We start from the raw sequence: 72,089 nt of genomic DNA on the forward strand, positions 1-72,089 counted from the left end.
AAAACATTCTTTAATTTGGTATTTTCTCTTGGAACAATGTTGCTATTTATTAGATTTACCAGTGAACTTTGATATCTGCTCTCTTGGTTGCTTGGGAACTCTGATGGAGAATGAGATGTTGATTTCTTTGGGTTTCTTTTACAACATCAACAATAGTGCATGAGTAATTTTCTTTTACAATATTTTGATATGTGTATATTTGTTACATGGCTTCTTCCCTTATCTATGATTTGTATATATATTGTAAAGCACATGAGAAAATATATTTTACCATATTTATATTAATTTTATTATGTATTTTTGCTTTGGGTACTATTTCCAACTTGTGTGCAAATTATAACAACAACAGTGTAGTCTTGGGAGGTCCCGATGGGGATCAAGGTTTTCTTTCCTGTGAACTATTAGCTAGAGTCTAAGACTGTTTCCTACAAAGAGATGGACACTATATGTCCATTAGTCCAAAGGTTACTAGCCTAGACTCAAAATTTATCTATATATATATATGGATGGATTTCTTTACAATGCACAGGAAATTCTTTCTATTTATAAAATTAGTTACATTTATCCTGAGATGATATATTGTGCCTTGTTTATCATATACTTGTTTTTTTATGTTGTTTTTAAAGAAAGTTTATAATGTTTTTTGTTTAAAACAAAAATTGGTTATGTATGTCTAGGGAATTGAGAAAATGGAGGAAAATAAACATGAATGGAATGTCATTGTCAAAGGTACCAAACAATTTTTTTCTTGTTTAATTGGTGATTGTGCCAGTGTATTCACTCGATCAAAATTAAGTGGCCTCAATCACCATCGCATAATGATACACAATCTCCTTCCTATTCCTCCACGTCCAAGAGGGAGACAAAGAGACCAGAATGTTAGACGTGGGGTCAAGTTGCCAAGCAAGATTAGAAAATAGAATGAAAAGATCCAATATGATGTAGATGCAAGGTTATGTCATGTGTGCAAACAAGCATATAAAAGATTTGTTCATGAAGAAATTATTTATGTTGTAAGTATTTATTGGCATGGTTATGTGTGTCTTGTTATAATAACATGAATATATGATTACATGTTAAATTCATTGAATTTTTTTATGCAGTTTGTTTCTATGATAGATGAGCTTGATGATGCCTCAAAACTCAAAATCAAAGAGAAAATGGATCGTTGGGACCAAAATCTACCTCAAATGAGCTTGATGATGCCTCAAAACTCAAAATAATAGAGAAAATGGATCGTTGGGACCAATTCTACCTCGTAGCAGCATGGACACTACTAAGCGCATAGAAATAGCTTTGCAACAAACAAAAAAAGAAAAGAGATTTTGAATGATGTGGGGGAAGAAGGGGTAGATGGGCATAACTATATCTTATACTATAGATACAATAGATTTAACAATGAGAACCCACATAAGTCTAACTTTTTCTTGCATTTATTTTCACTACATTTTCACATTAAATGACATGTTTATTTTTAGTAATAATTGTATACTAATTTCCTATTTTTATTGATTTTTTAGCCTAATGAACATAATTCCATAGAGAGATCTCCACATTATTTGGTCACTGATTTTAAATCCAGTAACTTAGAAACCCAACACACATCAAGTTGTGAACCATAGCAACTTTCACCCAGATTTCAACAGGTTTTAGAAGAAGTTTTGTTTCCATACAAACTATTTCCCATCAACATTAGCATACAAATTACTATATTTTACTAGGATGACAAGTGAGAAAACACATATTTTATTTTTTAGATTTCTTTTCTCATTTATTATTATATTTCACTAGGATGATAATATGGAAAATGTATGCAGATATTGTTTTTGGAACCATTACAACCATTTGAAACCTTGGAACATGATCATTGTTTTGAAAAGAACGTAAGTGATATGGATCAAGTATATATTTAAATAATTCTTTATGATTGTTAATTAGCTTTTATATTTAATTTGGTTTGAGATTCATAATTATATATCTATTTACAATCTTGTGTCTAGAATAAAGAATATGCATCTCCTCAAAGCCATCCACATATAATAGATAGCGAGTAAGTGATGCATCCAAAGCTATATTGTTCACAACCATTATGATGTTCGCCTCGTCTTTAAGGGAGTTTGGGATAGGTAAGTTGTATACCCTATACCATAGCTCATAATACATTGTCATATAATTTATTATACATTATAATTGCTTAGCTTTTCAATGCATTGTGTCTTCTTCCATTTTGCATGGTGCCCATCTATTTATTATTTCCATACTATTTTACATTTTTTTAAACTCATTTTTTTATTATGTTGATATCAATTTGCATATTATTTATTATGTTCTAACTTTTGTAGAAGGAAAAAAGGGAAAATGATCTTGGGATGATGAAAAGAACAAAAATTACACCAAAAGACTTAAAAGCACATGAGTTCAAGTCTCCAAAACAATACATAGCGCATACATGCTCAACTAGTATTTCTCTTACTAAACTCACTAGGCTTACCACTTTGAGAACTAAAACAACTCACCATGTTTAGGTAACTTGAACACATTTATGGCATTAATTAGTGTTTTGTGTAAAAATAAGTTTCTCCTTTTGTAATGAATATTATATTTTTGAATGATAGACTAAACTTTGTCTCGATATAGAATGACGTATTAGGGAAGTGTTTTACACATTTGAAATTGTATATGCAATTTGTAATAATGAATGATACAGTGTAAAAAAGTTGCATATCAACTATACATGTGATATATTCTTTGGAATTTTCCTTAGGTTCATGATGTAAATTTCCATGATTATAATAAGTAAATGAGGTAAATGGCCATGATTCTTTCTTTGACTACATGTTTGTTAGTAGCTTGATGATGTCCTTCATGCAATGTTCTTACAAGATAGTGAGGAGTCCTTAATAGATAAACCTAAATTTAGATACACTTAGATAGTGAGAAGCTTTGTTTTAAAGTTTAGTTCCTCTTATAGGAATCATTTTTCAAATTTCTTCCAAGAATCTTCGAAAAGGCCCAAATGAGAAACTAAAAAAAAAGACTCAATTTTACATTACTTTTTTATTTTTTAATCTCAACACACTCTTTTAATAAAGGATATATAAATATCATTTACAAATGAGTTTTACAAACCCCGATATCCATCAAAATGGGCTTATCCAAAAAGATAACAAGTGATATCTTTATATTATTTTTTCATAAATATTTATAATTATTTAAATTTAAGTCACTTACATTATTTATGTTTATTATAATAAATTGATATACATTATTATTTTAATAGATATGTTTATTTTGGAATATAATTTTCAAAATTTTAATTTAAATATCAATAACTATAAAGTAGATGGTAAATATTTAACCTCTAAAAATATGTTAGAATATTCAAAAACCAAAGGTTGAGATTTATCTTGAAAGTGAGTATGCCTTTTTTTGTTCTTTTAACTAAATTAATAAATTTAAAAAAAAGGTCATATCATGGTATTGGTCCATAATATTGTAACAAAATCTATTGTTTTGAATCTACACTTAAAGTGGTGTTGAATCTACATGGTTAATAATTTTGTTACATGTTCTTTTTAATATGTTATTCATATATTAATTCTTTTAATAGTAATAATAATAATAATTAAATTACTTTTTATGTTTTTCCTTTTAAATTTTAGCATGTGAAATGTATTTTGAGGTATGTGTTTGATGTCTATCAACATTTACTATCAATTTAATTTATATGGCCATTCTAGTGTATAAATAAGCATATGCCCCATTATCATTCACAAATAACCATATATTAATTAATTAAATTAAGAGGATTCGCTTTTTAAATTTATAATTGTAATTAAGGTATAACTTAATTTCTTATAAGAGATAACTTAAATGTATTATAAAAATATTTTAATAAAGTGTATTTTATGGTAATAAATAAAATTGTAATTTAAATTGTAATTTTTGATATATGAGCATAAGCCGTACTCAGAATTTGAAATTGAAAATAAATAAAAGTGTAACTTGAAATTAGGCATGAGCCCTACTCAGAATTTGATCCCCTTTTATATAGTTTTGATACATATCCTTCTATCAATGTCAAAAGTGAAATAATAATTCTCCATCAGATTATTCTCTTTTTGAAAAATAATCTTTTACAATTAAAATTGTTTTTAATTAATAAATTTTTCACTTATTCATTCATTTTTTTAATTTTTAAAAATACTCCCTATTTAACTGCGTCACACCTACCCTTATGTCGAGTAGGTTCATGATGATCCTCTAAATATATAATTAGAAAATATTCTTTCTAGATTCACAATCCTCCTAAAAATATATAATTAGAAAATATTCTTTCTAGGTTCATGACCCTCCCCTACATTAGGGGAATTTTGAGGTCTAAAATGGGCCTCCTAAGAAAAATGTACAACCAAAATAAACTTTAGAAGAACCAACAGGATTCAAGATAGTGATGTCAACCATGGACCTTTTCATGAGTAAAAAAGTAAAAACATTAAAAAATGATAAAATGATAAAACTAATTTTTTTCAACTCGTATTTTCAACTTATCTCCCTAAGGTTTTACTCAAATTTTGAGAAAGAGTACTCGTTGCATGAAAAATTTAATTCCTCATCCAAAGAGTACCCATGTTATGTACTTTCGATGGACCTTGCTACACAAAAAATGAGAAATACATGAAAAAATGTGATTGCAATCATGTTTTTCATGTATTTCTCATTTTTCATGTAGTAGAGTCCATCAAAAGTATGCAACATGGGTACTCCTTAGATGAAGAATCAAATTCTGCATCCAACGAGTGTTACCACTCGAAATTTGAGTAAAACCCATAGGGAGATAAGTTGAAAATGCGAGTTAAAAAAATAGTTTTTTCTTTTTTCCCTCTAAATTTTTATGATGTAATATAATCTTATTTTATTATTTCCAGTATTATTTTATAATTTCCTTAGTAAGCTCATTTTAGACCTCAAAACTCCCCTAATTGAAATATATATTTAGAAAAGATTTTTTCACACATTTCATTTGCGTTTGGTCATGATCTCTTTCTCTTTTTCGTTCATTTTTTCATAGAATACAATATCCTAAAATCAACGTGCACTTATCATACAAAAAAGTTTCTCAAGTTAATAAAGATTAACTTTACGTTGAAATCCAAATCACATGTTTTTTCTTTTATATTTCTCTCTTATTCGCATGGTCTTACATTCTCTATCTATCACTTAAAGGCCGCAATTTATGCGTAAAATTGACTTTCATCACCTCAGAGGAGATTTTGGGTTTAAGCCATCATGATTCCAAATTTAATTGCAGAATATTTGTATTCAAGGGAAATTATCTTGAAAGAGTGAGAAACAAAGTAGCTTCCATATAAAACACTCTAGTTTGAACATAGCTTTTCCCAATGACTTTCAAGTGTCCTCAGTTAATAATTCTTGTTTTAAGTAGACCTCCTTAACTCTAAAGTCCATTCAAATGTCAATCAATATTGACTAAATGAGATTATGAGGTCATCACAATCCTTGTAATCAATCAGCGTATTGAAAGTAGTTGGTCCAACTTTATATAATATTTCAACAACACAAATCGTATGACTTTTTATTTTTTATTATTTTTTTGTTTAATGGCGTGTAACATTTAATTTTTTATTAGTTTTCAAATTTGTGTTTAAGTTTAAGGGTGTATGACATTTAAATTTATTAGTTTAAAATGTTTTCTTTAAGGTTGTGTAATTTTTTATTAGCTTTCAAAATTGTGTTTAAAAGGGTGTTGGGATATTTAAATTTGAACTTATCAAGTTTTTTTATTATTTAGTTGTTGATTACTTGGTTTGGTGGTTTTACAATTGAAAGAATTACAAGAATATGTTTATCATTCATTTTTTCTAGAATTTCAAATTTTACATGAAAATCAAGAAAATGTTATGTCAAATTAGGTAATTTCTCTTACTCCACTTGCAAACCTTACTTGCAAATCAAACAACCTTTGTCACTACACTTGCACCCCTAACTATAAATGAGCAACTACATGTGATTAGAACATATTATTATATTATTACTATGATAAATAATAATATTATATTGTTATGAAACCAGCTCACAAAAAGATAGAAAAGAGAGATCCACGCCTTAGAATTCAGCCTCTTCGAGGGGGCAACCTCCTTTACATTACATAAATGAACAATTCTTGGATGATACAAATGACAAAACCTCCTTTCTATATATAGGAGTCTAAGGAGTCACAATATAATCCAGCCGACCTAACAATAATAATATAAAGCCACAAAAATAATAATAGAGGGATTCTATGGGGCACAGAAATAACAATATGGGGGTAATAGGGGCACAACAATATAAATAAGGGGTATAACTACAATAGTAATGGGGTAATTACTAGTATTATAGGGACCCAACATGCCCCTCTCCTTCAAAAAAGTGTTGTCCTCAACGCTTGAGCAGTTCTGGGTACTTCTGCATAAAATTCTCATCCTCCCATGTGGAATCTTCAGCGGATAAGTTCTTCCACTTGATAAGATACTCTGAAATTGATCGATTTCGTAGCTGTCGAGTTCTTGTTTCTGTGACTGCTTCCGGTTCCAATATAATTTTTCCTTCCTCGTCAAGTTCTGGTAATATTGTTTGAACTGGGAGCTTGTCGCCTATAACCTTCTTTAAACATGAAACATGGAAAACTGGGTGCAATCGAGAAGCTGCAGGAAGCTCCAATTTGTATGCCATAGTACCAATCTTTTCCAACACCTTGTATGGACCATAATACTTTGGTGATAATTTATTATCCTTCTTAGCTTGCTTTAGGGACATTTGCTTATATGGTTGTAGCCGTAGGAATACCCAATCACCTACATCAAAACTTCTTTCACTGCGATGTTGATCTGCCTGTTGTTTCATTCTATTTTGTGCCAACACGAGGTTATCCTTTAAGAGTTGGAGGACTTGTTGTTGATGTTCGATGTGATGTTCCACTGCCTGAACCTTAGAATTTTCTCTTAAATATGATGTGATTGATGGTGGTTGGTACCCATAAAGTGCCATAAATGGGGTCATTTTTGTTGCTGTATGGAAGGAAGTGTTATACCACCATTCAGCCAGAGGCAACCATTTGACCCATTGTGTCTGTTTATCAGATACAAAGCAACGAAGATATCCTTCCAAACATTTGTTTACTATCTCAGTTTGCCCATCAGATTGAGGATGATAAGATGAGCTATGAGCTAACTGAGTACCAAGACAAGAAAATAATTCTGTCCAAAAATTTCCAGTGAAAATGGGATCTCTGTCACTTACAATAATCTTTGGGTTTCCATGTAGCTTTTGAACTGTTTCCATAAATGCAGTAGAAACTGTACTGGCTTTAAATGGATGTGATAATGCACAAAAGTGTGCATACTTGGTAAGTCTGTCAACTACCACCATGATGACACTCTTTCCCTCAGACTTGGGTAAACCTGTGATAAAATCCATTGAAACCTCCTCCCAACGTTGGCTTGGAATGGATAAAGGTTGTAATAGACCCGGTGTCTTAATTGTTTCAACTTTATTTTGTTGGCAAACCAAACATTCCGCCACAAACTTTTGAATATCTGATTTAAGGCCATCCCAAAAAAATTCCTTCTTAACCCTGTGGTAAGTTTTTAAAAATCCTGAGTGCCCTCCTAAGGGAGAAGTGTGCAATTCCATAAGAATCTTTTGTTTTAGCTGGGAATTCTTACAGAGGTATAAGCGATCTTTGTACCATAACGAATCATTTTTCCAGCTAAATGTATCAGAAGTACTGGAATCTTGTTGTAGCTTTCGAATAAGTGCCCACACTTCTTCGTCATTCTTCCATTCCTCCTTTGCTTCGTTTATCCAATCTGGTTGGATAATAGAAATGGCACACAACAATGCTTCCACATCCTCATCCTTTCTTGAGAGTGCATCTGCCACCACATTTTGCTTCCCTTTTTTGTAGATGATTTCAAAGTCATAACCCAACATCTTTGTGACCCACTTTTGTTGCTCTTCAGAGGATAATCTTTGTTCTAAAAAGTATTTAAGGCTATCATGATCCGTTTTTACCTTGAAGTGTCTTCCCATTAGGTAGGGTCGCCATTTCTTAAGTGCATGGAGTATTGCCAACATTTCCTTCTCATAAATAGCTTTGCTTAAAAACTTTCCCTTGATTGGACGACTTTCAAAAGCAATGGGTCTTTCATCTTGCATTAGAACAGCACCAATTCCATTTCCTGAAGCATCACATTCCACAATAAAGGTTTTTGTGAAGTCCGGTGTAGCTAAGACCGGTGCTTGGCACATTGCCTCTTTAAGATGTTTAAAGGCCTTTGTTGCTTCCGGAGTCCATGAAAATGAATCTTTCTTCAATAATGTTGTTAGAGGTGCTGCTATTCTCCCATAATTCTTAACGAACTTGCGATAATACCCTGTCAACCCAAGAAATCCTCGCAGATGCTTTATGGATGTGGGGATTTTCCATTCCTTAATGGCTTTAATTTTGCTAGGGTCTACCTTAACTCCTTCATGAGATACAATATGACCCAAATATTCCACCTCCTGGACTCCAAAGAAACATTTGGATCTTTTTGCATATAATTGTTTCTCCTCCAATAGTTGTAGCACCTTGTCAACATGTTCAACATGATCCTTCCAAGACTTGCTGTAGATTAGTATATCATCAAAAAATACTAACACAAATTTTCTAAGGAATGGTTTGAAAATTGAATTCATCAAACCTTGAAATGTTGAAGGTGCATTGGTAAGGCCAAAAGGCATGACCAAAAATTCATAATGACCCTCATGAGTTCTAAATGCCGTTTTCGGAATGTCTTCAATCTTCATTCTGATTTGATGATATCCTGAACGAAGATCCAACTTGGTGAAGTAAATTGATCCATGCAATTCATCCAGTAATTCATCAATGACAGGAATGGGGAACTTATCTTTAATAGTGAGCTTGTTGAGCTCCCTATAATCTGGACACATGCGCCATGATCCATCCTTCTTGTGCACCAATACTACTGGAGCTGAGAAAGAACTTTGACTCGGTTGAATTATACCAGCCTCTAGCATTTCTGCAACCATACGTTCAATTTCACTTTTTTGGACATATGGATATCTGTACGGCCTGATGTTTGGAGGAACACTTCCTGGAATCAGATGAATAGCATGATCATGATCACGCATAGGTGGGAGACCTTTGGGAGTCTCAAATACCTTGGAATGATTGTCCAGGACTTTTTGGAGATCTGGAGAAATAGATGATTCCAATGTGGAAACATCTAGCGAACATAATTGTGCAATTACACCTCTTTGCTCCTTTTTTAGAAGCTTTGTCATGCCATTAGAGCTGATTATCTTTCCTGGTTTCCCTGCAATACCCCTTAATTCAACTTCCTTTCCTTCCAAAGAAAATTTCATGAAAAGTTCTTGAAAATTAAAAGCTATTGTACCCAAGGATTGTAGCCATTGGACTCCTAGTACAACATCAGCACCTCCCATTGGAATGGAAAGCATTGGGCTAGTCAATACATATTCTCCCATGGATAGCTTGATATTATGGCACTTTCCAGAACAATTTATTGTTCCTCCATTTGCAATCATCACTTGACACTCTGGTGCTGGATATAGGAAGCAATTCAATTCTTTTGCTACCCTACAATGAATAAAATTGTGGGTGCTTCCTGAATCAATCAACACTATTACCTTTTTCTTCTTGATTTGTCCTTCTATCTTGATGGTTTGAGGAGTGGTAATTCCTGCCAATGCATTACAAGATATGGTCGGATTTATTTGTTCTTCATCTAGGCTTTGTTCCTGGAATATATCCTCTTCTTTTGACCTTTCTTGCTCCTTTTCTTCTTCCTCTTCACAATCTATGTAGAATAATTTCTTCTCAGCACACTTATGACCCTTTGTGTATTTGCTATCACAATTGTAACAAAGCCCTTTTGCTCTTTTTTCTTCCAATTGTTGTGGTGTCAACCTTGTAGGTTGTGGAAGACTATGGGCAACAACACTTCCGTCTTTATAGTTGTGAATGGTATGCTTCCTAGTTGCCATAATTTTGCTTTCCATTTTTCTTGCTAACCTGAATGCCTTCTCTAATGAATCAGGTTCCCAAAGGCACACATCATGTTGGATATTATCCTTTAAAGACCCTATGAACACATCAATCCTATGCTCCTCTGGAATATCTTTTACCCTTATGTTCAATTTTTGGAACTCCTCAATGTGCTCCATTATTGAACCCTTTTGTTTGAGACTTATCAATTGGCTAAAAAAAGTGTTGCTTTTTGTATCCTCATAATGTGCTATCAATTCTTCCTTAAAAATTGCCCAAGTGATAAATTGTTTACGAGAACAAAGCCATTGATACCATACAAACTGATTTGGTTCCAAATATAAAGTTGCCATACGTACCTTTTGTGTGTTTTGCACATTATTGAGATCGAAGAATTGCTCCATCTGTAATATCCATGTGGCAGGATCCTTGCCATCAAACTTCCTCATATCGATTTTTGGAACATGGTGAGTCTTCGATCCAACATTAGAGTCTATGGAATCATGATTAACATTTCTTTTGTTCTCATCATGAGTTTCCTTTACTACCTTTTCACCATTAGTGACCCTTTCTTGTAGCAACTTCTTCAATTCTTCCATCGAATCCTCCATCTTAGCTTCCATGCCCTTTATCTTAGATTCCACGCCATTTATCTTAGATTCCACGCCACTTTTCTTAGCTTCTGTTAGCTTTTGTGAGCATGACATTTGTTGCACTTGTTCTTGTAATTTTGATATATCATGTAGCATTTCTTCCTCTTCTTCATGAGTCATGCTAGAGCTTTCAGGTTCCTTACTAGGTGTTTGCATTTTCTTTCCTCGGGGCATCAGTTACCGATAATAATGCTTTACTATGCCCTTTGAATTCCTTCAAACCAAGCTTATGCAAAAATTAAAAAAAACTACACACCTTTTTTTTTACTTTGTAGAAGCCTGATATTGAATCTGATGTATCTCTGTAACTTCGAATCATCCAGTTCTGAAATTGTGACCTGTAGTAGCCTTCTATGTCCTCTTTCCAATGCCACTAGTCTGATCCAAATTGGATTCTCCAAGAAAGAGTTATGCACAATCTCCCGCAGTGACCTGATTATAGACTAGTTCAGTAGAGCGAAATTGTATGAAGTGCCACGTGTCACTGTTTCAACCTTTGACTCTGAAAAATATATAAAAGAAAACTACAGTCCGTCCTCTTTCTGTACCTTCTTACGAAATTTCAATCCGATGCTCAGAAAGAAAGTTATGACGATTTTCCCCAGGTCACCTGTTTTGAGTGTAATTCAGGAGTCTGCAAAAAGACCAACTTCCTCAGATCATATCTCTGAAAATATCGCGCGAAAAGCTCTGAAATTCGGACCCAAGGTTCAGCGCGATTTCTTCTCAAATGGGTTTTTTTTGCAACTTCTGAAACGTCACAGAAAAAAAGTTATAGCGACAATTCCACGATGACCTGTTTGGAGCAGCGAAACCCTAGAATCCAAAGCTCTGATACCAAATGTTATGAAACCAGCTCACAAAAAGATAGAAAAGAGAGATCCACGCCTTAGAATTCAGCCTCTTCGAGGGGGAAACCTCCTTTACATTACATAAATGAACAATTCTTGGATGATACAAATGACAAAACCTCCTTTCTATATATAGGAGTCTAAGGAGTCACAATATAATCCAGCCGACCTAACAATAATAATATAAAGCCACAAAAATAATAATAGAGGGATTCTATGGGGCACAGAAATAACAATATGGGGGTAATAGGGGCACAACAATATAAATAAGGGGTATAACTACAATAGTAATGGGGTAATTACTAGTATTATAGGGACCCAACATATATACATTATTTTAATACAAAACTAAAACAATTAGAAATATAACATTTTTCATTAAAAAAAGAAAAACACCTCATAAAATTAATACTAATATTATTAAGCATAATAAAAAAGTGTGTTATTATTATAAAAATAGTAGAAACCTAATATTTCTATTATAAAACTTAACCATAAAACATAATACTATTATTATATTATTATTTTAATTAAACCTTAATAATTTTTATTAAATTACCCGAAGGCGGGTGTTAGCACAGGAGAGAGTGCTAGGCCACATGGCCAGCAGGTGATGACACGAGCCAGCCAGCGGAAGGACACCAGGGACGCCGCCGAAGACATAAATGTGGAGGCCCCCGCTCAGAACCCTTAATGAAATTAAAGACGGATTGCTGTGAGGGCAGGGTGCATTCATGGCGCTCAAGGTTCAAAGGAATGTTAATGGATTTAAGTTGGATGAAGGTATGGGGTCACGCCATTCTCAGCAAGATAGGCACGTTGCGCAGTTGAGCCTGGACATTCTCTGCCTTCTGGCAGACGCTGAGGACTTTGAATTCTCTGCTATTCAAGGAAGGGGCATCAAAGCACTATCTTCAGGTGCCGAGAGGAGAAGCCCTGCATTGGCAGCTCTGTTTCACTCAGCCTGTTCCATTGCCAACATGGCTAGGCCAAGAGAAAGACAGCCGTGCAGACGCGGAACTGGTCGTGGGGGCTCCTCACGCCCTCCAGCAGCGGATGCCCACCACCATTGTTGTTGCTGCTACTGTTATAGACGGGCTGGAACTCCCCACCTGCAGGCATCACAGTTCTTGGATACGGGCAACCCAATTGAAGGACCACCAGCGCTTCCAGCGTTTGGCACCGCAGTGTTTAATTTGGGACACCTCAGTGCACACATTTCAGTCCTCTTTGTTAGGGAAACAGAGGAGGATGACGACGGATCAAGCAGCAGAGAAGCGCCCTCCGATGACCAATCGAGAAGGGCTGAGGAAAAGACAAAGGGAGCACCTGAGAAGGCACCCGCCCAACCTCAGACGCAGGAGGCGTCGACGTCCAAGGCAGGAGAAGAACGGGCAGGACTCCCGGAAGAATATGGTTGGGTCCCGATCATTGAGGAGGAACCGGAGGAGTAGCAGACATTGGCTCCGTCATCCATCTTTTTGTCCAGGTCCAGTTTTAAGGTCTTCTATCTCGGTCGCTTTCTATGTTTGGGATAAATCAAATGTTTTTGTATGGGTCTTTTAGTTCGTCTGCAGGTCTTTTTGTGACTTTGTTTCAGTTGGTAAGTCTTTTCTGGGCGATTGCACATGTCCATGGTCGCCCCTGCGAGGGTGGTTTCTTGTGTCACAGCCCCTGCGTGGGCGAGGTTAATGTTAAAAGGAAAATCTTGATAAGTTTTGAGGCAGCTTGGACACATCTCTCTGCTAAAGCCAGCTGCCAACCCACAGTGCCACAGATGGCCATGGGAAACCTGTTTTACTGCCTGTAATGATCTTTTGTACATAATTTAATTACTTAGCATAGTTTTACTGAGAGAAAAGAAAAAATAATTTTTATTAAATTTATAAGAACAATAATAAACTTAAGCCTATTAATAATAAAAACTTGAAAATTTAAATTTAATAATAAATCTAATTATAATAAAACATATTCTATTATATTTTATAATATTTAATATTCAATATTATTATATGATTACTATGATAAATAATAATATTATGAAACATTATTTTAATACAAAACTAAAACAATTATAAATATAACTCTTTTCATTTAAAAAAAACACCTCATAAAATTTAATACTAATATTATTAAGCATAATAATAAAGTGTGTTATTATTATAAACATAGTAGAAACATAATATTTCTGTTATGAAACTTAACCATAAAACATAATACTATTATTATATTATTATTTTAATTAAACCTTAATAATTTTTATTAAACTTACAATAATAATAATAAACTTAAGCCTATTAATAATAAAAACTTGAAAATTTAAATTTAATAATAAATCTAATTATAATAAAACTTATTCTATTATATTAAAATTTAATAATAGAAAATCTAAAAACAGTAATAAAATATAAAAATCTTATAAATTTTGCATATTAAAACATTAAAAACCTAAAAAGATATTATTAATTTAAAAATATAATACAAATTTTAATGAATAATAAACTATTATGATTAGGCATGTTTTATATATTATATATTGACATATTATATTATATTAAATTAAAAAAATTATTAAAAGAATTATTATCCCATTATATTAAATTAAAACGATCATATTATATCATTAAAACTTAAACCCAAAAATTATTAATGAAAACTTTATATATTTGTATATAATTTAGGGAACCTTAATTATATAAGGTTGTTATATTGTTCCAAAAATAGTTTAAAGAATGGATGGTTCCAAAATATATTCAATTTGTTGTGATAATTAGATTTTAAAAGACCATTTACACTAACTTTATGTTTGCGATTATCAATGTAGATGAAGTTAATTCATACAAATATTTTAGAGTTGGCATTCATCACAAGGTTCATTGGAGCTCCAACATTGAGAAATGACTAATAAAGGATGGAAAACTTCTTTGGTCTTGACAACTACAAACAAGTGCTAGAGGGTAGATTAGTCCCTACCACATAAGTTAGAAATTACCCTCTAAGAAAAATTGCATATAATATGGTTGTGACCATATTAAAGGAGGAAGTTAATTCATACAAATATCTTAGAGTTGGCATTCATCACAAGGTTCATTGGAGCTCCAACATTGAGAAATTATTGATAAAGGATGGAAAGCTTCTTTTGTCTTGACAACTACAAACAAGTGTTAGAGGGTAGATTAGTCCCTACAACATAAGTTAGAAATTACCTCTAAGAAAAATTGCATATAATATGGTTGTGACCATATTAAAGCTTTTTTTATTTTATTTTATTTTAGTTACAAAATAGGCTTTCTTTTTAAAAAGAGTTAACTTATATATAAAATTTCAAACCCATTTTTTCTCCTTTTTTTTCAAATTCTTCCTTTACACTGACCTTTTGTATTTTAATTTCATTGTATATATACAAATATTTATTACAACATCCTCTTCATCCTTCACTTTTATTGTACTACCTTTTTAGATCTTGGTGAGATTAAACCACTTTTCAACAAATTCATCTATATCATTGTTTCCATATTGAAGTTAAAAAAAAAAAAAAACTTTTCATATTTGTTAGGTGATAAAACCTTGATTTGGTTAGAAAAATTTTCAACATCTATTAGGGTTTGTAGGTTTAATAATTTGTCCAAGCCTTTGTTTCCTCTTAAATTTTTCCATGTCAATCATTTCCTTGTGAATGGAAAAGATGTTACCATTTTTTTTTAAATAATTGATGCTCCACTATAAGATTTCACTTTTATTTTAATACTTTCCCAATTAGTACTTAACTATTCATGAAGTCGTTGAGAGGTGGTTGATATAAGGTGATAGATGTGTATTGGTGTATATATTATGTGGTTGGGCTAGTTGAAGGTGAAGAACTGGTGAAGGTAAGGTAACTACTACTGATAAGAATAGAAAAGGAAGTTGTTGATTATGATAATGATTGCTACCATCTATAAATACTAACTTTGGTTTATCTAATCTTATGGAAAACTATAACAATTTAGTTCTTTTGTTTTAGCAATTTGTTTTTATGCTCATAAATATTGGAGAGAAGTTTCCTTAATCTTTGTACTTTTGATGAGTATTCCTATTGGCATCAATATTCTTTAAAATGACTACCTCATTTATTCACAATGGTTTAGCAAAGTCTTAGCAACTTTGTGCTAATTTTGAAGCAACCTTAAGAAACCTAATTGTATTTTGACTGTACATAAGGTTCTTAGTCACAACCATACTCTCAATGGAGGAAATACCAACTTCTATGAAGGGTATGAGATATGGCATATTACTTTTAATATCAATATTATAAGTTATACAACACTTCTCCATTTTTCAGTTCCTTTATAATTCTCTATATTTATTCATTTTCTCCTTCTTATATTCCCACTTAAGATCTTGTTGAAAGTTAGGTTTTCCTAGATATTTATATGAGTTAACTTCCTCTAAGTTGTTGTCATAGAAAAAATTATCTCATGAAATAACTAAGAATTCTCCAAGATTTCTATTTTTGTACATGTCTACCAATAAACATCAATAAACATTGATAAGATAAAGGTTGTGATAATTATATTTTAAAAATATCATTTACACTAACATTATGTAATATCATCAATGTAGAGAAAGTTAATTCATAAAAATATCTTACCGTTGATCTTCATCACAAGATTCATTGGAGCTCTAGCATTGAGAAATGATTAATAAAGGATGGAAAGATTATTTTCTCTTAATAATGACTATAAACAAGTGCCATAGGGTAGCTTAGTCCCTAGCACCTAAATTAGAATCCCTACCACCTAAATTAGAATTTAAGATTCATTGGAGCTCTAGGCTTATTTTCTCTTAACAACGACTATAAACAAGTGCCACATGGTAGCTTAGTCCCTACCATCTAAATTAAAATCCCTACCACCTAAATTAGAAATTATATTCTCAAAAAGATTGCATATAAGATAGGTGTGACCAAATTAACTTAGAATCATTTGATGGATTTGGGAGGGAAATTTAGCAGTGTTAGGGAAAATGGATATTAGAGGAAGACAATAAATTTTTTACTTATGTTTGAAATTTCCTCAGTAAAATTGCATATAAGATGGTTGTACCCAAATTAACACAATTATTTAATAGGTACGGAAGCTTGATTTGTAACTCGTAGGAATTTGGCATAGTTAGGGGAAATATATATCATAAAATACTTGAAATATGAAATGGTTACATGCTGAATTTATGTGCAGGTACATGATCAAATTATGTGCAAGTAGAATGTAAAAGACTTCAAGCTTTTGAAAGTGAGATAGTTCAATATTGAAAATTGGTATCAACATCAAATGAACACTTCATAGACAAGACTTCAAGCTTTTGATCAAGTGAGACAACTCAATATTGAAAATTGGTATCAACATCAAATGCACACTTCACAGCCACTGGGAGGTAGATAGCTATAATTGCAAAGAGGGAAATGCTGGGAATCATGAGTGGGAAGTCGGGCAAGAAAATATCAATGGTTATCCGCTTGCGTCTTGGGCAGAGGGGAAAGGGTATGCAAACCATGGCTATCCTAACACTGACATGCGACAGTGCTCACCAACTGGTAATTGGTGAGGGGAAGATAACCTTCCTACACCCATGAGGATATGGGTGTGGTGACAGAGTCTATGTGCTGGTGGCAGTAGGTCGGCCCCTCTTGGGGAATGGACCTATCGCCATGAAGGCTCTAGAATCGACACTGAAGGGGAAGGGGAGGAGCAAGGTGGGGCAGTTATCTGTGATAGTACAAACCAGGGGCGTGATCATTGTTATACCATGTTGAGATGTTTTTGGTTAATGAATTGTTGCAATGAACAGGATTGGGGCATCTTCACCATGGCTCGTCCTGCAAAAAGTTGTGGTCGTGGAAGACAGACCCAGTTGCCCAAAAAGGAAAAGGAACTGAGCACATCCGAGCCTCTCATAGGTATAAAATCGGTGGAAAGGCCTATCAGCGAGGCTGCAGAGGCATATGATGAGGGAAATGATGAAGGTATTTGGAAAATTTTAGAGGAATGGGAAGAGGAAGTCAAGCAGGATAGCGAGACAGATGCGGAGATGGATGACTGGAGGACCCTAGTCTCAGATCCTAGTAACACTAGAGGCACAATCACTCAATTTAAACAGACCTTATATCTTTATTGGTTGATGAAATCCTACTGGGCAAAGGCTATGGAGCATATTTCGGTGGCATGGTTGTTACAAACAAGAATTCTAGAAAGTTTAGTTTCAACTCCATAAGCAAGATATCACGCTGGGAAAAATTGAGAGGCATATTCCATGTATCTTGGAACTGTTTGAGATGCCTCGATCGAATGTCAAAGATCCTGCGCCAGTGGAATCAACCTCAAAGGAACATAATGATTAGATAATCTCCCTTGCTTCATTTTGTTTTATATGTGGATAGCTTTTACTTTTCCTTATGCAAGAATATGTAGGTAAAAATCTAGAGTATGGTCATGAAATAGAGACTTATATAGCTTGGATAGAAATACTGAAACTTTTTTGTTTCTGGATGGCATACAACGCGGATAGGTGGCCAACAAACTTGGTTTCCCAATGGGCAAGTTGAGGCCACCTAGCCAATCTATGTCGTGTAAATTTTCTTATAAATGAATGGAAAAAAGAGGACCTACCAAGCTTAACAAAAAAAAATGCACACTTCACAAACTTTTTCCACTTTTTCCAAAGTTCAATATTAAAAATTGGTCAGAGGAGAAAGAAATATGCACCAAACTTGTGTGGAAAGAAACAATCTCAACATCAAATGCACACTTCACAAAATTTTTCCACTTTTTCTGAATAGAGTATGTTTTCTAAGGCATAAAAATCCTTTTGTGTTTATTTATAGGCCCCTTCCTAGTCAAATACGTAGCCAAGTCTCCTAGAATATCATGTTTTAAAGGAAAGCTCGTGTGCTACCATAAGAGTTTACCATGGCATCTCTGAATAATGAACACTACACAAATGTTTTCCACTTTTTTGGAATAGAGACGACTTTATAAGGCATAAAAATCCTTTTGTGTTTATTTATAGACCCCTTCCTAGTCAAATATATAGTAAGTCTCACAAAATATCATGTTGAATAAAGGAAATATCGTGGATGCTACCATAAGAGTTCACCATGGTATCTATGAATAGTGAATTAAAATAATTACTTAAACAATGCTCAATAAAAGATCCACTTCTTCTTCTTTCCTATCAAACATTGTAAAGTTGCTATGTGAGTCCCTAGATTTACTGATATATCTTTAAACTAGTTCATCCAATGGTAAATTTTAAATTTCCCATTTTCGAAAAAAAAAAAAAACAAAACAAAAAAACAAAAACAAAAACAAAAACAAAAAAACAAAAACAAAAACAAAAACAAAAACAAAAACAAAACAAAAAACAAAAAACAAAAAACAAAAAACTTTCAATATAATCCTCATGTGTCACAAACCAATCCAAATACCCAAAAGAAGTTAAGCAAAGATAATCAAAGGAAAACCATCCATAAGAGTTCACCATGGTATCTATGAATAGTGAATTAAAATAATTATTTAATCAATGCTCAGTAAAAGATCTACTTCTTTCCTATCAAACATTGTAAAGTTGTTATGTGAGTCCCTAGATTTATTGATATAGCTTTAAACTAGTTCATCCAATGGTAAATTTTGAATTTCCCGTTTTCGAAAAAAAAAAACCTTTCAATATAACCCTCATGTGTCACAAACCAATCCAAATACCGAAAAGAAGTTAAGAAAGAATAATCAAAGGAAAATCCAGTCACCTTAAGAGAAAGTGGTAAAAGGTTATAAGCTTTTGATCAAGTGAGACAATTCAATATTGAAAAAGAGCACATTTTTTATCAAATATGTTCTATTGCAACTTGAAAGAGCATCTTTGAAAATTGAGAGGAAATATTTGTTGGAAAGGTTATAGAATCTGTAAATTTGACATAATTTAAGTGATTTTTCTTTATATTCTAGATTTGAATGACATTTTGTTTACTAATTTTTAGATTTTATTTACTAATTTTTATATTCAATGATCTTCTATATCTCACTACTCTTTTCGAATTTATGTTTTACGACATTTCCTTTGCAACATTTGGTGCAATTGCTAGTTTATGCCTCTTTACAACTATGGCCGCAAGCGTCAATCGCCACACCTCATGAGCATGGCGCGAACTGTACTCGGCGAACTGTAACGCACACGCATCTCTAGATTTGAATTGTAACTCAGCATATATTTGAATTGCAACTCACGCACGTTTCAATATATTTTCATTTTAAATTGTTTTTTTCTCTAATCTTCGCAAGTATTTTCATTTTTCACGTCTTTTCACCTTTCTCATGTTTCAATATATTGTCATTTTAAATTGTATTTTTTTTTCTAATCTTGATGAGTGTTTTCATTTTTTAAATTTTAATATTTTAAATTTTAATTAGTTAAAAAAATATTTTAAACATAGTTTAAATATTTGATTTAAATATGTAAGCAAGTTAAATTTATCTAGATTGGTTTAGTGGTAATAAGGAGAATATGTTGTTATTTCTTAATTTACATTATTCTAGCATTTGCATTAGATGTTGCATAGAAAAGGAATTAGTAGCTTGAAGTGTCTTATAAAATCGATGCAATCTCTACATATAATTATGATGTTTCAAATTATATATTTACAATGTCCAAGATCATTCAATCAACATTTATTACCACTACAAAGAACAATATAAATACCTTCAAAATAGGTTTGTGATCACCCTATGAGGAATACACATCATTATAATGTTTCAAAATCATATATTTACAATGTCCAAGATCATTCAATCAACATTTATTACCACTACAAAGAACAATATAAAGACCTTGAAAATAGGCTTGTCATCACCATATGAGGACACAAATGAGAATGTTGGAAACAACTTTTTAATGGTGCTAGATAATATCTACAATAAACATATGATAAGTATTCTATAAAAATGAATATTGGAAACAAGTTACAATTCTAGCCAAACTCAATGTATCTATCTATCTATGTTTTTTTTTTATATAAATACTAAAGTCATGATAAGTTGAGTTGACCCTTAGGCATGGATCTCTTGATCTTGCACAAAATTTTGTATAAAATACCATAGATGTTGTAAGCCATTGTTGAGACAGATTGCAAGAGGCACAAAAATTCTCATGGCTTCTTCAATGTCCCAAGCACTCTTGGAGCAAGCTTCATTGTGATGATCTCCATTATCCAATGATGTCCATGTGATTTGGCTACAAGAAAGTTAGAAGTGACCATCTTGACTACTGTGGTAGCAGTAAGAATCCTCCACACAAATATCCCACCAAAACTAATGACAAGGTTGTCCCATCATAAAGAAATATATACATAATAACATATATTAAACAAGAGGGCATGGGTCCAAGCATCACACCATACATAAATAGGAAGCAGAGTACCAAAGTACATTCAAGCAGCCTGAAAATTTCCACCATGGATCTTGGTCCTTTGCCTTCTCTAGAAGGTACCATCTTGAAAGGTCTTATTCATCTCTAATACATAACCAAAATCCACTCACTGGAGTTAGAAATAAGAACATGGTCACAATTCCCCCTCAACACCAACATTGATTTGTTTCCCAATTCCTTCCTCTCTAATCCCCAAATGAGGATGGGGATGATGTAGCCCTCGTAGTGTCAAACTTGGGTATGAGGTGCAGATCACCATATGCTTTTGTCTTTTGTGGATCAGACGAAGTATCATAAGCCTGATTTATCTCAGAAAAAAGGTCAGTGGCTGTCTCAAGCTGGTGCAGATTAGGGTGGTATTTCAATGCCAGTCTTCTATATATGCAACCCTGATATCATTGCAAGAGGCATGACAAGAGACACCCAAAAGAGCATAGTGATACTTTTTCCTCCTCAAAGCAATATCTCTCTTTTCTTATGTTGCAAAATTGGCACCGATGGTTCTGCCATTGACGTTGTGAGAAGCCCTTCATACCACATTGCCAATACTGAGCTGATTACTTGAAATTGGGTTGCTTGTGGTACTTGTTGGGAATATCAATTCCCCCATAATCAGAGGGGATTGGAACTCATGCTAATAGTGGGGAACAAGAAGTTTCACTCAGTTGACCAAGGTTCCATTTCCATATGATAATATGGCACAGTCTATATGAAAAGGGAAGTGATTTATTCTCACTAGGCAAGCCAATAATTAGATCATACCTAGCACAACTATGTTCAGCTCTGTTTTGTCAGAAGTAGTGGATCCTTGTGCTTACTCTTTGAGGACAAAAAGAACTTAAGAAATCAATTTAGGGCAAATAAAATCACTGATACATGAATATATAACTGGATGTGTTTCACTCCCGTATAAGTTTTTCCCAAAAACGAAATGTTTAGGGACAAAAAGTTTATTTGGTGAGGCTTTGCCCACAACTGAGCGGTAAGACTATATCCACTCATATTTGGGCTACCAAAAGATTTCAGGTAGGTAAGTAGTATGATGAATCTCAGAGATGTACATTTGGGATGGTAATTTACACCATATCCATGAATCATATCCATACTCACATTGAGGTCAACTAGTTACCTAGTTGAAGTAGTGCAGCGATCTATGCATACACTGTTCATGGGAAGAACTTGTAAGGGATGTGTAAGGTATTATGTTGTTTCTGCCATTAGTGTTGATCCTGTTATGGACAATTATAAAAATTTTAAACAATGTAAACTTTGAAACGGGAACTGATATTGTTACTCGTTTTGTAGAGGTGGCAAAAAAATGACCCGATTTTCAAAAGTGTTGATGCAGAATACACATGTTTTTTTTAGAACATGGTTTTTGAAACTTTAATTTTTTTCATGTGCATTAAGTTTTAGAATGGTAGTGAATGGTGGTGATTTTCAGCTTGATTTTAAAAAGTGAGTATTCTGCATCACACCCTTTTTTTAAAAGACCTATTTTTTGACTTTAAATTTTCTAGTGTGTGAAATGTAAAAAATTATTTTCTAAATTTGATAGTTTTTGAAGTCGTCATTGTATTCATATTTTCTTGTTCTCTATCTTAATTTTTTTTTTTTTAGTGGGGTTTTTATTGTTTTGCGTTTTTAAATTAGAAAGTCGATAGTTTGAATTTTAGATAATCTACATATTTAGACATCCTTAATTAATTTTTCAATCCACATGAAATAATTGTTTCTAAAAAACAACATTTTTTAACAATGGACATAAAAAATAACCATTTTTAACATAAATATAACAAAAAAACTAAACGTTTTGATAATTTTTTGCTAGAATTAACATGTCAAAATCACAATTTTTATACAAAAATATTAACTAAAAATGGTCAAATAATAGTTTTTTTTATGAATTTCATGTCAAAAAAATAATAATAACAACTTTTTTTTTCAAAAAATAATAATTAACTTAAAAATCAATGCGAAAATCACAGTTGTGCTCTCTCTTTCTTTCACATACCAGACTCTTGATGGAAATTTCACTCTTTTGAACTTTTCCAATCTGAGATTAGCTTCTTATCACTTAAAGCACTTGAAATATTTGTAGGCATGAGCTCAGGTGGAGTTCGTTCACCAATGTTTTTTGAAGACACGCCTTTAAGACTCTTTGGTCCAGAAAGATTCACAAAAATTTTCCTTGATGCCATTTTCCTAAAAAAAAACACATAAATTAGTAAATAAAAAACATGTTAACTTAAATTAACAACAAAAATATACCATAAATTTTTTATTTGTATAATCAGAATTGCCCAGCCACCTCTAACGGGCAGGCGGGTCGATCGGCAAGCGGGAGGTCAGGTGAGGGATAATGAGGCTAAGTGGACAATTAGGCAAGTATGGGCGAGCACCTACCCATGCGCCCCCCACAAACCTCTGATGACTACATTGAAGCCCCGGCCCCATTAACTTATTCCTCTCACGAGAGATCTCTTGTCTGGATTCACTACACATTAATAATTAAAGTAACATGCCTGATCCAATCTCCGAAAATGATAATGATGAAAAATCCCTCGATATGATTACCAAGTTATTGTACTCCCTGCATCCATCAAATCTGTGTTTTCTCTTTGTTTCGCTCGCCAACTCTGTATTTCTTCATGGTCCATCCTTTGCATGCCACGCTAGATGTTTGTTTTCAGCTGAATTTTCTGTTTGAACGAAGCTTCCTAAGCTTCTCCCCCTGCCCGACGCCCCTCCCCTTCCCTCACCCTACACCCTACCGTCCCCCCACACTCCCGCGCCCCATCCCCCCTCGCCCCCGCCCCCCTCCATCTCCCCAAACCCCCCTCCCCCCCCCCATCCCCTTACCCCCCCCCCCCCCCTCGCCCACCCCATTCCCCCCCCGATCCCCGCCCTACCCCTACCCACCTCTTCCCCCCCGCCCCCTACCCCATCTCCCCGCCCTACCCCCCCCTTACACCCCGGCCCCCCCTTACCGCCGCGCCCTACCCCTACCCCTACCGCGGGTCATTTTATTAATACATTTGTATTTACTTTCTTATAATTTATCCAATTATTTGTTATTTCCTTTTTTATTCTTCATTAAGTCTCTTACTATTTTTAATTTATTTTATTCTTTGTTGACACATTTGATAATTCCTTTTAATAACTTATTAGTTTTATTATACTCTCATTTAATTACTAACTCAATAATTATATTATAATCTCATTTTGTAATTTAGCTTGTTTTTATATAATCATTTCTTTTCATTTATTTGTGCAAATAGCATACTTGATTTATTACTTAGTTTCTTTCTTTCTTTGTTTCTATTTTATTTATAGTTGTGAACTTTTTACTATACTTGCTCTTTTGTTCATTAAATTGTGATATTCATGCAATTATATATTTTATTGCCAGTGTGAGCTATGCCTTGCCTTTGCTAATTGCACATTATCATTACCTTGAGAAAGATTTGCTTTGCTAAAAGAAATACCATGCTTATGTGAAAATATTATCATTCATATGCGTCATTCTAAAATATTAGGTAATAAATTAATGAAATAAATTTTGTTTCTGCTTCTTTATAGCACTTGAAAACCTCGTTACCTTGTTTCTATCATGGTTACGTGACAAAAAAGTTAATTAAATCACTTATATTATGCATTTTTACTATTATTTAATTCAATGAATTATCCTTTATACTTTGTGTTTATAATGAACTTTTTATCTACCTATTTGATTTAATTATCTTTCGACTAAACACTTCATATTCACAAATTTATTAAAAACGCACGTGAAAAACATCCTAAATTTGGTAGACTATTTTATAGGCTCATGGGTCCAGCGACGTAATCCATGACATGGAAAGCATTAATTTTGGGCAGATGGACGTTAATATTTTGTAGAATATATCCTCTGTAGTAAAGCTTTTCTATCATCTTACTTAGATAATACCAAACGTGCACGTGGATGCGAGAAATTTGAAAGGACAGATTTGTAACTTAAAGCATGCCACACTAATTTGGTTTTAGGCGTATAACATAGCATTTCAAGCTGTTTGAGTAGAATCGTGCTTGGCTTTATTGTTTCCGATATTCACCAATTTGCCATACTCAGCTCCTAATCCCATGTCTTAAGGTTCAATATGGATTTAAATATTTAGAATTTAACATTAGAAATATTTTGGAATCCAATAAATATAAGCAAAAATTTAATTGATGCTTATCAATTCTAAAATATTCTTAAATAAATTCAACAAATTCGAAAGTATTCCTGAAAATTTATAATTTAAATAAAAGCAAGTACCCCATATGAAAAATTAAATAATATATCACAGCACAACAAAATTTATTGAACAATAAACCAACGAAGATGATTCACGAAAGACAACGAGTTCGGCAGAACTGTCAGGACTCACTTTTATTGCAACGAATATGCCGTGAGGAATTCCATTAAACGTGTTTGCATGGTGGAACTAATTGAATTCCAGCATGTGTGGATGTCAGTTTTATTTCTTTATTTTGAGTATTTTCAGGTTGGCAGAGGAAGAATATCGACAAACCTGATGTGCTTTATTTCATTCATCTTCTTAGTATTTTCTGGTTTACAGAGGAAGAATATTGACAAAGCTGATGTGCAGCTGCAACCCTATATTGAAATTTGAAGGTATGGGATATTTGCAATAAGTTCCCCTGAAAAGTGACGGTGAACTAAGTCATCTTGTAAAACATATATGCCATAAAAAATACATTTACCCCGGGCCTTGAAAAGCAAATAATCCACACATTCCCATCACAAAATTCATACTAATTTTCTTTCTGCAGTCTTATCTTCCCCGTGATTCCAAGACTGTTGCAATAACATATCGGAAATTCATAATGACACGATGAGAAACCAAACACCTGAAGTTTTAATAATATATGTTTGGAGAATTACACCATAACCCACGGCGCTGAAGCATAGGCTTGGGAGGGAATTCCACGCATCAAATGACGATCCACATTACCAATTCCACGCAGCAGCACCCCCGGCCGCCCCAGCCCGCCCGACCGGCGGCAGGGCGGGGCGGCCCGGGGGTGGCGCTACGCGCCCGCAGCGCCACCCCCGGGCCGCCCCGCCCCGCCCGACCGGCGGCCGGTCGATTCCCGGAATCGACCCGCCGCGGGTCTGGCGGGGCGGGGTGGCCCGGGGGTGCCGCTGCCGCGGAGGGGATCTGCCATGCTTTAAAACGGGTCGTACTGCGAGCTGGATGTTCGGTGACGTGAAAAACGCACCTATTCTTTTATGGCATTTCAAATCCCACGGGTTTCACTGTCATTTATTTGTGGAATTGGTAACCTTTAAAAATCGACTCCCTACCACGGATCTTGGTCCATTACCTTCTCTAGAAGGTACAATCTTGAAAGGTCTTATTCATCTCTAATACATAACCAAAATCCATACACTGGAGTTAGAAATAAGAACATGGTTGTTGTGGAGGTAAATCCCCTCTGCGGACAGAGACGATCCCTACTAGCCCAGACCGGGTCTAGCAACAATCAAACAATGCTATCACGCAAGTTCCTAATTGAAAATTAAAGGTGGATAATGATAACCTACTTGGATTCCAACGCTAATATTCGTAGAAGAGACGTCGCTCTCGTTCCTTTGCCTCGGCCGGTCACGATCCCCACGATCTCCGTGATTGGACACCTGCACATGCAAAGAAAAACACAAATACAAGCATAAAATCCAATAGATACAATTATATATCAGTCAGAAAAGATATAATTCAACATCAATCATTACAAAGGACAATGAGAGTGGAACCATAATGATAGTCATCTATTATTGATAAATAACAAAGAAGAATACAACCATAGTTCTGACGTCAAATCCTCCTTTGGCTGGGTGATCAGCTACACAAGTCTTGCAAAGTTTGTTGGGATGGGGAACAAGCCTCTCCCTCCTTGGTGACAAGAATCTCCTCACTTAGATTTGGCCTTATGGATGCAAAGAAGGCTCTTGCAACTTCAATCTCTTGAGCTCCTGGAATTCTCACTATCACTAGCACTAGCTTTCCCAAGGCATAGAGACAAGCTTGTAATGCCCCATTTAAATCTTATCCTACAAATTGTGTTAATATTTACATTATCTAAAAATATTGAGAAAAATTGGTCTAAAATAAATTTATGATTTCCATTATTCAAATTCCCCACTTACCTTCTCAATTTGAATATTGTGTAGGATATGGTCTCCTTCCATTAATTCAAAATATATTTATTCATTCACACACCCCAATGTACCCTCACATTTACTAAGGAGAAGACATGGTCCTCTCCATGTAAGCACATTTCACATTCCCCAATGTACCCTCACATTTACTTGGGAGAAGACATAGTCCTCTCCATCTTATCATCAATATATATTTATTCATTTCACATTCTCCAATGTACCCTCACATTTACTTGGGAGAAGACATAGTCCTCTCCATCTTATCATCAATATATATTTCTTCATTTCACATTCTCCAATGTACCCTCACATTTACTAAGGAGAAGACATGGTCCTCTCCATGTAATTACACTTCACATTCCCAAATGTATTTTTCAGATTTACTTGGGAGAAGACATGATCCTTTCCCATTAAATTCTCAATTTTATATTCATATCACAATTCCAAATGTACTCCTAGCTTAGAAGAGAAGTCAACCAAGGATGGGTGAGAGTTAATGACATTAATGAGAGGTGGTTGAGGAAAGAGGGTATAAAAAGGGAAGGGGGAAGGAAGAAAAGGGGGGGAGTTGGAGTTTTGCTTAGGATTGTGGGGGTTGGTTGTGATTGTTTGGCCTTGTTATGATTTTTGGGAGACCTTGGAAACCTGTGGAGGTTTCTTGGGTTTGAGAGGAGGAAAGTATCATTATCTAGTTTTGCACATTCTTCTTGAGGACACACTATATTTGGTTGGACTTGGGCACGGAGGGCTAGGGAACCTGTGGAGGTTTCCTAGGCTAGGAATTTATTTCCTAGTTGGCTGGGAGGTAAATCCGGTTGGGTCGGCCAGAAGGAGCATCCAGCTGGAACTATAAGACAAAGGTATCATCATCAACCGCCGGAACATGTATTTTTCCATGGACTACTCTTGTTAAGTTGATATCAATGGAATGCTCACCTTAATTTATGCTGCTTATGATAAAATGATAAGATGTTAAATGTTTAAAGCTATGTGAAAAGGTCAGCAAGCTCTTTTTATTATTTATAAATTAACAGGAAAATAGATATGTTAGTGTATAATAGATTGAGGCTCTAATAATAATAATCAGGGCCTTACACATGGTATCAGAGCTTTGGTTCAAAATCTGGACCCAAAGCCCACTAAACCCCAATTAAGAGTGTTGTTAAGTATTGATCCAATATAAAATTTTTGTAATTTTACCCATTCTCCTCTCCTTGTAAGAAGAAAAACTCTAGCTATTCTCGCTTTCCAATGTAACATTTCTGCAATTTTATGTATTCTCCTCTCCCGATAAAAAATAAAAACTCTAGCTATTCTCGCTTTCTACATGTAACATTTCTTGCATTAAGGGTTCCCTGTATTATGAGTGCGAAGAAGTTTACCGTATACTAATTACTAATTTGGAAATAAATACATAGGGTGTCTTTCTCGTCCCCTCAGTTGAAGAATGGAATTGGCACAGACAATCCTACCTTGTGCAACCTCCAACTTAGCAGAATTTCGTCACATACTTAAAAAGGAAGAGCATGTAAATATTCATGCACACTCTAACATCAACATCAATGGCGATGCCTATCTCATCCATTGTCGTAGCCCAACTGTAGCTTCCACTACCATTAAATGCAAAACCACTGACAAATAGAAACAGAAACAGAAGCCAAACGCCGTTATTGATACTTACGAAGGTGTGGCTTCATATTTGCAAGCTTGTACACACATATTCAGATTTGGGCTTCATGGAAATATTTTCTTGCTAAGCAAACTAATAAACATCTATACAAAGTCGACCACATGAATTATGCACGACTGGTTTTTGAAAATTCCCCTACACGGGACTGTGTTTTATGGAATGTGCCCATCAGAGGGTACGCCATGAATGGACCCTGTGAGGAAGCCCTCCTACTCTATTCCCAAATGTGGCAGAAAGGCATACAGCCCGATGAACTCATTCTTCCCTTTATTCTGAAGGGGTAGTTACAAGATTAGAAGCTTGACAACTCTTTAGAGTTGAGATTATTGTTGCATTAGTGCATGAGACAGCTTACTGTTCTGGTGCAGTCTATCTATCTGCCTTTCTTTGGGAGCATGGACAGGTTTCGATGCCATGGAAATCATTGTGCAATGTGCATTTTATTGTAAATTAATGTTTTCTCAGTCTTGTATTGAATGAACATTTTATGGAAATGAGAAAACAACCAAGAATGTGGACTTCATAATTTTATTTCTCCGTCTGGAACCGCGGGCGCTTATATGCGATTTTTTTTCTCAGAAGGTAAGTATAGGTTTTGGGTGGCATCGCTTTTGAGACATGAGCCTGAGCTCAGAATCGAAAAAAAAAGGTTGCTCTTATGTGTTTCTTTTGGTTATATTGGAGGCTGATGACGATTTATTTTCTGGGCTATGTGACAAGCCAGGTGATGAAGTTCGCCCCCTCAAGGCTTCCAAAGCTTCAAAGGAGGCCATTAAGAATGCTGTCAATCAGCTAAAGGAATTGAAGTTGGAGCTGCAATCTGTTTCCAAAGAGCCTTAGTCTGGCTCTTGGAGGATAGCGGAGCTGCTATGAGCAAAGAGGCTTTCAGGTAGGCCTTCAACAATACGTTGGAGAGGAGGTTATTTTACATACCCTCCTTCAATATTTACAGAGGTGTTGCTGGGTTGTATGACCATCAAGGCTAATGTCATTGCCTTTTTGGCGACAGGTTAGTTATCATTTCTTTGTAAGTTAGTTGTTAGGCATGTAACATAGGTTTTATCCTTGCCCAAATGTTCAAATGATGTCCACACTAGCTTCCAAGGAGTGTGGCATCCACGCTGATAATAAGAACCGATAAACATAAAAAAAAAATTGAATCCACTATACAAGTCTCATGTAGTGTGCCCTCCACTGATGAAAATACAGAAATTAGAAGCCCATGTGTACACTAAGTTTATCTTTAAATAACTACTAGAGTGGCTGCCGTATCCGCATTTTAAGATGTTGATTTTATTCAAAAGGGGAACACCTATTTTGCTGAGTGATGGGTCAAATATAAACCAGAGACATGCTAAAATCGGAACCCATGTTCATACTGATGTAGAACCAACGGATGAGTGAAAGAACACAAAGCAGTCTTTAAAAAAAAAAAAAAAAAACAAACAAACAAACAAACCACTTGTAAACTCGTCCAAAGCCTCCTTCACCAAGGAGACGTTCAGGTCTAAAGTTTTTGGTAGTTGCTGCAATCTCCAGAACTGTAAAAGTCTGAGCAACAATATTAGCAGTGGGGTCATTCTTGATAGATAAGGATCCCCTCCTTTTCAGGCACATAACACTTATCTGGAGTATGACTCCAGTCCCTTCCCTTTGACAAAAACCCTGCACTAACTCCCGGCTTGGATAGTCCAGTAGCATGGCACAGCCATCCTGACATATCTTCACTCTACAGGTTTGCAAAATTTCGAGAGAGACCACAACCCTAGTATGACTTGAGGTGCAACAAGCTTTGAGTCTGAAATAAAGATCATTACATTAGCGAAAGAATTCGCTCTAGATCTATACATTATTTTTTATAGGAAATTGCCTTACTCAAAAGCAATGGATTGGGGTATGGCATTCTAGATCTAGCCACCACCACCATGGAAGATTCCTTGAGCGTCTCCTCCTTTTGGAAGTTGATTACACTTGGGAGATTGAGGCATTCAGCTATTTTGAGGAGGAGAGCTACTTGGAGGGTCTATATATATTATAGAGGTCTGTTCACATTTTCGAGGCATCATCCCTTTTCTTCAAGCATATATATAGCAAATCACTGTCATAACTGGCAGGGTGATGGAAAGAATAGATATTGTGTTTCTTCTCTGACACTATGTTTTGGAATTTATCACAACAAATATCTGCCATAGATTAATGGTTGTTTGTACATTGTTTCCAGATTTACTTTAAAAAAAAAAAAAAACAGACAAACAGAAAACCACAAGAACTTCCCATTTTCATTGGCATTTCGATTTGCATATTTCTCTTCCATTGAACCTAACCCCCATGCATCTCCTAAACAGGTCTCCTCAACTTTAGTTCTATTAATGCAATCGTTGTCGACTTCATTGCCCTCATGATTGTCGATAGTTTCAATTGCGTCAATTTTGAACACAGATGTCATTTGTTACTCCATCCTGACCCTTTTTTTTTTTTTCGCAACATGAAATACAAATTATGTAGTGGGGTTATGACACATATAGAATCAATTTGTCTCTCCAAGAATCAATGCCACTGTTATTGAACAGAATCACATTGAAGTCCTCAATATATCTGTTTTCCTAATAACTGAATTTCCTGATAGTCATCTATGAAAGAATTAGATATTGAGCAAGGAACCATTTAGAAGTCAATGCAAAATGCCTTCCACTAAATACCTTGTTGAACTGACTTACAAGTGAGAGGCATTTGTCATGTAATGTATAAGTAACATTTGGATTGGAAAAGTGTGCTTCCTTTCTATAGTGCACAAACACCAAGTTGTCAATTCAGATGGGAGCCAAGGGTACTATACGAAAGGTTTGTCTCTTACTATCATGACCTAACTTTTCATTGAGGGTTTTCCTCAGAATCCATGAAGAAAATGGATAATAGAAAATTGTTGCATTTGTCAAACTTGAAGGCAAAACTTCCAAGAAAATTTCTAGGAATTAGAAGTCGGAATCTTTCCAAAAAAATATTGTCCACCATAGCAATGAGAAGGATCACATTTACTAATCTTCAAAATAATGCTTTCTTCTTGTGATTGGATTGAGTAGGGAGCAAGTTGTCATGTTAACATGAAATCCAGTCACCCGATGAAAATTTGGAGACACATATTTATCATACCCGTTCTATGAAGTAACGAGTCTCCCCTAACTTGGATATGCTAGCAAAGATATGCTTAGTTTTCCAAACCCTACTACTTTTAGCCTCTCTTGGCAGAGGGAATTTGCATTGGCTACATCCTTGTGAATATTGCATCAACTGAGATGGTCATTGGAGCTGAAATATTTACAGAACTCTAATTTCTAAGGATTAGGTTCACTCCAAATTTATCTTGGCATTCCCTAATAGTGTTAGAAAGGTTTTATCACTAGGTAGGAACACTAACTTGTTATGAGTGCACCTCCATGCCTCCTATTCCATTCATGCTGATATACTATTGTGTGAAGTACTGAAATCTTACTCCAATGCTATATAAAACCTCATAATACTGGCTGTGGATAATTGCTGATCCAACACAAGTATTGTTTCATTTACTAAGCATCTCCTTAAACTCTTACTATATCGTACTATTGATAAGTTTCAGCTCAAAACCAATAGTTTAAGCACTGTTAAACATAATATTTCTAATTTATATTTTGTTGTCCTTGAGATCTGATTTATAACAGCAATGACATCTTTTATACTGAACTATAAATTTGCCACATCTCTGAGTTATCATTACTTGTTTCATGAGCATGATGAGAATGATAAACTCCTAGTGTAGTTTCATGGGATACTTCTACCACTTAAGGTGGCTAAGCAATTTTATTTTATTGCCTGCCAAATGTATAATAAGCAAGTTCTACATTTCATCTCACTTGTCACTCTAATCCTCCAACAAAATAACATCGGGTCATCCAAGCCAAGGGAAATTGGGTTCCCAGCCTATGCCAAACTGGATTCCAAGCCCCCTGAATCGATAGGGCAATAAAAATGAAAGGAAAATAGGACAAAAAGAAAAGTAAGGTGATAATTATAAAACAAGTAAATAGTGTACTGCAACAGGGGAAGTGTGTAGTGCACACAATCCAAAATTTCAAACAGAGAAATGAGGTAGTTCTTCAGTTTTCCAGAGGAAGAGCATGTTATTTCGGATATAGGCAATCTACATTTACACTGTGTCTCGGTTTACGTCATGCTTGTAAGTTTGATGGTATGGACAATATAGTTGTAAGGCTTCAAGGGAATCAAACTTTTGAACTTCGAAAATATCAACCAAGTCACTAATTGCCAAGGAAAAAGAACTCATTGATCTCCTAATTTTAGGGTGGAGAATGGATGGTGTAATTGCATGGACAGAAGGAGGGCAGTGTTTTGCATGTTCTCTTATGAGAACAGTGTTTGGGAGTTGCCTTAAATCTTTAGACAACGACATCAGTTAATTAGTTCCTCGTAAAGCATAGATTGAATGACAAATCCATATTGATAGATGAACAACTCAGTTACTCACAAAAATATCTGGGACAGTCAACTGTCCCTTGAAACTACTGACAGTTCAAGATTATATCTATATATATAGATATATATAACCTAAATCCATCACTGCACCTGCCTGAAGTCTAAATCCTACCTGCTTCTAATTTTCTAAATCCTACCTGTCATCTCAGCATATCATTCTAAAATTGTTCTCAGCAATTCCTTTCTGCGGCGCTGTCACTCACAGACTCCAGTGCATCATACTCTCAGTCAATACTTGCTATTCCTCTGCAATTCTTATCCCTGACTGTATTTATAATCTTTATCAGTGTCAAGGGGGTGGGCATCAACGGCGGCTTTTGGGATCTATTTAAATTTTCTCTTTGAATTTATTTAAATTCTTATTCACAGTGTTTTTTTATTTTGCAATTGGAATTTATTTAAATGTTTTATATTTATCGTGGTGAATTAAGAAAAAAAATATTATTATTATTATATTTAATATTTTATTATTTTCAAAATTTTAAATATTTATTATTACTATTACTATTATTATTATAATATATAAAATAATTTATATATTATTGCCATCTCCAACTTTCTGTCCCCTGAAAAATTTGGGGGTGCACTCTGGTGGTTCTGGAAACTTACCCACCATCGCTGCTACCCCCCGTCCCAAAGCCAGTGCGACATAGCTTTCTAACTATGTGTTTGCTGCAGCAAGGTGGTACAATTCGAGTTCAATTACTTTTTTCCAGAAAGGCAGAAACAAGTTAGTTTCTTGCAGTTGTCTCAAGTTATTTTGCTTCATTGAATAGAGTGAGAAGTCCTCATGAGTCAAGGCCAGTATAATCCCCATGAGATTTGAACCTTTCTGAACATTGCAAGTATGAATTCTATTCACCATTTGGACTGACCATGGAGAGTAGTTGCCTAAGATACAACTGTTTGCAGCTGAGTTAAGGTTACTTTTCACTAATAAATAAACTAAGCTAAATAAAAGTGATTTGTAGACTGGTCATCTAGCATTCCATGAATTCTATTTTACAATTTTATGGAACTTCCTATTCTTTCTATAGAATTCTGTGGAACTAAATATTCTTCTCATCCTCCCCAAGTTAATGGTTTATTCAATCTACTGCTATTGTATTTTATAGGATTGGTCTGTCCTGATCTATATCCCAGGTTAAATGGAATAATTTTCAATTATCTTGGAGTGTATAAGATGTTTAAAACAGAGAAACGATTTGTAAATTCTTTAGTACTTCCTCTAAGATTGAAAAAAAGCAGAGGCTGGTCAATTTCAATTTGATTTACTCTTGCTCCCAGAGTTCATTGTGAAAGTCTTGGATGAGATTTTTCTTAAATTTTTTTATTTTATTTATCAGGCAGGGATAAGTGGCTTTTATGTTAATTTCTTGTGATTGCAGACTGGTTCCGAGGTTAATAAATTTTTTTTTCACAGTTATAGCTGGAATCCATTTATTGATAACCTATGTTCCTTCTTGTAATATTCTACATAATATTTGACTTTTTTTTTTCAAGGAAAAAAAAATGTATATATTAATTAGGCAAAAATATATGCATCTTCTGACTGGCAACTGATTTTTCAGTTTTGCCAAAATCATGACTGGCTGTTTTCTAATCTTCCCCAAAAAAAAAAAAATATATTTGACATTGGTCATCCTATTGATACAAATTACCTTTTTGTCATCTGCATTATCCTTAGGCAGAATTATTTGCAGGAGGCTTGAAATTTCCATTAGTTCCCGTGTAAGTTCACATACTAAGGATTTAGGGTAAGTGTTGCACCATTTTCTTGATCTACACATTACAGAAGCGTCGACCCTAAATCAAGGTGAACAACTTGCTTGGCAAGTTGAATAAATTCTACCCTAATTGCTTGACGTTCAGGGCTACAAATCTAATTCTTTTCAGATCTGAATCTGTTTATGAGAGATAAAACACACAAATGGCATAATAATCATTTATTGCTCATCATAACATTCAAATGCATGGGATTCACGCCTTCCAAGTCACTTTCATGATGGAACAATTGACTGCATAAACAGTTTAATTTTTAGCCTATTTCCATTGCTTTCTTGCAATCATTCTGATAAATCTAGCAACAGAGAACATCTCCAAGGACAGAGTCATGCCAAAACAAGATGAACAATTTGACTAATATAATTGGAATGATCTATGTTATTGAAGTTCGATGTCCAGAGTTTGAGATCGCATTATTCTAATCTGCAAGTATTCATGATGGGTTTGGTATTTTATAGCTTGATACATCTTCTAAAGACTCACATTAACGCATGAACAAGCCTATCTCTCTGCCCTTTGGAATTTATGAACAAGGTTTGCTACTCTGCAACCAGATCACACTCTGCTCTGTCAAAACGTTTCCTTTTTGACAATTTTTGCATGACTGATATCTCAGGTATATCCAAAACTAAATTAGTGCTGATAACAGCCCAAACATCCACTCAATAATACTAGCATCACACTGGTTCTATCTTCTGTTACTAGGAGTTCAAGTACTAGCTTTTACTGCAGAATTCTTGAAATCATGCTAACGTCCTGAATGATCAAACTTTGGGGTGTATTTGCATCATTGTTATGTAAACTTTCTTGTTTTGGAACTAGTATATATCTTCTATTTTTATTCTTATTTTTATTTTTAATTTTTATTATCGTGGATGCATTGTTTTACATACATAGTCTTGTGCTTTGGTGCTGGTGTCTTTCTGTCATATCTGAACATCATTAATGTGTTTATTTGGCACTAGTTTGACCATTGTATGTTGGAATCTAAACTTTGATTTCATTTACAGCACTGCTCTCTTGAATTTTGGAAAATTTTGACATTGTTTCAAATTTGATTCATATTTGAAATAACACTTGAATGCTCATTAATTGGTATACATCTGGAAGCACTAAGGGAGCATTTCTATGTTGTTTCATCATTTACACAGTAACATATGTATGGCATTTATTGTTTTTTTTCTTGCAATCACTTCACTGGATAGCTATACTTGGGTTCTTCATAATGACAATTCTGAGGTGAACATTCTTTTAAGCATTGGAAATATCTCCTCGATACATTTTGAATTGCTGATTATAAAGCATACCCTTTAATCCATATGCAGTTGTTTCAGAACTCATCTAATGGTCATACTCAATGTTGATGTTGGCATACTTTTTGGGTGATGACTGCTTAGCCTAAAGGCTAATACACAGAAGGGAATAACATCGAATATTGTGAAATATGGTCACTATCCATGTGACATAATTGTCATATTTCACTTGGAAATTTGCAATTGCCATCATATACAGTTGGCATATTAAGTGCACACTGTTTACATGACATATAATTGGGATATATAATTTATACAAACCAGTGGTGGATGTTCCCTGGGTGCTGGTGAATTTCCTTGATCCCTTAAAGTAATATTGATACATGGATTTCTCACTGTTTACTAAAATATGAAGTTTATTGTCTAGAATACCATCACACATATTTGGATTATTTTCCATGGATAGCTGGTGGAATTTTCTAGTGACAACATGGATTGAATACCATGGACTTGTGTAAGGCTATTATGATAGTTGTTTTAATGACCTTAAATTAAATGAGAAGATCAAATCGTAGAGAATTTGGGATTTTAGAATGGAAGCTTATTTAGTCAATAAAAGACCAGTGGAAATATTAGAATACACTCTTACCCTTATTCTAGTGTTGAATAAAAATATCATGAAAAATAATGTGTCTCTAGTTTTGGATAAAATGACCCTCAACTTTCTTCGCAACTTATGTGGTCACTGGCCACTTATGAAAGGAGTAGGCATCTTTAGAAATGCGGTGCCATTTAGAGGGGAAATACTAATAGCAGCAGGGCAAAGGAAATTATTCCATTCGTTTAACTATTTCTCATTTGTCTGGTCATATTGAGAGCTGCAGTATATATCATGAAATTGTTTTAGTACTAGTAAGCAATGATTAAATATATAATAAATTTGAACCTTTTGACATTTAAAGGACATTTCTCTCAATTTACAAAAAAAAAAGATAAAGTATGAAAATCATGTTGGAAATAGTTTATGAAGTGTTGAGTCTTTTATTTTCAAGATTAAATAAATGGGTTTGGAAGATGAAAAACCATCAAATTGGAAGAGTGGGACTTTTATATTCACTAAGGATTTAAAGGAAAAATATGCATAAAACTTATACTAGCACCTTCTAGTGGAATTGATAGTGCACTAATCCGTGGCTTGCCATTATTTTGGTTTTGGTACCACCTTATAGCATATCCGGGTTCAAATGCTATTTCCCATGACAGACAGTTGAATCTGTTTCAACTCTAATTGTTATTGAGGGGTTCCACAAGGATGTCACATGAGCGTTTATGATGCCCATTTTAACGTAGATAGCCACCTATGTTAAGGTTCTATTTTGCAGTGCCATGTTGTTATTTATGAACATTATATACATTTGGTTCGACACGTCAAAATCAATTGATGGATTTGGTATTAATGATGGAAATGTTGGATGTATGACCAAATGTGTGACTTACTTGGTTACAATTTATCTAGTGCATGACTTGTCAGAGTTTTTGTTACATCGTATAGGCTTATATAGATATGATTTATCTATTCAATGACTTAGTGAAATTATGTTTTATTTTATGTAAGATTTATTTCCAGTATGAACAACAAAAATTGACACGTGGACACTGGGCTTAATAAACATGATGTTTAAGATCATGTATCTATATCTATTTTGTGGTTGTATATATGCATGGATGAGAACTAAACTACAGGTTGGAAAGAACCATATGATAACCAAGATCTACTATTCCATTGGGGAAGGTTAAGATGACCAATGAGGAAAGGTACGATGTACATTGTTCTATTACATTTGGTATCTACTTGATATGCACTCTTATGACACAAGAAAAAAAATGCAAATGACAGGTGACAAGACGACCTGTCTGGATTATTCGATGACAAGTCCAACCAGCTCTGTAGTGTGGTCCGTGCTCTGAAGGAGGGGTGGAGGTGTTTCCCACCGTGTATCCTCCGAAACCTGGAATCGTGGGGAGGACAGCTGAACGCTCCCCCTAGACGTGTGATGACGATTGCCAGATTCCTGCTAGGGAAAGTTTGGTCGAGGCATTCGACGCTCCCACCATGTCGGTTTTATCAGTGGTCAGTATGGCCTTTGCCACTGATAAGGCAGTAGAGGACGGATAGGGTGGGAACGGAAGTAGGCCGGGGTGGATAGGAAGATATAGATCAGTTGGAGACTCTTGATGGGAAGTAATGCCATTGTCCGACTTATCGAATTTTAATGGTATAACTCTCTCTGGGTTGCTATGCTTTCAAACTCCTTGTATCTTTTCATTCTAACTTCGGGACGAAGTTTTCTAAAGGAGGGGTGTATGTAATGCCCCACTTAAATCTTATCCTACAAATTGTGTTAATATTTACATTATCTGAAAATATTGAGAAATATTGGTCTAAAATAAATTTATGATTTCCATTATTCAAATTCCCCACTTACCTTCTCAATTTGAATATTGTGTAGGATATGGTCTCCTTCCATTAATTCAAAATATATTTATTCATTCACACACCCCAATGTACCCTCACATTTACTAAGGAGAAGACATGGTCCTCTCCATGTAAGCACATTTCACATTCCCCAATGTACCCTCACATTTACTTGGGAGAAGACATAGTCCTCTCCATCTTATCATCAATATATATTTATTCATTTCACATTCTCCAATGTACCCTCACATTTACTTGGGAGAAGACATAGTCCTCTCCATCTTATCATCAATATATATTTATTCATTTCACATTCTCCAATGTACCCTCACATTTACTAAGGAGAAGACATGGTCCTCTCCATGTAATTACACTTCACATTCCCAAATGTACTTTTCAGATTTACTTGGGAGAAGACATGATCCTTTCCCATTAAATTCTCAATTTTATATTCATATCACAATTCCAAATGTACTCCTAGCTTAGAAGAGAAGTCAACCAAGGATGGGTGAGAGTTAATGACATTAATGAGAGGTGGTTGAGGAAAGAGGGTATAAAAAGGGAAGGGGGAAGGAAGAAAAGGGGGGGAGTTGGAGTTTTGCTTAGGATTGTGGGGGTTGGTTGTGATTGTTTGGCCTTGTTATGATTTTTGGGAGACCTTGGAAACCTGTGGAGGTTTCTTGGGTTTGAGAGGAGGAAAGTATCATTATCTAGTTTTGCACATTCTTCTTGAGGACACACTATATCTGGTTGGACTTGGGCACGGAGGGCTAGGGAACCTGTGGAGGTTTCCTGGGCTAGGAATTTATTTCCTAGTTGGCTGGGAGGTAAATCTGGTTGGGTCGGCCAGAAGGAGCGTCCAGCTGGAACTATAAGACAAAGGTATCATCATCAACCGCCGGAACATGTATTTTTCCATGGACTACTCTTGTTAAGTTGATATCAATGGAATGCTCACCTTAATTTATGCTGCTTATGATAAAATGATAAGATGTTAAATGTTTAAAGCTATGTGAAAAGGTAAGCAAGCTCTTTGTATTATTTATAAATTAACAAGAAAATAGATTTGTTAGTGTATAATAGATTGAGGCTCTAATAATAATAATCAAGGCCTTACAAAGCTTTTATAGATAGAGGGAAAGGAGATAAGATCAATCACAATTTCCATGGGATTAGCTTTACCACTTAGAAGCTTCCATGAAAGGTGGCAAACCACTTCCCTTCTATGGAGATTCGAAGCCAAACCATCATAACTCAACACGGATTCAGTTGGTGAATGGGTTAAGGAGAACCTTCAGAAGTTTGGTTGTTAAAAACTTTACCCAACTGGGTTGGCACGAGTGCGACTCTGAGACAGAGCGCCAATGGTGCGCCCTCTTTAGAGGATTTCCCCCATTGGCGCGAGCAGTACACTGTGGAACCGCGCCAATGCAAAAAGAGGTCTTTTTATGGGTATTCTGCAGGAGATGTCTTCAGGGCATATGAAGCTCATACTTAGGGGAATATAATGCAAGTGGTTTCAGGTCATGTCACTTCTCACAGGTCCTGGAATGAGTCCTCCAGTGTGCGGGAGAGGGGTAACAGGGACGGTGACAAACGATGACAAATCACTGTGTAACAATGGTCACAATTCCCCCTCAACACTAGCATTGACCTATTTCCCAATTCCTTCCTCTCTAATGCCCAAATGAGGATGGGGATGATGCATCCCTGGTAGTGTCAAACTTGGGTATGAGGTGCAGATCATCATATGATTTTCTCTTTTGTGGATCAGACATAGTATCATAAGCCTGATTTATCTCAGAAAAAGGTCAGTGGTTTTCTCAAGCTAGTACAGAGGCATGACATCAAGGTGGTATTTCAGTGCCAGTCTTCTGTATGCAACCCTGATATCATTGTAGGAGGCATGACAAGAGACACCAAAAAGAGCATAACGATCCTTTTTCCTCCTGAAAGCAATATCCCTCTTTTCTTTTGTTGCAAAACTAGCACTGATGGTTCTACCATTGAAGCTGTGAGAAGCCCTTAATACCACCTTGCCAAGACTTAGCTGATTACTTGAAATTGGGTTGCTTGTGGTACTTGTTGGAAATATCTTTTCCCCCATAATCAGAGGGGATTGTAACTGATGCTAATAGTGGGGAACAAGAAGTTTCACACTGTTAACCAAGGTTCCATTTCCATATGATAATATGGCACATTCCATATGAAAAGGGAAGTGATTTCTTCTCACTAAGCAAGCCAATAAATAGATCATGCCTAGCATAACTATGTTCATCTCTGTTATGTCAGAAGTAGTGGATCCTTGTGCTTACTATTTGACGACAAAAATGACTTAAGAAATCAGTTTAGGGAAAATAAAATCTCAGCAAGCCTCATACATGAATATATAACTGACCGTGTTTCACTCTCGTATACATTTTTCCCAAAAACGAAATGTTTAAGGACAAAAAGTGTATTTGGTGAGGCTTTGCCCACAACTAAGTGGTAAGACTATATCCACGCATATTAGGCTGCCAAAATATTCATGAAGGTAAGCAGTATGGTGATTCTCAGATATGTACATCTAGGATGGTAACTTGCACCATATCCATGAATCATATCCATACACACATTGAGGTCATAGTGATCCCTTTTCCTCTTGAAAGCAATATCCCTCTTTTCTTTTGCAAAACTAGCACTGATGGTTCTTCCACTGAAGTTGTGAGAAACCCTTAATACCACATTGCGAAGACTCAGCTCATTACTTGAAATTGGGCTGCTTGTGGTACTTGTTGGGAATATCGATTCCCCATAATCAGAGGGGATTGGAACTGATGCTAATAATGGGGAACAAAAATTTTCACACCATTGACGAAGGTTCCATTTGCATATGATAGTACCTATGGTTCGTCCACTTGCATATAGAGAAAGTATTGCTTGGATTGCAACATACATGGTAGGCACATTGAAAGCCTCAAACATTATCTGTGTCATCTTCTCTCTATTAGCCTTGGGGTTATGTTGTGCCTCAGTGAGAAGCACAGGGTGTTAGGGGCCACTTGGAGTTCATTGTAAAATATGTGATGCCAGATCTTCTCCATGTCATACGAGTTGGTCACAATACCATGGTCGATCGGATACTAGAGAGTCAAGATACCCCTCTTTGATTGAGCTTGATCTCCAACATATGCATATTTTTACCCCATACAAACTATCACACCAGTATGCCTTGGTCTGCCCACAATGCTTGGGAAAACAGCACACAGAGCATAGTCTCCAGCAAATCCAGCCTTATATAGGCATCATAAGAATAAGAATGGATAGGATCAACATAACTCAGAAACAAAATCACAGTCCTCAATGAACATAAATCTTTTAAAACCTAGCTCCTTAGTTTGAGGCAATATCTGCATTACAAGATGGTCTCCAATAGACATACACTACTGCAACTTCTTGCAATCCAATTGGGAAATCTAATAACAAAGATCAAGGAGCATAGACCAACATTGTAAAAAGTAGCCTTCATTCCCAACCTAGCCCCTTAGTTTGAGGCAAATATCCACATGGATTACAAGATGGTCTGCAATAAACATACACTACTGCAACTTCTTGCAATCAAATTTGGGAATCTAATAACAAAGATCATGGAGCATAGACCAACACTGTAAAAGCTAGCCTTCATTCCCATAGACCAATCTGATCTGAATGAGACATACATATTAGAAAAACAAAAACATAAATACCAACCTTAACCATTTTAGATCCATTGTCACATACAAGGGGTTGGATTTCTTCTGCATCACCCATTCTAAGAAGATATCAAGACTCAACTGTACATACACAAAAAATACCCACCTCAGATCCTTCCCTAAATCGGACCCAGAGCAACATGAATATTCTTTCAAACAACATACCCACATCAAATTATGAAATTTGCGATGAATGGAAAATAATATTGATCTATCTTAATGGTTACTGCAACGGAAAAGCACATACATAAGCTTAACAAATGTGGGAAGGTTGCAGATCTCATTCCAAACGAATGAAAGAGCAACCTCAGTTGTTGTGTAAGTACTGAATAGGTCTTCCAAATGGTTTGCTTAGAGAGATGCCCTAGTTGAGACTTCCAAAGCTCCATAGGTGCACAAAGGTATTAAGCTCAGTGATGCAGTTGCTTCAAGGACCTCAGCATATTCCACATCCTTAATTTCCAAATACACCCACAGAGGGTTGCAGGCATAGGATGAAATTATTCCTTCAAGACTGTTAGTTTCACCTGTAAGAGGAAAGGAATTCCAACGAAACACTATAAACCAAATCCAGAAGACACCCACAAGTTAAATATTTTTCGTCCGATCCAATAAGCTCCACAGGGCCAAGGCCTACGTAGTGGCCAGCAGCTTCAAGCAAGATCCTCTACGACACAAGTCCTCGCCACTTTCATGTGACATCTTAGAGCTGACATGGATGGTAGAACAGTGTTTCAGAAAACCTACAGAAGAGGTAAGACAGGTATAGTTTCAATTATAATGAGGAACTTTAATTTAATGGTGGAAAACATTTTAATAGTCTAGCATCAAATGGGACGGATCATAGTAAGATGCAAGAGGGGAGTTGATTTCAAAGGCTAACCCTTAGCAGGTAATTATTAAAAATTTTAATTAGCAAAATCATTAAAGTGTCCAATTTAACAAATTCATTAAAGTGGTCAATTCCAATAGAGTAAGCCTATATAAATAAATATAAAATAATTAAACAATACTTATCTACAATTATATCAAATTTAATAGATTAAATTATTATTATTATTATTTTTCCAATTATCCAAAGTCTAAATGATGGGATGTTCTGCAATTTTAATCTATAGAATGAGGGTAATGAATATGGAATTTGACATGCAATTGGCTAACCATCAATATTTTAATATTGATACGGGTGTTCTATGGAGTTTCCCTTTTTAAATTTGGTGAAATAATTATTGAAAATTTATGAATTTTGTTTTATAAAGTCATGAACTAAATTCCAGAAAAATTTACCTTTTTTTGTTTGTTTGTCAGATTTTTGGTTTAATAGAGATCAGAATTAAAAAAAACAAATCTGAGTTACATTGATCGATTTGTAAAATTTGGAATTTGAATCATCTTCCTTCTCTCCTTTTAGAGAAATCAAATTTTCTGTTTAAACAAATTCTAAAATTTTACAATCCAAAAGTTACAGGTTCCGCCCCAAAAAAATATTCAGAATTAAATTGTTGCCTCGCCTCCCTAGTCACCTTATCCTAACAAGTGCTAAAACAAGCATCCCGCTCAATCAAATTCAACTAAGTGGTTGAGTTTCCAAATTCCAACATTGACTGCAATTGATTTAAACATTAATTGCAACCATGTTAGGCTCTGCTGAACATGAGCAGCGCATTTACTGTACACTCTTTCAAGGCCCACTTAGCGTTCAGTGCTCAGAGTGGCCTGATGTACGACTTCCCTGGAACGATAAAATGAAGATGATTCCGGATGAGCAGGGCATTTAATGTAGACCCTTTCAATGCCCATTTATGTAGACTCGGATGTTTTTTGGTTAAAAAAAAAAAAATTATAATTTCATTAATCATAAAAGCAGATACATTTAACTGAGAATTACCTGAATTAGCTTTTATGAGAGAGTGAAAATATCTGAACTTGCTTAAATAAAAATGGTCTAATTAGCTTCTCTGAGCTTCTCTCTGAGGAAATAGAAATTATTTCCTTCCAAGGATAAAAGGAAGATAATTCCGGTATAACAACTAACTTCCTCAATATAGACGAGCAGGGCATTTAATGTAGACTCTTTCAACTCAGTGCGCAGAGTGCTCTGATGTTTTTGTTTTTCTTTCAGGTGGAAAAAAAGGTCATACTTTCATTAATCATAAAAGTAGATACATTTAACTGATAATTACATGAATTAGGTTCTTTGAGAGAGTGAAAATATCTGAATATTTTTAAATGGAAAAAGTCTGATGTATGACTTTCCTGGAAGGATGAAAAGAAGATGATTCTAGTTTAACAATTAACTTCCTGAATATTAAATGCAAGTAAACTGCCACAATTACATAAATTAATTAATAAATAAGTAAAGTGGTTGATATATAGCAATAAATTAATTAATAAATAAGTAATGTGGTTGATATATAGCAATAGCCTCTTATATATTAATATGGTTAATTATATCAATATATTTTTTTATTATTTATATTTATTAATAATTATACCATTAATTATTAAAAAATATAACTATTAATTATTCATATTGATATTCATAAAAATGGGAAGAAATACTATTTAATATTTATTATTATTAATCATTAATTTATTATAAAAATATGAACAAATATTAGAAAATAATTTTTATTTTTAGTATAATTTAATTAAAATATTCAAAATAAATTATTGAATTTAATATTTTTAAACATAAGCTCATTGTACAACCTAGTATGTGTTGATGTGTGAGTTCGTCATTATGTCCATTCTCTTTGAAATAAAAATAAAAAATAATAATTACGCCGTAAGGCGTTTCCCTTTGAAATCAACTTTCCTCTTGGGTTACGTGTACATTTCCGAGCCTTTGATTTAAGTGTTAGACGATGAAAATAATCTTACCCATCCAATTGATTAGACCCAGCGGATCGACGCTTGCTCTCGTTCGACACTACACTACTTCTAGGTGCTTCTCCATGTGGAGACCTTGCACTTGCCCTCGCTCTAGATTTGGTTTCAGGCTTGTTGTTCTTGGCGGTCTTCGTATTTTTCCTCTGCGTATTTACTCCACTGGGAGGTTCGTTAGCTGCATCGGGGAGACAAGCATTGGTGCTGAGCAGGGGAAGGGACAAAGATGGAGATCCCCAGCACAGAGAACGCTTTCTCAAAGTGGTTGAATGAGGGGAGGCAGCAGTGGAGGCCTGCCCCTTGTAATCCGTCGATTACTGTCCTTGTGAAGATCCACGACGGAGTAGCCATTTCACCAGAGAAAGAAATGTTTACAGAGAGAGGCACTGCCCTCTTCAAGATCAAAATCTCCTCTGCCTCATTCCACCACCTCTCGACTACAAAATTCCTCTGCCATGGCCTGAAAGTCTCCACAAGGTCTTTCTCACTTTTCTAATGGCAAACATTTGTTTTCTTTAATGTTGGTTTCCAGTTGAATTTTAAAGTTGTGAGAAAGAGCATTATGATTTTAGGAATTACATTTTAGAAATTGCAAAATGCTGGATGCCAGATTGGTAATTTGAAATAACTTGTTCTTGGTTCTAGATTCTATAGACATTCAGTGGCATTTGGGTTCCATAATTAGATATAACTACTTTCTTGGGTAGGCAAGGGAAAGACTGTTAATCTATTGATAAATCTCTATGTGCTTATTGAACGGAAGACAACCAATTTTCTTTCTGTAATATTACTATTAGTTTCGAATTGGCTCGAGGAATCTCCCGATGTCATTTTGTTGTCTGCCAAAAATCATGCATCAAAGACTTGACTCAATCTTGGGTACTGTAGAATAACTTAATTTAAAATCTGTTATTAAATCTCGCTGTTTGATTAAACATGCATGGTAGATATGGCATAGCAATATGCCCCATAACAAGATTGCAGATCGGAAAGGGCATCAGGGCTGGATGAAAGTAGAAGGACCTTACTTCATATTTCCAGGTGGTGGCACCATGTTTTCCGATGGAGCAATACAATACATTCAGACGTTGAAACAATATTTACCTATAAGTGGTGGAACCATCAGGACAGCTTTGGATGTTGGCTGTGGGGTTTGAACTTTCTCCCTTTCTCTTCTCCTTAATGTATTGTTTTTGAAGCACTTTTGCAATCTAATTTGTAAATGTATTAGTAGAGCCACGACCCATTACCAAAGGGAATATCACAATTGATTGATTGATTAATTAATATTGAATCTTGACTCCCTAAATGCAGGTTGCCAGCTTTGGAGAATACCTGCTTAAGGAAGATATATTAACCATGTCTTTTGCTCCCCGGTATTCACACAAGTCACAGATACAGTTTGCATTGGAAAGGGACATGTCCCTGCGTTTCTAGCAATGCTGGGAACCCACAGACTGCCCTTCCCTGCTCATGTATTTGACTTGATTCATTGTTCCCGATGTTTGGTACCCTTCATTGCTTACAGTAATCTTTCTCCATCTCTAACCTAGTGAGAAGATATCGTTGTTGAGTGATATTTCGTTTTTGAATTTACACCATTGATGATATCTAATTTTTCGCCCTCAAAGAAAACAAAAAGTTAAAAGCACTGTACTTGCAACTATGGTGCAAAAATTACAAAAGACATATTTACTGAAGGAATACTCTGTCAAACAGATGGATCTTACATGATCGAGATGGACCGTTTGTTGCGATCAGGAGGCTACTTTGTCATCTCTGGACCTCCCGTGCAGTGGCCTAAACAAGAGAAAGAATGGGCTGACCTGCAGAATTTAGCGCACACATTATGTTACGAGTTGGTTATTATTGATGGCAACACTGCAATTTGGAAGAAACCTTCCAACAACTCGTGCTTCGCATTGAAGAGTGTAACTGGACCTAATTTATGTGACGAACATGATGATCCCAACTTGGCATGGTAATTTATTCCATCTAGCGGTTGAAATTGTGTTTTTTGATGCAAAAATGTATATCACCAACTTGGAATCCTCTTACAGGTATGTACCATTGAAAGAGTGTATTAGCCAGTTTCCACCATTGAAAGAGAAAGAGAATAGTTTAATCGAGCTTCCAAAGTGGCCAAGCCGGTTGAACGAACCTCCTCAGCATGCTGTAGACATAAAGAATTTTCTGGATATATTTAAAGCTGATACACGGAGATGGCAAAGGAGAGTGACATACTATAAGAATGTGCTGAATCTGAAGTTAGGATCTTCAAGTGTACGCAATGTTATGGATATGAATGCAGGTTTTGGTGGCTTTGCAGCAGCACTTATTGCAGATCCTGTCTGGATCATGAACGTTGTTCCTACTTATACAACAAATACTCTTGCTGTGATTTATGACAGAGGCCTTATTGGAGTTTATCATGACTGGTAAGTTTATATTCCTTGAGAGTTTTGTTAAGTGTTTGAACTATATTGCTATGATCTGCAGAATTCACGTACTTAAAATTCCTACAACACTGCATCTTTGATTTCTGATTTTCCAATTGCCTTCCTTGGACGTTGAGTTCAATTTCAAATCAAGGTTCTAGTTAAGTTTGGTTGGCTCTTGGAACAACATCTCAAGTACCATAAGATGGGAATATTTGCTGCCCATGGATTTCCTTGGTTTGTTTCATCTTTTGATGGGAGAGTGCAAGCAAGAACACGTCTATACAATTTGAATAGTATGTACTTGCATTATGGTGAATTCTCTCTGGTTATCAAGGTGCTCCGGGAACTAGGGCATCTTCAGATTTACATGATATTTAACTATTTTCTAGAGAGATCAGGGGACTCTGGGCACAAGTTTAATAGGATGGTGATTATGGCAATATCATTGAATATTCTATGACTAGAAATGTGATTTGGCAGGTGTGAGGCCTTCTCTTCTTACCCTCGAACATATGATTTTATTCATGCAATTGGCATTGAATCTCTAATAAGAGATCTGAGTAGAGGTGGAAACAGGTGCCTTTCTGATCCTCCATTTGTCTTTTGGGTTTTCTTCAGATTCCTGAACCTATCACTTTATATTGTTTATATTCATGAACCTTGGTCTAAAGAATGATATCTCTCCTCCTCTGTGATAGGCATTCTTCAATCATCATTTTTAGTTCCATGTTAAAGTTCATGTGTTACTTACTCATTGGTTTTGGATTTTATGCTTACAGATGTAGTCTTGTTGATTTGATGATTGAAATGGATAGAATTCTCCGGCCTGAAGGAACTGTTGTTGTCCGGGATACTCCTAAGGTCATTGATAGGGTTGCAAAGATTGCAAGTGCAATACGCTGGAGTACAGAAGTTTATGACACTGAGCCAGAGTCCATGTACTCTTCAAGCCATCAAACTATGGTTCTTTATTTGATTGTAATGCAAAGATTCCAGAAAATTTTGAACTGTGAAGCATGGCAAACAATGTGCACATTTCCAAATTTAATTTGTTGATTTTCTTTGGAGCTTATGAGTTAGAACTTTGAAGGGAAAAAAAAGTGAATTACGAATAGTATTTTAGTGACTAATGACATTGGGATGTATAGTCATAAGGAAGTCCACAAGGCAATCTGTTGAAGACAAACGTCCTGGAGATTTTTTTTCTATAGACGTGAGCGCTTCTTATCCAATCCTGCACTAATTTTGACCTTCACCTCCATAATGGCTAGGAACTGAATTGTTTCTTCTGTAGATTTCTTATATTTGTCATGCCATTTCCCCTGATATACAGGTGAAGCTTTGCAATGGAAAGTTGGTGACTGTAACAGCATCCACCAAAGGTTTTTATAGTGTTGGAAAGCAGCTTGTTCAAAGTCATGCACTTGTCAACTTGCTACAGCAGTTGAGTAGGGCTTTTGCAAATTTCTATAGATGTGAGCACTTCTTATCCAATCCTGCACTAATTTTGAGCTTCACCTCCATAATGGCTAGGAACTGAATTGTTTCTTCTGTAGATTTCTTATATTTCTCATGCCATTTCCCCTGAGGTGAAGCTTTGCAATGGAAAGTTGGTAAATGTAACAGCATCCACCAAAGGTTTTTATAGTGTTGGAAAGCAGCTTGTTCAAAGTCATGCACTTGTTAACTTGCTACAGAAGTTGAGCAGGGCTTTTGCAAATGTGATTATCTTTAAGGTCCAAACTATACTTATATTGCACCTTATATTATTTAATTGCTTACGAGATGCCTTCTCTCGTGTTTAAGAAATTGACATCAGTGTTTAATGTTTGGGCATCGGTCTTCTCTTTGTGGGATCGATCTTCTGAATGTTTTAATTTCCTTCTAGCTATTAAGGATTTAAGAAATTATAATGATTTTGGATTTTGAAATAGTTTGTTGTGTTGATAAAAATTGAGGCTTGGACATATTTGTTGTAGACGCTTTCTTCATGGGCTACATCAATTGTTGAAGAGGTTATTTCAACTGGACCAGGCATTTGCTTTTTTCAACTTTATGTAAGTTTATCATTTCCAACCATATGATTGTCTTCCCATGTTTTCTGAGATGTAATTGAGTTCATATCCATCCAATTGTATTATAGGCTCCTAAACCAATGGTAAGACCAATTATATTGCATTGGGTTTACTAAATGTGGATGTATGAGTGGTGTTAAAATTTAGATGTCATTGTTGGCAGGTTTACAAGAATAGGAATGTTGTTTCACAACTTGTTAGAAGAGCGGAGAGGGCTGGTTTTAAGGCAATTGCACTGACTGTGGACACACCTCGACTTGGGTGGAGGGAGTCTGACATTAGAAATAGGTAGTGAAAATTCATTCTATTTTAGATTTGCTGACAGGACTAGGTAGACACGTGGGATAAATCTTATATTCAGAGTATACTCCTCTTTAACGTTATGAGTTTGTACCCATGTTTTAACACTTTCACAGCTCTCAATAAAAATCAGAACATTGTGGAATTCTTTTAGGATCAGAAGTGACGCTAGGGTTAGAAAAAGCGTTTAGCACCTATAATGTATCAAACTTGAAATAAGTCATAAGTCTCCATTTTATTTGGGATTCCTCTTTGTTCATCCCTTGTCTGACACTGAGGTATCTAATGTTCTGAAAAGTCTCATTGTGATATCCACTAACAGAAGGCACGGGTCTCAAAATTGTTTAGTTTGAGTTCGTGAGCAGGATGTGAAATGGTTCAATTTGTTTTTGCATGGTTGTTTTTTATTTTTTTTACAAAGATAGCCCTTCAATTGCTTGCATATTATGAGTTTCTTATGGATTCCACAATCTCCCCTGTTTAGCTACTGTATCTTCAGCTAATACATAGTCATTTGAAAAAGATGTACCTTCAACTCCCGTATCTATTTTTTCACCAACTTTATGACTGCAATCACAGGAAAAATTGATGAACATAAAACATCTCCCCATGACTCTGAAAATGTGTGGAGTTGTTACAGCTAATTCACACTTCCGAGTGTTAGTTAAATTAAGGTGAATGAGACTAAATAATTCCTGCCCTTTGGACCAGAAGTTGTTAAGTTTTGTTATGGATAATTTTTACTAACATCCATGACACACATATGCCGTTATTTTTTAACTTAATCTCCACTATGTTTAACTTATTGTTGGAGGAAATCCTGAATGGAAAGAGAAGGAGGTACTGATGAGACTTGGTCACTAAACCAAATATGTATAGAAATGGATTTTTATATTTTGTATCCCGCCCACCTCATTGTGAATATATCATGTACGACTTGGTCAACAATGATCACTCACCTAACTCTATAATTTTTATTTCGTAACCTTGAGAATCTTGGCCAAAGATGATCACTCTCCACCAATTTTGTGCTTTCATAAATACCTAATACAATATAGAGTGTACATCATTCATAGTTACAACGATATTCTTTTATAACTCGCATTCTTTTTTTCACATTTGTAAGTATTTTGCATTGTTGTTGACTGTACTAATATCAGTTAGTATCAAAACCTCATATTAACTACTTTGGGAGTTCTGCAATTCCAGCTTCCTTGGTGTCCCTTTTATTCAGAATTATCCTCAAAATATCACCTCCAAGCTACTCTAGGAATCCATAGCACATGAATTGTTCTCTTCTCCTATTAGCAGGTCAATAGACATGCATGCAACACCTTCCCACTCTAGCTTCTTTATCCATTTTTCCACGGTTTTCCATACATTTTCTACAATCACAATACTCTTCACAACCTTGAATACCACATGTTTAATTGCCATGATAGAGTGGGTTCCTATTGTGTCTATCATGGATTCTTGGCACAAATCTTATCGTAGATCAGAACTGAAGTACTGAAATTTTGGCATTCAACTTGCAATATCAAGCACACTTGCAATTTTTTCATGAATGTCTCCCCGACACAAATTCTTCCTGCAGTGCCACACTTCAAAACTCCAGAGCAATGTAGCTGGTGTTTCAGTTTTGCATCATGACTTTTAAACTTACCATTTCTCTCCTGGGGTCTATGATTGTCCAATTTTGTGCCTGAAAAAAATACCTTGCCATCTATATCTCCCACTCTGCATGTTGTTTGTTGATTAATTTCTGAGTTAGGATTGTCCAATATCTTCAGATATTGTAATGGAAGCTAGCAAAAGCTATTCACAACAAACATATCAACTTTTCCAAGGAGTGTCACATGATTTTCTTTTCCAGTTGGTAAGTATTGTCTAATTATGGTAAGAGACCCTATTTTTTGTCTTTGCTAGTGGGCTTTAGTACAACAACTTTGAGGAAAAAATAACCTAATAGTCACTCTATGCTTGGAAGGTTTCAGAGATGAAGGCAAATTACTTCCCCCCAAAGGAAGATGTCATTTTAATGAATGAAGCACCCACAGATTTTTATGTGTTAGTGTCTGGTGTTGTGGTAGGTATCTTTCTGAATGTTACAGAGTCCAAAATTTCAGAACTTTTAGGTGGTTCACTTTATTTCTTTTGCCGAATGTGTCTTCAAACAGAGAACTGCAACAAAGAGTTGTAAATGTTGATGTGGCGCTAGAATAACATTGAAATTTTGTTTCATTTTGCAGGACATACTAGCAGACAAAGACAAGGGTAAAACAGAGCAGGCAAGCTAATTTTTTTTAAAGGAAAGTGATTATTCATGCTCTTAGTATCTTCTTGTTAGGAGATTCATTACATAATAAGCATGAATATTAGAATGTTTGCATTTCATTTACAAATAAATTTGGAACAACCATTTGTTTCACTATATGTTTTAGTCACATTGGAAAATTTGAAGTACAGAAATGACATGTCTCATTCCAAATGACTTGTTTGTTTTACCCCAGGCATTAGTAGCACATACATTACTTTGAAATCACAAAACTAAGTCAGTTGGTTTCTTTACTGTAAACTTGTCTCCTGCTACATTCTAGAGGATAGGTTGGATGGAGAAAGGAATAGCAATCAGTCTATCAAAAGAAATTCAAACTATTTTTTAGATTAGGGAGTTTGTGCAGCTAGCCTCAGGTGTGAAGACAGATTGGATGGTGCCTCAAATTTATTATGGTGAAAGGTGAGGGTTACATTTGTACTAGAAGAGAATAATCTCAAGGATATTGTGACTCTGGTTATAGATCTATAGCAGTTGACAACTCATGATGAAAGGGAAGTGAAGGCTAAGTGGATGATTATGGATGATGCTATATTGGATCATTGGATCCATTGTATATCCAAGAAAAAGATGGTGAATGAGATGTTTGATGGCTTAGTTTTTCTACCCCAAATGGTTTATCCCTGGGAGATTAGGATTTTTTGATAGAACGCTAGGGATTAATTGAACTAGTTGTTGGAGATGTTGCTGGGCACTTGGCTAATTTCATGCCCACAGGTGTATTATTCAGTTCCTCCTGGGTAAGGCTCACTAGGGACACTATCCACCAAAGTGGACAAGCATCCAGTAGGTTTCCCTGCAAAGTATTCCTTGGAAAAAGAATCCCCGAGGGGTTAGTTCATGCGTATATTTTTATATTTGGTAACACATAAGTTTAGGTTTAAGGGTAGATGGCACAAATTCTATACCCAAATTCGCAAGGGGCTTTGATTGTGAATGCATCTGATATTGATTGATGATTCTCAGGAAAGAAACTCTGAAAACCATGTCAGCTAGGGAAGTCGTGTAATTGCAAACAATATAAAGTGCAGAAAATATGGTAGCTTATTTGTATGATTAAAGAAGAGTCTTGGTTCTTTTCCCCCTGTATTATGTTATTGACAAGTTTGCAACCAGTTCATACAACCATGTCAACTAAGGAAGTCGTGCAATTGCAAGCAGTATAAAGTGCAGTAAATATGGTAGCTTATTTGCATGATTAAAGAAGATTCTTGGATCTTGCCCCCCTGTACTATATTTTTGACAAGTTTGCAACATGTTCATATTGAAGTTCGCATTTGTTGAACTACATTCTGTTAAGGATATGCTTCAAATACTATCGGATCTAAGTTATGCATTGTGTTAAAAATTTGCATCTACTGGATAGCTTGCTCCCAAGGATGGGTATTTGCTTGCTCCCATCAAATACCTTTGGATTTGAGGTAGATAAAGTGCTTATTTCTTATGATTCTAATGAGTTGTGGCACCTGTGGCAGTGTTCTTAGTAACTTGGAGGGAGGAAGGGGTTATGGTCATATCTTCCATGTTCTGTTGGACTTCAAAGGACCGAATAGTTTTGAGCTTGGACTTCAAAGGAATGGGTAGTTTTGAGTGGACAGCTATTATTTGTTCTTAATTCAGACATGTTACTATCTTTTCTTGATTCTGCTAAGCAATCTAGTTTGAAAGAAGATTTTGATTTGGAGAAGACACAACAATATAGTTTGAAAGAGGGTTTTCTTTTGAGAAATACACAGGTAGTTTTTGATCACCTCCAGAATGAGAACAACATTGTTAATTAGGACAAAGAGGAAATGTTATTCAAATGAAATTTTAATCATTGGTATCAAATACTTTGACTCTTCCAATACTTGGGAGATTTGAGGCACGAAACTTTCCAAGAAAAAATGCTTCCAACTCAATTATTTCAGTGCCATGTTCTCAAGACTCCAAATCAGTACTCGATTCTCAAGACTAGAGAAGAATATCCAACTCAACTATTTCTGGACACGCTGTTTTAAGCTTGTTTGTGTAAGTTAACACCAATAATTTCATTTTGCAGTTCACTATGCTGGATGCCTTTCATATCTGCTTGCTGCTAGATATCATGATCCAAGTAGGATATGGATTGGTGCTACATTTCCATATTTTATGAAACAAAGCCTTTGGATTCTCTATATTACTGCAATCTATTTTTCCATTAAGATTCTGACCATTTTTGGATATGGAGACTCGCATGCTGAAAATACTAGAGAAATGATATTTGAAATCGTCTACATGTTATATAATTTGGGTTTGACTGCATACATGATAGGAAACATGACAAATTTAATTGTACATGGCACAAGCCAGACCATGAAATTTGTAAGGAATATATTTTTAATAGATTTGTGTATAGAAAAGTTATGCCTACATATTCTCTCTTTTCAATGCAAAAATGCAACGTCATATGAGGATTTGACTTTCATTTTGATTCTAGAGGGACACAATTCTGGCAACTTAAAGATTTTCTTTTAGGAATTGGCTGCCACTACAATTGCAAGATCAAATGTTGTCACGTATATGCTTGAAATCCAGGACAGAGGGATTACAGCAAGAAGAAACATTAAATGATCTGCCAAAGCCCACCATCCGCGCAAGCATTGCAAACGTCTTGTTTTTTTTCTATTGTTGATAAAGTGTATCCTTTCCAAGGAGTGTCACATGATTTTCTTTTCCAGCTGGTAAGTACTGCCTAATTATGGTAAGGATACCTTATTTTTTGTTCATGAACTCTCCGAATTTGGTATAAAATGTGTACTGTATTTGAAAATTCAATTTGCCATTAAATTAATGGGACATGAATTCCCACAAAGGAGTTCAGAAATGTGCAATTAAGTTGAGCTTTCATCTTGTCATTCAATTGATGGACATTGAATATTAAATATAAGATAAATACATAGGAGTAGCATGTGAGTGTCAGTTTTATAAAGAAGATTCTTTTTATTATTAATAAAAATATAGATAGTTAGTTTCATTTTAAAGGGTTATAAATATGAGTTATAAATACAAGACTTAAAAGGTTGTAAATATTTAAAGTGTTGTAAATATGAGTTATTAATTGTTTTTACTCAAAACCTGATAAATAGCAATTTAGCAATTTCTTTTTAATTGAGTGACTCAAATTCATGTTTCTTTAGGTTGAAGGTAAAGCCACTAAAGTGGAAAAAATTGTGATGCCAATAATTAGAGGGATTGTCATCATGGGGTGATAAGAAATTTAATATTCCAAGAAGAGGAGGTAGTAGTAGATTCTAAATAAATTAGCAATGCAACAACATAATTGTTTGCAACAAATTTAGAGAGATCCACCTTGTTGAATAATGCACACACTACATGGATAATGGATTTCCGCGTTTTATGCCTTACGACATTTTCTTTGCAACATCTGGTGCAAATGCTAGTAATAAAATAAATGAATATGTTGTAAAGTAATTAGAAGTTAAAAAAATGTGTTTGTAAGATGTTTACATCTTATATTTCTTAAAAATATTTTAAATAAATTATTTGAATATCTATGTTAACTATATACAACTATGTCAACTTCATATATAACTTTTTTCCCAAGGAAATATCCTAATTTTATTAGTGAAAACAAAATTACATATTGCAGATGGTTCAAAACATTCCATCGTCTAGTCAATGACTCATGATCATGAGTTCATACAAAATTTCAATCCTGAGGAGAAAAGGTTAAAATTTTCTCCATTTCTTGTTTTCCACCTTTCGTCATTCTGCTTGAGATGGCATGGAGGATACAATGGATAGCTAATGTTCTTCTTCTCTTCTTGAAGTTTCCTTGTTTGAATTGGAAATTTCTGATGCATGAGGACATTTGAAACCTCTAGTATCCTTTGCTTCAATTATCATTGCTACTTGTGTTGAAGTGACGTGTAGAAGTGACCTTTATTGTTTCATCCTGTTGTAACATTTTGTGTTTTGGTAAGTTAATATAAATTAGTCCAAAAAAGAAAATATATTTCAAAAAATGTTAAGTTAGGATATGGACAAAAGAATATTGAATTTAAAAAACGTTAGGGATATTCAATGAATAAGTCCATATCAAATAAAATGTTAGAATAGATGCCCTAAAAAAATGAAGGCAAAAATAAAATGTTAGGCAAGAAAGAAAAGAAAAAAATAATAAACTTTGAAAGTGTTACAAATCCAAATGCCACTACTCTTAGTTTAGTTTAGTTTTGCAAATAAAAGTTGTGTGCAGATTGTTTAGATGCCACACTAGTTTATATAGTCCAATTGTACAGTTTAATCATGATTGAATTTGATTTAGATTGTTTGTCAATAAATAGCAAATAAAATTGGCTCAACAGTTTAATTTGAGCCAATGGAAGAAATAAGGGATAGGAATAGAGTAGTCATTAAAAGGAAATATTGAGTTGCTAGCCTAAATGCACTCAGATGAAAAAATGAAAATGTTAGGAGTATAAAGGGTAGGTAGACATATGAGAAATTGGAGCATGACAGGATTTTGTCCTAAGTTGTAACATTGGATAATGCTTTCATACGATGGTGGATTTTAAATTAACTATCAATTCTAAGAACAAATGCTATTTGGTAGATATCCTAACTTCATTCATTTATTCCCCCATTACCCAAAATTGCCATATCCGCCATAAAATCGTGACCCCACCATCACTTCCGTGTCACATGTTAAATCCCTTCCACCTTACCTTTCATCTCGCATGCTCCCCCAAGATCCGATGGACCACATCCCTCCTCGGCTCTCATTTATCGTCCGAAATTTATTAGCGGGACTCGCGGAGGGCTGGTACAAAATGGATAGTTTTCGAAACCACCTTCTTAAACCATATTTTCCTCATTTTAGTCTTTCGGGACTTAAAATCTCGACAAAACTTACAACCTCAAGTTGCTCCCGAATGTGGTTTAGGTGTGACCATTCACTGCTGCTCCATGTCAATGTCCACGTCTACTCCATGTCACTTCTTCCATCCAATCAACTGTGGCTTATCCATTATTCATTCAATTCATAACTCCCGTGAATTTATGTCCCAAAGACACATTAATTAATCCCGTTGGATAATTATTGAAGATTTAACCATTCATTCAATAGCCCTGCTCCAATTTCTCCATTATAAGCCTTGTTCCTTCATGAAAACAGTTACACAGTGCATTTCCGTAACTAAATTGATCATTCAAGATTGCCTCCTTATAGCTCAACGACGGTTCGACAACTAACCAATTATTTTTTCCTGTTTAGAAGAAAGCCAACATCCAGGTCCACTTGTCTCTTTTTCAAGTCATATTGTTTTTACTGTGATCACTCTGTTTCAGACTGATTTTTCCATTTCTATCATTTTCAGCTTGCAAATTCATTTGATAAAATGCCTCCTAAGGGAAAATAAGTTGCAGAAATCCCAAATCCTCTTGTACATCCACATGTTGGCTTCCATGATACCCCCTTAGTTGACAGAGATTGTAAAATCATTGAGACTTCTTCTAAATTTGATCTATATGAAATTTACTGCTGGATGGAAGATCAATTAATTGATCAAACAGATGAAATAGCACTTTGGGACTCCCACCTTCCTCACTACATTTTCCCTTAGATACACAGAGCACCTGAATTTGTCAAGAAATGCCATGAATCCTATGATCCCAGCTAAAGAGCAATCATTTCACCCACGGGAGAAATCCTTTGTTTAATCAATGCTGAGTCCATTGAAAATATGTTGCAGGCCCCTACTATTGCACCAACCCATCCTTTTTCCCATGAAAGCCTGATAGAAGCCTATCAGAAACTAGATTTTACTAAAAGATCCCAGACTCTTGAACTTTTCCTAGTTATTCATAGTCCTCTGCCTAAAAGAAACCCTCCTTATGACTCATCCATGTTCCGTGATAAAACCAAGCAAATTACCACTATTTTGTCCTATCTTCTTGGTTATAACTATGATCAATATGTTAATGATGCCATCTTCGGTTTCTTGTCTATCTTTTCTGTTGATTCCAAACCCACTGTTATTTATAATTTCAGCCAATTCCTAGTTGAAGCCATACATGAGAAATTTGTCCAGTTTAATACTGAAGAAGTATTCAAGTATGCTTCAGTACTTGTATACCGTTTTATATATTTTCAGGGAGAAAATTTTCCATTTACCTCACACAAGCTAAATGAGGAAGGAAACCAGTAAGCAAGGATATTTTGGACTTCAATGGGAATGAAGGAGAAAGAAGAATTTACATATAAACAGTTCATAGAATTGTTTATTCATCCATCTATCAGTGTTATGAGCAACACTCCAGTACCAAGAATCAGTGATGAGATTGTCAAAGTATTGTAGCTAGTCAACCAAGCCACAACAGGAGATTGGTATCTTTACCAAAACTACACAGAAATCGGGGTTTATGGTTGTGAGCTTCCACCCTACAAACTTCCCAAGTACCTCCCTATTAGAATCTTTGCATTGGAATATATTAGGCAGAGGTTAAATGCAGATGAAGTACACTTTGTGGCTGCAAAGAAGAAATCACAATTCAAACTGAAAGTTCAAGTTGGTCCATTCATCTGCAACACTAGAGCAGTAGGAGAAGAGGCAGAGAGGTTATTAAAGAAAATGAAGTTTGGTCTCAGTTTCACTTGGTCTTATGACCCGATGGGAGTGATTTCTAAACTCAGGGTGGAAAACAAGTTTACTGCTTATCACCACACAACTAGGCCTGAAATAGAACAATATAAAAACTAGCTGGAATGGACAGAGAACACCCTCCAAGAAGTTGAAGAGCAGGAAATTTCTACTTCAAATGTACAAAATCCACTTGCATAGGAAAAGACAACCAAAAGAGGAATGGAAGAATAATCTTCCCCTACAACTGAAGCATCAAGCTAGGGTTTTAGGATTGTGCATAGAAAGAAGAGACCTAGGCTCTCTGCGATTGTTGGTGCAACACATGAGTCTCAAAGAACCACATTTGATGGACTTGGAGAGACTATGCTCTATTCACAGTCTGGTGGACAGTTTACCGAGTCCCCAACTCATTCCACTACTTCTCATGAACAACAGGTAATTCAGACCAGTGGAAGCATTCAGAAGGACAAGGAGGAGGACATCTTTCATGTATTCGGTGAGATTAAACAGAAAAATGAACAAATGAAGTTGAACACCTATACCAAATTCTGGAAGCATTATTCGAGCTCTCAAGCCAGACTTCTTTCAGTCTTTGACTCTAAGAAGGGAAAGATGCAGATGGCTTTCTTGCAAGCCCAAATTCCATAGCCTAGGACTGCTGCACATAAAAAAGCAAACCTCTTTTGAATTTAATGTAAAGGATGTGCATCCAATTGATCAAATTGAGATGCATAAACAAACTGGTGAGATGATTTCTTCCACTTTGACTAACACTACCATGAGTTTGTCAAAGTTGTAGGTTACCTTAGAAAACGCACAATCACAACTCAAGTTGGAGAAAGTCTCCTCATTGGCAAAAGACACAAAGATCAAATCTTTAGAAGATCTAGTGTTGAAGATGGGATATGATCCCTCCAACATAAATGCGACAGAACAACTTGTTAAGAAGAAAAATGTTGAGCTCTCAGCATTAAGGAAGCAGCTCAAACTACCAGCTTCCGAGGATCCAATGACCAAGGAGATTGAAGAAACCAAAACTCAGAATTCTGACATGATGAAGCTCATCATGGAACAAAATATGCAAATAAAACGGATGGAAGAGCAGATGGAGAAACTGGTCAAGGAGAAAGAGGAAGCTGTCAAAAGAGCTCAAACTCCAATGGATGTAATACCCCTTGCAGCTATCCCTGTAACCAGGGTTTCTACTTCAGCCACAACATCAACTACAAGTACAACAGAAGGAGCTGAACAACGTGTTACAACTTTTCAGAACCTGTCTATTCAGATAGGAGAAATCAAGAAGTTTCAAAATGAACTCAAGGATTTACAACATATGAAAGGAGTTGCAGACACTTCACATGCAGCTGAGTTGCAGAGATTAAAAGGTCAGATTGAAGCATTACAAAGGGAACTCAAAGAATCTTACCTTGGAAACAAGCTGGGTTTGACAACAGAAATTATGTGGGAAGAAATTACTGAATCAATTAAGGATATCTAGCCCTATATTAAGATAGTTATTGATCAAAAAGAGCTCTTGGAAAAACCTCAGCAAGCTGTTGAAACTATTTCTAAAGAGCTTGAGGATATGCTAGAAATTGCTTCTGATATAATCAAGTTCCACAATTCTAAAGACAACTATGAGCTTGAAGAATTAGGGATAAATGACGGGACAACAACTATACTAGAAGTAAAGAAGATCATTACCGAGAACAACCTCATCCTTCAGTTGAAAGAAAAGTGCAGCACTGTGGATACAATAGTTCAACGATTTTTCAGCATGTTAGAATCCTTGACCAATAAGGTTTTGCCGTCTATGCTTGTGATAAACGAAAAATTAATTCCTATTGAGGATTATGTTCGAAAGCTTACAGAGGTAGGCACCAATTTAGCTTCAGTTTCAAACATAAGAGGTGCATCAACACCAAGAGTGGTGCTAAATGCACTCATGGACACCTTCATTTTAAATGAAGTCAGACATATTTTTAGTGGAACCCACTTTTACTAAATATACAGAGATGGATGAATTTTACAGAAGGGTAACCAAGATATCTATCCGAGATAAGAAACAATGGGAAGAATTAACTGATTTACTTGAATAGAGGGTGATCAAACAACATTCAACTTTCACATGAATAGTCATCACAAGTTCAAAAATTCTCAGTTTTTTAGCAACATTCATCAACAGCTCAGCACCAAAATAGTGCCAGATCAGCTAGCAGTTTAGATTCTTGATTTTGTAATTATCTATTTTTTTAAAATAGTTTAAGATATTTTCTCAGTTCCATCATTGTATAAATAACTCTCTTCCACGAGTTATTAAAGGTTGCACCCTTGAAGAAGCAGTTCTAAACATCGAATGTACTTGACTATTCTGAATGATTAATACAAAAGCAAATGGATTCTGAATTCTGATTCATACAGTTTCGTTTCTCTGTAAGTTCTTTCCAGTTTTATTTCACAGTGTTTTCTTCATATCCTTATGTTTACAAAGATAACGAGGTAGGAGTAATTGTGTTTCAATTATTCTTATAAGCTTATGAAGTGATCATCTATAAAGAGAATGAATTATATAAACTATTTATTTTATTAATTCCCTCTAAATCATAAAATCATCAGCATCTGTTGTAAGCTTAAGCATATCTTGTTAAACCTTCTGAACATAGTTTAAAGGTTTTCTTACTTATGATTATTTAATTTTCAATTTGAAGACTGTGATAGTCATACCACCTCTCTATTTCTGCTCACCACCATGCAAGCTATATCACTGTGTGAATTTTAATAACAACCCTCTGTTTAGATATTAATATTATTCAAAAGGTTAGGCATCACTGTTTTAAATCTGTTTCCTACATTGGTCCTCCAAATTAAAACAAAACCCCCAAAACAATCATCTTAGATGCCTTGACATGATAGCTGACCATTATCATCTCAGGGATACAACATCAATTTTTCACCATTGCCTAGGATTCGAATTTCATTAAGTTTTCCTGGGTCAACGATATTATTCCTATTCCTTTAAGGTGATTAAAGGTTTAGATAGGTCAAAATCCTTCACCTGGTGACTCCACTGTATCAAATTGGCACCTTCTAAGCACACTAGATCCCATTCTAAATTTGACACAGTTATTCCTGTGTCAAATCCACAAAGACTTGTGAGAAAGGCCAATTCTAGAAGAAGACATCAATGATCTTCTTCTACTTCAACCTTGCAGTGTGAAGATATATTACAATTTGATCCATATAGTAACATTCCATCCAATCTAGAGTACACTCACCTATCACCTAGGGTTGCTAAACTCTTAGATAGGGGAGTTGATTTCAAATCAGCTTTCCTTATTCATTCACTTGAATCTCATCCAGAACCCCCACTTCCACTGGGATCACCTAAATCTGAGTCTGACCTGGGTGTTCATCTACCTGAATACAAACCTACAGACTTTATATCCCCCACCACTTATTCATTTCATTCCACCTCTAAACCTCTAGAATCTTCTACTTCTAAACGACTTGAAGGGACCTTTGCTATATATTCAAATCCACTCTTTGAAACTGAAGAGGATATTCATTCTTAGGTCCATATGTTGGTTATTAAAACCCCTTTAAAATCATTTAGGAAGTCTCCACCTTCTTTATATCCTCCTTCTTCACCCCCACATACTAATTATCCCCCTCTTTCACCATCTCCCTCTTCCTTATCATCATGTTCATAAACATCTCATTCATCATCCTCTACTATGGCATTTCAACCCATTGTATAGGCAAGATATGCAACTTTAGTTTTACCTCCAGTCCTTGATGCTTTCCCTAATGGATATTTAAAGCACCTTCCTAGATACAATGGAGAAAATGGTCCCTCGGCTAAGGATCACCTTCAAGCCTTTCTAGACTTTGCAGATAACATGAACATAGAACAAGAAAATGTTTACATGAGTTTGTTTGTTCAATCTCTTGAGGGAAATGTGAGGACTTGGTTTAGGCAGTTACTTGCAAATTCTATTAGAAACTGGGAAGAATTAACAACTATATTCAAAAATCAATGGGGAGTGAAGAAATATGCTCTTTAGTTTTTTATTTAGTTTGAAGAACTTAAAAGAAACTTTGGTGAACTTGTCTCTGATTTTATCAAAAGGTTTAAAAAACTATATCATAAGATGCCCCCTGATTGCAAACCACCTGTAGCAGCAGCTAAATCTAGGTTTTCAAAAGATTTTGAAAATGACTTTGTTATGATGTTAAGATAAAGAACTTCAAGGACTCTTGAAGACATGCAAACTAATGCTATAGAGGTGGAAGCAAATATGTCTTCTTTATCCACTTTAAAATCTAAAGAGGAAAAAGCCCAAAGAAAACTTAAATCAAGTCAAGAGGCCTCAACTTCCTCTAAGACTAAAACTGAAGACTCTAAAATAGATGAAATAACTTCACTTCTTAGAAATCTGTCCAATAGAATTTCCAAGATTGAGACTCAACCTAGAACAGTTCAACAAATGGTCACTCAACCCCAAAATCAAAATCAAGGTCAATACAAAAGAAATCCACCATTACAAATTCTTCAAAGGCCTAGTAATGATCAACAGGTTCCAACTCCTTTACTGATAGATGATCAACAACCTGATGACAATACTATGACTATAACTGAAGATATTAATAATATGGATACCTCTTTTGGTCAGACTATTATTATTCCTCTCTCACAACAAAAGCAGGTTCAACAAGATCAAGACCCCTCATAGGCTTCCAAATACCATGCCTTCTCTGAATTCCTAATTGCAAAACTAAACAAAAGATATGATCTTAGGCTTAGACCTGGTCCTGGAAGACCCCCTAAGGAACCTCCAACTATTATTTGATCATTAAATCAGTCAACTGATACTACTCAAATTGAAAAAACTATTTTAACTACATTTAATGTTGAAGAGTTAGAACGAGTTAAAATCCCTATACCTCTTTTATAACTTTCCAAAAATCCTGGATATAAAAATCAAGTCTCCAAATGGATACAAAACACCTCGGTTGACGCTGAAAGTGATATCATTAGTCTTCAAGATGAAAAACCAGCAATTGTTTTTGGTCCTAGCCCATATATGGTAGATGAAATAGTACCCTCTTTCTACGTGACTCTTAAAACAAATGATTCTATGTTATAAAATTGTATGCTTGATTCTAGAGCATCACATAATCTTATGCCAAAAACTATCATGGATCATTTAAATCTTGACATAACTAGATCCTATCATGATTTGTACACCTTTGATTCCAAAAGGGTGCCTTGTCTAGGATTGATTAAGGATTTAGTAGTCACTCTTGCTCAAATCCCAGTAAAGAGTGTAGTGTTAGATATAGTTGTCATAGATATCCCTCCCAAATTTGGAATGCTCCTTTCAAGGTCTTGTTGTGCCAAATTAGGGGGAACTCTTCAGATGGACATGTCTTATGCCACCATTCTAGTTTATGGGGGAGAGCAACTAAGGTTGTATAGAGAGGTCAGATTTGTGCACACTATTTGCAAAACAGATCAACCAAGAAACCATCCCATATATGAAATTGATCAAGATTTTGGTTGTTTCCAACTTTCTTCAAACCAAACACATGAAACTCAAGTAAAAATTGAAGATGTAATTGGAAGACCTATACCAAATTAGATTGATGTCTGGAATATATTCTGTGATGGTTCTTGTACAAAAGATGAAGCAGGAGCTGAGGTAGTATTAATCTCACCAGAAAAAGAAAACATTACACAATCATGCAGACTTGATTTTGAAGTTACAAATAATGTAGCCCAATATGAAGCTTTCCTTTTAGGATTGCAGTTAGCCAAGAGCTTAAAAGTACAAAACCTGAGTGTTTTTACTGACTCAGAGCTCATTGTTAAAAAAGATAGAAAACTTTGCCAAACAGAACATCCTAGGCTTAGATCCTATCGAAATGAGGTTTGGGATTCAGTTGAAAATTTCTTCAATGGTTTTAATTTGACTTATATCCCAAGGGATCTGAATATTCATGCAGATTCCCTAGTTGTTTATGCTAGTTAATTTAAAATCCCTAATCACACTAATCTTCTCTATCAAATACAAGTCAAATGCAGGCCATCCATCCCATATAACCTAAAATACTAGGAGATATTTGAAGATGATGAACAGTTAAAGTCTTTTTTGCAGGTTATAGATGAATTTTCAGTTCTACAAATTGATGAAAATACAATAGAAACAATTGGGAATTCAAATGAAAATGATAATTCAAATTTCAGCTCAAAAATTGCTAATCATGATATCATTCAGTTGTCTAACAATTTTATTCCCAAAGGAATCATTCCTTTAGAAAAATTGTTTGATCAAAATGATGTCCTTAGAAACCCATAGTCAATCTCTCCACAATATGACATAGAGGAAGTAAACATTGGAACAAATGATGACATTAGGAGCCTCAAAATTTGTGCATCCTTAGATCCTGGAATTAAAGCTCAATACCTTAAGTTATTTGAAAAATACAAGGATGCTTTTGCATGGACTTTAGGAATTTGAATAAAGCATCATTAAAGGATAATTACCCTTTACCCAAAATGGATCAGTTACTTCATATGGTTTCAAGAGCATAAATAATTTCCATGGTTGGTGGTTTTTCAGGTTACAATCAGATAAATGTTGATGCAACAGACATAGAGAAAACAACTTTTACTACACCCTGGGGTACATTTATGTACTCTAGAATGCCCTTTGGCTTGTCCAATGCTGGAGAAACTTTTCAAAGAGCTATGGACATAGCTTTTGTGGGACAGGTAAACAAATTTGTAGTCATTTATCTTGATGACATAACTGTTTTTTCTAATTCTGATCAGAAACATCTAAAGCACTTGATGAATGTTTTTGATAGGTGTAGGAAATTTGGAATATCCCTCAATCCTACAAAGTCTCTTTTTGCTATCAAAGAAGGATAGCTACTAGGCCATATAATCTCAAAAGAAGGAGTGGTGATTGATCCCAAACGTGTTTCTACAATAAAAATATTGTCATTACCTAGAAATAAGAAGGAGATCCAAGCTTTTCTATGCAAGATTAATTTCTTAAGGAGGTTCATCCCAAATTAGGCCGAAATTGTGAAAGACATAACTGATATGCTCTGAAAGGATCATGAAGTTAAATGGACTGTCTCTTTCAAGTATTCATTTTACCAAATCAAGAAAGCTATCTTTGAAGCTCCAACCTTGGCTAGTCCTGATTATACAAAGCCATTAAGTATATTTTCCTTTGCCTCTGAAACGACCCTTGCTGTTGTTTTATTACAAAGGAATGAAGATTACCATGACCAACCTATAGCCTTTTTCAGTAACGTTATGAGATATGTCGAGCTTAAGTATGACATAATTGAGAAGCAAGCCTATGCCCTTATACAAGCCCCGAAATCATTTAGGATGTATGTCCTACATTCACCTATTACTACCTATGTTACTAACAGTGATGTCAAGATTGTTTTAACCCAACCTGACATTGATGGGAAGACAGGTAGATGGATCACTCAGATACTAGAGTTTGATCTAACTATCAAAACTACAAATCTAGTAAAGGGTCAAGGATTAGCTAAGCTTCTACTTGAATCAAACTATAAAGTTCTTGGCATCAACTCTATTCTGGAAATACAAAGGGAGAATCCACAAGAACCTCATCAAAGTTCAAAAAGGGAGAATCCACAAGAACCTTTTTTTCATGCAGAAGGGGAGAATCCACAAGAACCTTCCCAAAATTTGAATGAAGAGAATCCACAAGAACCTCCTCACAATCCTGAAGAAAAGAATACACAAGAACCTTTACCTTCGAATTAGGTCATCTCTCTACACATTGAGGATAAATTTCTTTCTTCAAATTGGTATCAAGATATTGTAAATTTCTTGATCCATTTTGAATGTCTAGCATCATTTCCAAAATTCAATGTAAAGCTCTCAAATTGAAGGTAGTCACATACTGTATCATAAATGAAAATCTTTATTGGAAGGACCCACTAAATATCTTGTTATTATGTTTAACCGAATCAGAAACTGAAGGAATCATTGATCATTTTCATAGAGGATTTTGTGGAGGACATTATGCTTGGAGAGAAACAACATATAAGATATTGAGGTGAGGATTTTATTGGCCCACATTGTTCTTACAAGTATGAGCAAAGGTCATAAGTTGTGTCCCTTGTCAAATGTTTGCTAGTAAGCAAAAACTAGCAGCTCTTCCACTGATCCCAACAATAGTCTTAGAACCTTTTCTCCAATGGGGACTAGATTTTATTGGAGAGATTCATCCTACTTCAAGAAATCAACATACATGGATTCTCACTGCAACAGACTACTTTACCAAATGGGTGGAAGAAATTCCAGTAAGAAATGATACTGATTCAGCAGTAATCAAATTCATTGAAGAAAATATTTTATCTAGGTTTGGTTGCCCAACATAAATTGTTATTGATAATGCAACAACATTTTCTAGTGTTAAAATGATTGATTTTTTCTAGAAATATCAAATTCTGTTACATCATTCAAATCCATATTACCCTCAAGGTAATGGTCTTGCAGAATCCTCAAATAAAAGACTGGTAAAGGTCGTCAAAAAGACTTTAGTAGATCATAAAAAGAGCTAAGATTCTCATCTAATTTATGTAGTCTGGGCAAACAAGATTACTCAAAAGAGGTCTACTAGAAAGTATCCTTTTAAGCTAGTCTATGGGAAGGATTCAATCTTCCCTACCAACTTGGCCTTCTCTGTTTTAAAATTCCTGCAGGATTCAGCTGATGAACCTGATGATTTTTCAAGGAGAATAAATCAGATTATTGAACTAAATGAAAACAGAGATGAAGTTCAATATAAATTGAAAAATTATTAGAATAAGGTGAAGAGCCTGTTTGACAGAAGATCGACCGAAAGGGAATTCAAGGAAGGTGATCTAGTTCTAAGATGGGATTCCAGAAAGATAAGGGAAAACATGGCAAGTTTGATAACCTGTGGTTTGGACCTTTAGCTATTGCTGAAGTAAAGGGAAGCAACATTTTTTGCTACAAAATCTTGAGGGACTATATTCCACTTATCCTGTTAATGGAAGGTTTCTCAAACATTACATTCAGTACTGAGAAGTTGAAGTAGATTTCATTACTAGCATTGTAAAAACTCCAGTTTATTTTACTTTTCAAACTGTCAATGTGAGTTTTTACAGCAAAGACTCCATAGCCTGAGGAGAAGGCACATGGATCTGCAGGTTCTTTGCATTCTATAGGAGAAAGAAGTCCCTAGTTGGAGCCAATGTTGTAGCATTTTTTGGTTGGTAAGCTAGTATCAATTAGTCAAAAAATGAAAATATATTTCAAAAAATGTTAAGTTAGGATATGGACAAAAGAATATTGAATTTTAAAAATGTTAGGGATATTTGATGAATAAGTCCATATCAAATAAAATGTTAGAATAGATGCCCTAAAAAAATGAAGGAAAAAATAAAATGTTAGGCAAGAAATAAAAGAAAAAAATAATAAACTCTGAAAGTGTTGCAAATCCAAATGCCACTACTCTTAGTGTAGTTTAGTTTTTCAAATAAAAGTTGTGTGCAGATTGTTTAGATGCAACACTAGTTTATACAATCCAATTATACAGTTTAATCATGATTGGATTTGATTTAAATTGTTTGTCAATAAATAGCAAGTAAAATTGGCTCAACAGTTTAATCTGAGCCAATGGAAGAAATAAGGGATAGGAATAGATTAGTCATTAAATGAGATATTGAGTTGCTAGCCAAAATGCACTCGGATGAATAATTGAAAATGTTAGCAGTGTAAAGGGTAGGTAGACATATGAAAAATTGAAGCATGAGAGGATTTTGTCCTAAGTTGTAACATTGGATAATGCGTGCATACGATGATGGATTTTAAATTAACTATCACTTCTAAGCACCAATGTTATTTGGTAAATATCCTAACTTCATTAATTTATTCCCCATTACTCAAAATTGTCACATCCGCCATAAAATCGTGAACCCACCATCACTTCCGCCTCACACGTTATATCCCTTCCACCTTACCTTTCATCCTACATGCTCCCCCGAGATTCGATGGCCCATATCCCTCGTCGGCCCTCATTTTCTGTCCGAACTTTATCAGCGCGGGGGGCGGGGGGTCCGAAATGGGCAGTTTCTGAAACCGCCTTCTTAAACCACCTTTTCCTCATTTTAGTCTTTCGGGACATAAAATCTCGAAACAACTTACCACCTCATGTTGCTCACAAACGTGGTTTACGTGTGACCATTTACCGCCGCTCCATGTCAATGTCCACGTCCACTCCATGTCACTTCTTCCATCCAATCAACTACCGCCTATCTGTTATTCATTCAATTCATAACTTATGTGAATTTATGTCCCAAAGACTCGTTAATTAATCCTGTTGGATAATTAATGAAGATTTAACCGTTCATTCAATAGCCACACTCCAATTTCTCCATTATAAGCCTTCTTCCTTCATGAAAACAGTTACACAATGCATTTCTGTAACTAAATTGATCATTCAAGATTGCCTCCTTACAGCTCAATGACAGTTTGACAATTAAGCAGTTATTTTGTCCTGTTCAGAAAAAAGCCAACATTCAGGTCTACTTGTCTCTTTTTCAAGTCATTCTGTTTTTACTGTGATCACTCTGTTTCACACCGATTTTTCCATTTCTATCTTTTTCAGTCTGCAAATTCATTTGATAAAATGCCTCCTAACAGAAAAGAAGTTTCAGAAATCCCAAATCCTCTTGTACATGCACAAGTTGACTTCCATCATACCCCCCTAGTCGACAGAGATTGTAAGATCATTGAGACTTCTTCTCAATTTGATCTATATGAAATTTACTACTCGATAGAAGATCAATTAATTGATCAAACAGATGAAATAGGACTTTGGGACTCCCACCTTCCCCATTACATTTTCCCTCAGATACAGAGAGCACTTGAATTTGTCAGGAAATGCCATGAATCCTATGATCCCAGCCAAAGAGTAATTGTTTCACCCACAGAGGAGAAATCCTTTGTTTAGTCAATTCCGAGTCCATTAAAAAGATGTTGTATGCCCCTACTATTGCACCAAACCATCCTTTTTCCCATGAAATCTTGATAGAAGCCTATCAGAAACTAGATTTTACTAAAAGATCCCAGACTCTTGAACTTTTCCTAGCTATTGATAGCCCTCTGCCTAAAAGAAACCCTCTTTATGACTCATCCAGGTTCCGTGATAGAACCAAGCAAATCACCACTATTTTGTCCTATCTACTTGGTTATAACTCTTATCAATATGTTAATGATTCCATCCTAGGTTTCTTGTCTATCTTTTATGCTGATTCCAAACCCACTGTTGTTTATAATTTCAGCCAATTCCTAGCTAAAGCCATACATGAGCAATTTGTCCAGTTTACTGAAGAAGTATTCAAGTATGTTTTAGTACTTGTATACCCTTTTATATATTTTCAGGGAGACAAATTTCCTTTTACCTTACACAAGCTAGATGAGGAAGGAAACCAAGAATCAATGATATTTTGGACTTCAATGGGAATGGAGGAGAAAGAAGAATTTACATATAAACAGTTCATAGAATTGTTTATTCATCCAACTATCAGTCTTATGAGAAGAACTCCAGTGCCAAGAATCAGTGATGAGATTGTAAAAGTATTGCAGCTAGTCGACCAAGCCACAACAGGAGATTGGTAATTTTACAAAAAGTACATATAAATTTGGGTTTATGGTTGTGAGCTTCCACCCTACAAACTTCCCAAGTACCTCCCTATTAGAATCTTTTCACTGGGATATATTAGGCAAAGGTTAAATGAAGATGAAGTACACTTTGTGGCTGCAAAGAAGAAATCACAATTCAAACTGAAAGCTTAAGTTGGTCCATTCATCTGCAACACTAGAGCAACAGGAGAAGAGGCAGACAGGGTATTAAAGGAAATGAATTTTGGTGTGAGTTTCACTTGGTATTATGACCCAATGGGAGTGATTTCTAAACTCAGTGTGGAAAACAAGTTTACTGCTTATCACCACACAACCAGGCCTGAAATAGAACAATACAAAAATCTGTTGGAATGGACAGAGAACACCCTCCAAGAATCTGAAGAGTAGGCAGTTTCTACTTCAAATGTACAAACTCCACTTTCATAGGAAAAGATAGTCAAAAGAGGAAGGGAAGAACAATCTTCCCCTACAACTGAAGTATCAATCTAGGGCTTTATGATTGTGCATATAAAGAAGAGACCTAGGATCTATGTGATTGTTGGTGCAACACATGAGTCTCAGAAAACCACATTTGATGGACTTGGAGAGACTATGCTCTATACACAGTCTGGTGGACAGTCTACCCAGTCCCCAACTCATTCCACTACTTCTCATGAACAGCAGGTAATTTAGACCAGTGGAAGCATTCAGAAGGACAAGGAGGAGGACATCTTTCATGTTTTCAGTGAGATTAAAAATAAAAATGAAGAATTGAAGTTGAACACCTATACCCAATTCTGGAAGCATTCTTCTAGCTCTCAAGCCAGACTTCTTTCAGTCTTTGACTCTGAGAAGGGAAAGATGCAGGTGGCTTTCTTGCAAGCCCAAATTCCACTGTAATGAATAAAATATATAAATAATATAAATATAATGTAAAAGATAATAATCATGAATAATAGTTAATTAAGCTAGTAATTAGGTTGAAGAGGCATGTCTAATAGGACATGACTC

The 72,089-nt window shown here is 35.2% G+C and overlaps 1 pseudogene; it reads left to right on the forward strand.

Moving 5' to 3' along the window:
• The first annotated feature begins 29,902 nt into the window (after nucleotides 1-29,902).
• On the forward strand, nucleotides 29,903-50,402 carry LOC149228945 (putative pectin methyltransferase QUA3; annotated as a pseudogene).
• The last annotated feature ends 21,687 nt before the right edge of the window (nucleotides 50,403-72,089 follow it).

Source organism: Pinus tabuliformis, chromosome J (assembly GCF_031772625.1).
Source record: "Pinus tabuliformis cultivar Carrire ecotype Pingquan chromosome J, CPIR1, whole genome shotgun sequence".
Lineage (NCBI taxonomy): Eukaryota > Viridiplantae > Streptophyta > Pinopsida > Pinales > Pinaceae > Pinus > Pinus tabuliformis.